Below are 72,089 nucleotides of genomic sequence, written 5' to 3' on the forward strand. Positions count from 1 at the left end.
AGTCCAAAGTTTTTATGTGCTTCAAACAATTTCTGGCTATGGCTGAAATGTCTTGAAATGTACTATGGGCACCCTCCATTCTGATCGAGGGGGGGTATTTCTGCTTAAAGCAAAGTCCAAAGTTTGTATGTGCTTCAAACAATTTCTGGCTATGGCTGAAAATGTCTCGAAATGTACTATGGGCACCCTCCGTTCTGATCGAGGGGGGTTTATATGTCTGAGGAATTCAATGTATTTCTAGCTAGTCGTGGGATAAAACACCAATGTATAGTGCCTTATACACCTCAACAAAATGGTGTTGTTGAGAGGAAAAACAAGTCACTTACGAAAATGGCGCGATGAATGGTCAAAACTCAAGCTTTGCCGCATTCTTTTTGTCTTGAGGCCATCATTTGTACCACTTATGTACTAAACAGGTTTCCTACGAAAGCTTTGCAGTCTATTACTCCATATGAAGCATGGCTTGATAGAAAGCCTTTTATTCAGCACATGCATGTTTTTGGTTGTTTGGCATATGCTTTGGTGCCACAAACATAGCACAGAAAATTGGATGATAAGGCTGTCAAATGTATTTTTTTTGGTTATAGTGCTGAAAGAAAAGGTTATAGGTTGTATCATCCGCAAACAAAACGTATTCTGGTTTCACGAGATGTTGTGTTTGTGGAAGATTATGTTCAACCCTTGCTATCATGTACTAGAGACAGTAATCTAAGATCACATGACATTTATGACACTTTGTTGCCTCTTTTCAGTGGTGGAAATATGAATGTAAGTTCCAATGAGGCAAATGTACAGCCTATGGGGGTTTCTAAAAATGTTACAGATTACTGATGCAGATGTACATGATGTACTTGATGAGGAAAGGGTTGAAGATGAGCAAGCTAGAGCTATGCCAAAATGGCTCGTGCACACTTTGCATGACAGTAATTTGGATGCACATTTGTCTAGTCGTACTCGTTCAGGCTGTCACCATGCATCTTATGCATCAAATTGTTATGCTTTGGCTATGTCTAGTAAGGGCGAGCTTTTTTAAATGGGGCCTCTAAACCCAAACCAATGGGCCTACCCTCACAAAATGTTCGTAAAGAGGTACGCACACTACTTGGGGCACCACCTTCTTTTGGGAGTGGAGAAGGAAACCAATCAAAATAACACTTGCACTCACCCACTCAAGCAACACACTTTGAAAACCCCCTTACTCTATATACACTTTGGACACTTGAACACCATCAACGATTATGCAACCCAATGCCGTGCATCAAAATGAAATATGCAATTTGTGGAATAGCATTCACCTTCTCCCCATAAGAATACCCATAATACATCCAAACTCTTCCTCTCTCAAGCACTCATCAAAAAATCATGCGCACAAGACTTTCCTCTCAAACACACAAGAGAATCACTTACATCAAACTAACACATTTTGCATAGAGAGCTCATCTCCATCTATGCAATGCCGTGACACAAATAAAATCACCATGAGAGGTAGCCACATGCATATGTAATGAAGCAAAAGAGAGTTGGAGTGAGAAATTTCTTTAGACCAATTTAATAAGTGTGGAGAAACAAACCAATGGTAAATTGAGAATAGAACACTTACTTGATTTCTCGCACACCTTTTAAGGGGAGGACAGACGCTGTCTAACCATCACGAATTGCGACACTTGAAAGTTTTGAAGATGATTTTATGATCATTAACATAACCATGAGAGAGATCATGATGTATTTACAAGTTATTGAGGTGCTACAAATCATTTATTGGGTTGATGGAGTAAGAGATTGTAGAATGGAAAGAGTGGAGAATAGAGTTGCACTTCCTCCAAAGAGGAGGGTTAGGAGAGAGGATGTGAAAGAGGGAGAGTTGGGGTTTTCTCTACTATTGATCAAGAAACAACATGAAGTTGAAAATTAGGTGTGTGTCCTTGAGTCTCTCCAAGGGGGGCTATTTATAGTTGTGTAGGAGTGGGATTATGCTACACTTAATTAGAGTAAGTGATTAGACCTAATTAAGTGTCCTTTGACCACTCATTTAATATTGGACATAAAAGGGACTATTTATTCACAAAAAATATCATTTTAGACCGTGAAGGCTCCATAGGGGTGCATAATGTAGGTGGGCCCCACCATGAGGCCCTACGGGTGGCTCCTGCGGGGTATCTCAACTTGTCTGTCTTGGCATTTAGAAAGCATCTTTAAGTTGGTCCCATCACATGCAAGTGACCTTGAACACTCATTGCTCTTCTAGAAGATGAGTAGGGGAAAAATAAGATCTCACCCTCTTGATTTACTTGATTTACAGTTCCCTTTTGCTGCGAATCTGACAGATTTACACTATTTTGACCATAACTTTTCACTTGTAGCTCGGAATGACATGCTTCAAAAGGAAAAATTGACCTTCTCAACATGTTTGATATGAATTTGGACTATTCTTCACACCCATGCACCAAGGAATTCGGTTTGGAAGGTCCACACTAGGTTAGGGAACCTTTTGCTTGTATGCATCCAAGGGGAATCATGCTTTTTCAAAAGGCTATGATGCTTAAACAAATAGAGGAGGGCCCAATATTATTTGCTTGTGAAAAGAATATACAATTGGAGTCTTTTTGAAAGGAGAGAAACTATATGTATATTCTTAAGAGATATTGGGCCACCTATGTAGGGGGCATAGAAGACTTGTAGAGAGGGACCATAATCTTTGGTAAAGACAAGTGGAGAGTTGATTTCCATGGGAATTTATCTATATGGGGTAGAAGATGGATATATTACTTTTCTACTACTAATTCACAAGAGGTAAGAAAGTTTGGGGGTATATAGTTGGTTATTGTATGCTTATTCTATTTACAAAGCAAAAAAGAAAAGGGTGGTAATATAAATATATGACTAAGGTGATATTTTTGGGAAGAGTATAATGTATGTGTCGCCACAAAGGTTAAACGAAGAGGGGGAATTTACTCTAGATAACTTAATAGCGTAGAAAAATATATACACATATGAGGAAGAGGACGTTGAGTAGGCTGACAAATGTTGCAAACAGATGGTTATTATTTTATGCCACTCATATTAGCCCTCCCCCAAGCCTAGAGATATTCATTTCTTTAGGAGGACGGTGTTGCTTCTTTTTATTCTTCTTTTCTTTCTCTGTTTTTTTGTCATTTTTCCTTTTCCTCTTTTTTTTTTTCAATAGGAGGAGTGTCATGTACTCTTTTACTCCATTAGACCTGCTTTTCATTACCTCAATCCCATAAATCGGAGATGGGAGGGTTGCCTTGGGTATGTTCAGATTCCAAGGTTAGTTCTTCTTTGCACATCAAAGCTTTAAATAGGTGGAGCATTTGCCAAGCCGAAGGGAGCCATGTCAATTTGGAGCTTAGACGATGTAGGTAGATGACTGCCTATCAACGGATTGATACGTTGAAAGTAGGGCTTTAATCTCCATCCATTGACTCTGGTCTTGTGGAGTTTTCCTGATAAATCTGCTAATCTGTAACTACCATTCCTAAACTTTGTTTTTATCATGAAAGGTCCCTCCCATCTTTGCAAAAACTTTTTGTCAAGTCGAGTATCAAGTCGGTTATCATAGCGAAGAACCAATATACCTTCCTTCAATCCTTTCCCCTTGAGCTTCTTGTTGATTTTATCCCTTTGGCTTGTCGCTTTGGTGATGTAATGATCAATGGACTCTTCTCTATCTAGCTCAAGTTGTTGGAGATCTAAGATCCTTTCATGTAGAACCTCTTTTGGTTTTTTTTCCACTCTTGTAAGAACGCGCAAGCTTGAGAGCTCTACCTCAATGGGGAGAAGTGCCTCCTGTCCATAAACTAGATGAAAAGGGGTGAATTGGGTAGATACCTTGAAAGATGTCCTATACGCCCAAAGAGAAGCCGTCAAATGGCGATCCCAATCATTAGGCCGGTCCACAACCTGCTTAGAAATGATCTTACATATCATTCCATTCACTTTTTCCACCAATCCATTACATTGAGGATAGTAGGGTGTGGAATGTAGGTGTTTCACTTTTAACCTCCTCAAGAGATCATTCAGAAGGTCAGCCCTAAAACCCGGGCCTCGATCTGATAAGATTTCTAGGGGTGTTCCAAACCTACTACAAATATGATCAAAAATAAACTTTGATACCTCTTCAGCTATGATTCGGGTTGTGCTTGTTGCTTCCGCCCATCGTGTCATGTAGTCAACACCCATGATGATGAAAACGTTCCTTGTAGAAGTACGAGGTAGGGGACCTATTGCATCCACACCCCACTTTTCAAAAGGGCCATAAGATATTATTGGGACTCGAGGCTCATATGTTAGTCGTCTATCCCCAGCAATTTGGCATGGCTTACATGCCTTACACCAATATTGGACATCATGATGTAAGCTCGGCCAAATAAACCCTGCTTGTAAAATCTTCCTACTTGTAATATCTTGAGAAAAGTGACCACCACAGACATCATCATGACATGAAAGAAGAATTTTCTCTATCTCTTGCACACCTGGTACTCTCCTCAAGACCAAATCTTTCCCTTTGTGATATAAATCATCCCCGATCAACTGGTAAGGTGTGGCCTTCTTAACTAGTCTATGTCTTTGCACCTTGTCTAAGTGTTTGGGACACTCACCTGCTTGTAGAAAGAAGATAATGTCTTTTAGCTCCTCTTGACCTTGATATTTGGGTTCATATAGTTTCACACCTCCTACCGCCATTTGAAGCTTTTCATTTGCGAGTAAGTCTACTTCCTTGTTATGAGTTCTCACAATGTGTTATACCTGTGTTGCTTTAAAACCCTTCATCAAAGCTCTTACACTACTAAGCCACTCAAACAATGTACGATTCTTGCACCTCCAAGTCCCTTGGATTTGCCTGACCACTAGCAAAGAATCACCTTTTATAATAAGTCTTTGTATGCCTAATTCTTTGCATTCTTCTAACCCAAGGGTTAGATCAGCATACTCAGCCTCATTGTTAGAGTGAACACTGGGTAGAGTGATACGTTTTCTAACCATTACCTCCTTTTGTGGGTTTAAAATGATGATTCCCCCTGCTGCTTTGTCTTGTTGGCGTTGATAAGCTCCGTCAAAGCATAAAGTATGGGCATTATCAATCTCTTTCACTTTGAACTGTTTTGAGCCTTCCTCTCTTTGTAGTCGCGATCCTTCCCTTTCTCTCACTTTGTAGGTGAGAATGTTTGCAAGTCTTGCTCTTGTGCTATCTTCTACAAGGAAAGTGTATTCAAATTCTTGGAGTTCAAGCACCCACTTTGCTATTCTAGATGAGAGGCTCATGTGTTGTACTACATATGGTAGATTGTGCTCTAAGGTGAGAAAAACAAATGGCACAGGGAGAAGATACGATCGAAACTTCCTTACCGCAAACAAGATTGCAAAGACCACTTTCTCCATTTCAGTGTATCCCTTCTCGGCCGGAGTCATCACCTTGCTTGCAAAATAGATCGGCCTCATGTATGATGTTTTAGGATCTTTTTGCATCAAAACAACACCAATTGCTTCGAAACCTACACTTGGAGTGACATAGTAGGTCTCCTTTGGATCTGGTGGCATTAGGATTGGGAGAGAGCTAAGAATGCCCTTCACTTCCTCAAAACATTTTGCATGTTCCCTCCCCCATTCAAATGTAGATTGGCTTGCCAACCTATGCAAAGGGGCGATGGCTTCTGCTAGGAGATGGATGAAGCGAGACATGTACCTCACTTTGTGGTTGAAGGTCATTAGCTCCTTAGTTGTTGTTGGTGGAGATAATGACAAAAGGGCCTCTACTTTAGAGGGATCCACTTGAATTCCTTGTGAAGAAACCACATGGCCTAGCAAAACCACCTGAGATTCACCGATATGACACTTCTCTGGGTTGAGTTGTCCCCCAAATTGATGGAGCCTCTTAAGTCCCTCTTCAACCTTTTGGCAATGAAGTGATCTACAACTATAAATACAGAAATCATTCATAAAGACTCTTATAGATTTTCCAAAGAATGGCTGAAATACAAATATTGTGAATCTCATGAAGGTGCTAGGAGCATTGGTGAGCCCAAAAGGCATTACTCTGAATGCAAAACATCCCCAAGGTGTGATGAAGGTGGTTTTTGGTTGGTCCTCTTCTGCTATTCTAATTTGAAAATATCTTGAATACCCATCACACACAGTGTAGCATTCGTGACTTGCTACTTCATTCAAAATTTCATCTTGGAAAGGGAGAGGGAAGTGGTCCCTCTTTGTCGCAGTGTTGAGGGGTTTGTAATCCACGCAGAACCTCCACTTACCATTCTTCTTGGGAGTGACTACAATAGGTGATACCCATTCGGAGTTGGATACTGGATAGATGAAGCCAGCCTTCAAGAGTCGATTCACTTCTTGTAGGAGAGCCTTTTGTTGCACAGATCCTAGTCACCTTAACTTTTGATCCACGGGTTTGGTCCCTAGTTTCAATTCAATTCGATGCTCTATTACATCTACACCTCTTATTTGTGAGTAGTCAGTGATAAACAAATTGGGATACCTCCTTAACATATTGATGTAGGACCTCTTCTCCTCACAAGTAAGATCTTTTGCAAGCATCTTCTCAAATCCTTCTTCAAGGTGGTGGCATCTTTCATCCCCTCGTGTGTGATTGTCTGTTGGCTTTTCTTCTACAGGAACATCTTGAGTGTTGGCGTTGAATACAATTCCCATTACCTCCAAAGAAGACTCCTCTTCACTGGTTGATGTACTGGTTGATGCTTCCTCATCACTTGAGTAAGGACTCTCCTCCTCGCTTTCTTCATCTGCCGTGGTTTCATAGTTGATATCTAGTTGCTTTACTTCTCGCCGATCATACACCACCGGTTGACCCTTCTTAAGAATCAAACGACCACTTCTCCATTTTTGATCTGCATTCACAGCAATGAGCCAAGGCCTCCCTAGGATGATGGGATAGCCCTCTCCCTTAGCTGGCATGACATACATATCCACTCGTGCATCTATGTTACATACAGAGACTTTTACATTTTCAATGATCCCCAAACACTTCACACTTGAGTTGTTGGCTAGCCTAGCTTGACAATTAGAGGACTTTGTAATTTCAAGCCCTAACCGGTTCATTGATTTTTCCGTGATCACACACATTTGAGCTCCACCATCAACATATACATTAGACACCTTTTTACCCCTTATGTAAGCATCCACAATGGGTTCCACATCTTTTTGTAGCTTTGAGGCCACAACCTTAATGGAAAGATTTTCTTTCTTTTTTGGAATTCTTGTACTTACCAACTTTGGCCATTGCCTTCTTACTTTGGCTGATAGGTGTAGAAGTTGAGGCCATGAAATGTTTGGCTTTTGGGTTTGTAAATCCTCCAGGATGTTGTAGGGCTCTAGCTCCTTTCCCAATGGGAAGTCGTTGATACCAATTTCCCTTTGCCTTGATCTTTTCTTCCTGCTACTTTCAGCTTCTTCCATCTTTGACTTCTTCTTCTTGTCCCTTCTGGCTGAATTTGTTCCTTCACTTCTCATGTCTTCATCCTTATCATGTGCTCTTGTGCGTTTTTCTGCCGGCATAACATCAAAGTTTAGAGTATGCTCATCTATTACCTCTTCTAGCTTGATGATGTTGACTCCTCTTTCTTCCTCCTCATGTGGGACGTGAGGTATAGTTGCTGGTGGTGGTGGTCGACGAAGGATTTGTGGGCCTTGAGCTAGTTCTTGCTGCACAGTGAGAGGAGGCGGTCTGGGGGGATATATGTCTCCCGGAAGTCGCCTTGGATGTGGACAATTGTACATGCCATGGCCCATTTCATTGCAATTCCAACATCGCAACTCTTGAGCTTGTCTTCGTTGATTGCGATTCCCTTCTCTTTGTTGTCGTTGTTGAGGTAGGCCTTGTACTAGATTCAGAGTGAGGTTCTCAAGCTGTTGAGTTAGCCTTTGTAAAACCTCTTGTTGAGAGTTATCCCCTATTTGTGAAGATTGTGCAAGAGGGGCCCTAATTGGTGCTTCCATGGTTTGTGAAGACTCCCTCTCACTCACTTCATTCAAACCCCTTGCTCTATGTGCTTGGAAGTGTAGTTTTCTAAACTTGATGATGGCTACCTCACGTGCTTCTTCGAAGGTGGATGGGAATTTTAGCTCTACTTTAGCCTTTAAAAGTGGATACAAGCCAACCATGAATCTCTCTTTTTTTAGAAAGTTAGGTGCACCACCATGATTTTCTAATGTAGCTTCCCACCTACCCCATAGATTGACAAAGGTTGCTTCATAAGAGGGATAGTCTTCAAGTGATACCTGCTTATGTCCAATAAGACATTTCCATAGTCCTTCAGAAGTATCACCTTGCCCGAACTTGGAGAGGAATCTTGCTCGCAGTCTCTCCCAATTGGACTTGATTTGGGGTTGCAAGGTCTCATACCATGCTTTAGCTTCGGCTTTTAGAACCAACGGGAAGGCTCGTAGCTTTACTTCCTCTTCATCTCTCCCGGATATGAGATGTGCCATCTCCAAGTTGTCAAGAAACTCTTGCGCATATTCCCCACTTCTTGCATAGAACGTGGGAAAAGAACTTGACATTTTGTTTAGACTTTTTGAAATTTCTTTTTTTTAAAGAAACTTTTCTCTTATGGGCCGCACAATATTGTTGACACTATAAATCTGATTACATTAAAATGAAGATGTACACATCCATTGTTAATTCGTACTTTATCATAGGTAGAATAAATGGATTAATTGAAGCATTGATTTCATTGAGGCGAGTGGATCCAAATATCCTCCTTATGATAGATTGAAACCTAAACTTAGTTGCAATGATTATATGAATGGATTGCCGAGCAATAGGCCTAAAAGGTTCATTGTTTTGATCGTGATTCATGTGCTACTCCTCGTTGTTGGTTTGAAGACCTCGTTCCTTCATATGGCCCTTGAGCACCCCTTCACCACTCCTTGTTCTTGCCTTTAAAACAAAATTAAAATGTGAACATCAAAAGAAGTTTCATAATTGATGATTGGAAGTATAATTGGATTGGGTGATGCCAGTATTTCTCTAAGTCTTTTTGCACCAAACATAAAAACAATGCGTTGCTGGAAAAACACTTTTCTATCTATGTGAACATTTACTGGAAAAAATTTGAAGGTAACTTGGAAATATGTTCCTCCGTGGGGGCACCACTTTATGAGGGCGAGCTTTTTTAAATGGGGCCTCTAAACCCAAACCAATGGGCCTACCCTCACAAAATGTTCGTAAAGAGGTACGCACACTACTTGGGGCACCACCTTCTTTTGGGAGTGGAGAAGGAAACCAATCAAAATAACACTTGCACTCACCCACTCAAGCAACACACTTTGAAAACCCCCTTACTCTATATACACTTTGGATACTTAAACACCATCAACGATTATGCAACCCAATGCCGTGCATCAAAATGAAATATGCAATTTGTGGAATAGCATTCACCTTCTCCCCATAAGAATACCCATAATACATCCAAACTCTTCCTCTCTCAAGCACTCATCAAAAAATCATGCGCACAAGACTTGCCTCTCAAACACACAAGAGAATCACTTACATCAAACTAACACACTTTGCATAGAGAGCTCATCTCCATCTATGCAATGCCGTAACACAAATAAAATCACCATGAGAGGTAGCCACATGCATATGTAATGAAGCAAAAGAGAGTTGGAGTGAGAAATTTCTTTAGACCAATTGAATAAGTGTGGAGAAACAAACCAATGGTAAATTGAGAATAGAACACTTACTTGATTTCTCGCACACCTTTTAAGGGGAGGACAGACGCTGGCTAACCATCACGAATTGCGACACTTGAAAGTTTTGAAGATGATTTCATGATCATTAACATAACCATGAGAGAGATCATGATGTATTTACAAGTTATTGAGGTGCTACAAATCATTTATTGGGTTGATGGAGTAAGAGATTGTAGAATGGAAAGAGTGGAGAATAGAGTTGCACTTCCTCCAAAGAGGAGGGTTAGGAGAGAGGATGTGAAAGAGGGAGAGTTGGGGTTTTCTCTACTATTGATCAAGAAACAACATGAAGTTGAAAATATAGGTGTGTGTCCTTGAGTCTCTCCAAGGGGGGCTATTTATAGTTGTGTAGGAGTGGGATTATGCTACACTTAATTAGAGTAAGTGATTAGACCTAATTAAGTGTCCTTTGACCACTCATTGAATATTGGACATAAAAGGGACTATTTATTCACCAAAAATATCATTTTAGACCGTGAAGGCTCCATAGGGGTGCATAATGTAGGTGGGCCCCACCATGAGGCCCTACGGGTGGCTCCTGCGGGGTATCTCAACTTGTCTGTCTTGGCATTTAGAAAGCATCTTTAAGTTGGTCCCATCACATGCAAGTGACCTTGAACACTCATTGCTCTTCTAGAAGATGAGTAGGGGAAAAATAAGATCTCACCCTCTTGATTTACTTGATTTACAGTTCCCTTTTGCTGCGAATCTCACAGATTTACACTATTTTGACCATAATTTTTTACCTGTAGCTCGGAATGACATGCTTCAAAAGGCAAAATTGACCTTCTCAGCATGTTTGATATGAATTTGGACTATTCTTCACGCCCATGCACCAAGGAATTCGGTTTGGAAGGTCCACACTAGGTTAGGGAACCTTTTGCTTGTATGCATCCAAGGGGAATCATGCTTTTTCAAAAGGCTATGGTGCTTAAACAAATAGAGGAGGGCCCAATATTATTTTCTTGTGAAAAGAATATACAATTGGAGTCTTTTTGAAAGGAGATAAACTATATGTATATTCTTAAGAGATATTGGGCCACCTATGTAGGGGGCATAGAAGACTTGTAGAGAGGGACCATAATCTTTGGTAAAGACAAGTGGAGAGTTGATTTCCATGGGAATTTATCTATATGGGGTGGAAGATGGATATATTACTTTTCTACTACTAATTCACAAGAGGTAAGAAAGTTTGGGGGTATATAGTTGGTTATTGTATGCTTATTCTATTTACAAAGCAAAAAAGAAAAGGGTGGTAATATAAATATATGACTAAGGTGACATTTTTGGGAAGAGTATAATGTATGTGTCGCCACAAAGGTTAAACGAAGAGGGGGAATTTACTCTAGATAACTTAATAGCGTAGAAAAATATATACACATATGAGGAAGAGGACGTTGAGTAGGCTGACAAATGTTGCAAAAAGATGGTTACCATTTCATGCCACTCACTAGCTTACATGATGTTGAGGAGCCTCTGTCTTTTGATGAAGCACAGAATTCAATAAATTGGATGGTTGCCATGCGATCAGAATATGATGCACTTATAGAAAATGACACATGTACTTTATGTGATTTGCCTCCTGGAAAAAAGGCCATTGGTACAAAGTGGGTTTACAAGTTGAAATGCAAGACGAATGGTGAGATCGATCGCCATAAGGCTCAATTTGTTGCAAAGGGTTATGCAAAGCCAAAATTCATAGATTTTGAAGAGACCTTTGCTCCCACTTGTCGTATGACTACTGTGCGTTTTCTATGTGCATTGGCAACTCATTTGGTTGGGATGTACATCAACCAGACATTGTTACTGCTTTCTTAATGGTGACATATTTGAGGAAGTTTATGTAACGCCTCGCGGTCTTGTCAAGAAAGGACAAGAGGACAAAGTGTGAAAATGTAACAAGGATTTGTATGGGTTGAAGCAATCTCCTTGTGCTTCATATGAGAAAGCTCACACTAATTTGGTCAAACAAGGCTTACGTAACAGTCCAACAGAAAGCACATTGTATGTAAAGCATGAGGGTGATGTACTTCTCATTGTGGTTCTTTATGTAGATGATTTTCTGATCACTGGACCAAATGAGAGACATATGGCTAAATTTAAGGTTGATTTGAATGCTACTTTCAAGATGAAAGATTTGGGGTTGTTCCATCATTATTTGGGCATATAGTTTAAGCAGTGTGATGGTGGTATTGCCTTGTGTCAGAAAAGCTACATAGAAACTGGTTTGAAGTTGAGTCTATAGGTTTGAAGTTGAGTCGACATGATGCTGGAAATCCTGCTGATGTCACTCTTTACCAACCTATTATTGGCTGCCATCACTGCCAACACTATCTACACTGACAGTCAGAGCGCATTGGCATTTGCAAGGAACCCAGTTATTCATGCTCGCACAAAGCACATTGAGGTGCATTACCACTATGTCATGGAGAGGCTCTCAACAGGAGAGATCAGCTTGGCTTATTTTCCAACAGAGGACAACCTTGCAGATATTTTCACAAAGGCATTGTCTCGTGAGAAGCTTGAAGCTTTCTTCAAAGCTTTGGGCTTACTCCCCTTTGTGGACTGATCATGTCCTCAGGGCGTGGCACTTCCCTTTACTCATGTGCCAGCTCTCGTTCACCGCATCACTCCAAAGGGGGATTTGTTACCATATACATGTGGTACTTATGTGTGTGAACACACTAGGACCGCCGTGGCATTTTTTCCCTCTTTAGGAGGTTTTTTCCCCCGTGCATTGTATATACGCCCATCAGTCTAGGGCTATCTATCTTTCCATTGCACACCAAGTAACACACTCTCTATTGTGTGGCTTGAGCTTCCTTCATCTTCTCCAAGCTGTGTGTGTTCTCTGCAACCCTAATTCCAACAGTTATATATGAGGGTACTGAACGATGAACCCCCCGAGTGTAGGCTCTCATTTTTTGGTATTGAGGATTGTGCGGCGGGCTTGAAAATTTGGCCACTCAACGAAGCGGGAGATCTTCAAGGTATCAAGCCAAAAATGATTAAATGGACAGGAAATTTATCACATGATTGGATGTGTGATATGTTCAACCTTGCACTTCAACATGGTATGCCTTGTAATTGGAGTGTTAAGTGGGTCAAGCCTTTGCATAAAGGAGGGGATGTAAAGAATGTAAATAACTAATAGATTATAATGATTGGGTCTCTTATAGCAAAAAAATTTGGATGCAGAATGGAGATAAAATTGAGTGATTGGACTTAAAGGATGGCAATCAAGCAAAAGGAAAAGTGGGTTTCTGCCAATATCATAGCACCATTGACCATCTTGTCACTCATAGTGTTCTCATGGAGGAAAGTTGGTTAAAAGGCAAGCAATTGTATTGTTTCTTTTTAGACTTCAAGAAAACCTTTGATATGATTCCACGTAACCATTTGTGGAGAAGAATAAGAGGAATTTTAGATTTTTTTGCAATAACTATTGGGATTAACCAAGGATGTCATAGCCTGACACATCTGGTTTGCGCATATCTCTAAACCACTCTCGACGAGACGTCATGTGATTAGAGGCACCTGAATCCACATACCAAACATCATCTTCGTGGGAATTCTCTGCAGTCATTGTATTCATTACATGCTGCATAACAAACATGCGCTCGTTTTTGCTGTCATCTGCATCTCTGCTAGTAGATGCATAGTTGCCCTGTTCTCTCTTTCCACTTGCTTTTCCCTTTGAACAGTCACATGACATGTGACCTCTTTCACCACAAGTCCAACATTCTCTGCTATCTGCAGTATGTTGCTGCCTGCTTGATCCTGCACCACGACCTCTTTGACTCCCCCTGCCTTGAGAATGGTTTCCCCTGCCACCTGTATTGTTTTGATTTGATTAACCTTCTTGAAATTGGCCCCTGCAACCCCTTGGGCCTCGACCACGACCTCTACCTCTACCTCTGTTGGAGTTAGAATAGAAGGTCTGTTCAGAATTATTTCTGCCATGAGAAGGAGACAGATATGCAAATCAAGACATGGAGGTCAGATGGAGGGGGAGAGTACTTCTCCAATGATTTTTCAGATTTTCTGCGAATGCATGGTATACGCAGGCAATTTACATACAGATATACTCCACAGCAGAATGGGGTCGCAGAAAGGAAAAACAGGCACATTGCAGAGGTTGCACGTGCATTGATGAATGAGAAGAACATGCCTCATCATTTCTGGGCTGAAGCTGTAAATACAACTGTGTACATTATGAACAAGATACCTATAGCTGCGGTGCATGATGTAACACCTGAGGAAAAGTTTATAGGTACAAAGCTTGATCTGGCACACTTGAAAGTGTTTGGCTGCTAGCTTACGTGCATGTACCAGATGAGTTGCGTAGGAAATTGGATCCTAAAGCAGAGAAATGTATTCTTGTGGGATATTCCCTTGAACAAAAGGGGTACAGGTGCTACAATCCTACTACACGAGAATTACGAGTGAGCAGAGATGTAGTCTTTGATGAGATGAGCAGCTGGTACAGTAATGCACATGGCACTATTGGGGCTGATGTAAAAGATGATGTGGTTGTACAAAATGTGAGGCCACAGTCACAGGTTTTGAGTGGACCACAAGAGTCCTCTTCTCGTGGCTCTGTTGAGAAGCCATGGAATGGTAGACTACGTACGCAGGTTACTCCATCAACAGGTACAGGGAATGCATCACGAAAAGGAAAGGAAAAGGTTGATGAACCTCCCTTTATGGCTGATGCATCATCAGGTTTTTCACATGTAGACATGGATTCAGATGGTTCTGAACAAAGTCTTGATGAGGAATTTGGAATTCCGGCTGTCAGGACACCTGGTGTAAGGAAAGTATAAGAAGATGCTAGAGGGCAAAGGAGTGACCCAGGACCGCGCAGATCTAACAGAGTCAAAAATCCAGTTCAGAAATTGACTTATGATGGGTATCTAGCGCATCACCAAGCCTACATGGCTAAGGTGATAAAGGATGTGGAGCCCACATGTTTTGAGGATGCAGTTGGAAACGTGCATTGGGATGATGCAATGAATGAAGAGATGGCTGCATTGGAAGCAAACGACACATGGGAGTTGGTGCCATTGCCAAGTGGCAAGAAAGATATTGGCTGTAAATGGGTGTATAAAACCAAGCATAAGGCTGATGGTAACATTGAGCGTCACAAGGCAAGACTGGTCGCAAAGGGTTATGCACAGACGTATGGCATAGACTATGAGGAGACCTTTCCTCCAGTGGCAAAGATGATGACTGTGAGAGCTGTCATAGCAGTGGCTGCATCTAGAGGATGGATTATGCATCAAATGGATGTAAAGAATGCCTTCTTGAATGGTGAGTTGCAAGAGGAAGTGTATATGGATAAGCCACCTGGTTATGTCAATCCAGGTTACCCAGATTATGTATGCAGGTTCATCAAAGATTTGTATGGTTTGAAGCATGGCTCTAGAGCATCGTATGACAGGATTGCCACCTATCTTGTCAATATTGGTTTTAGGAGAGCTCATGCTGATCATTCACTCTATGTACGTGAGAGTGATGTGGGGATTGTGGTCATTACCATATATGTAGATGACCTTATTATTGTGGGTGACAATGCTATGGAGATTGACCATGTGAAGGGTCTTCTCAAACATGAGTTTGAAATGAAAGATTTGGGCGAGTTGCGCTACTTTCTTGGCATTGAGGTGATCAAGACTCCACAGAGTGTATGGCTGTCACAGAGACAGTATGCTTTGGACATGTTGTCAAAGTAAGGTATGGCTGATTGTAAGCCAATTTCTATTCCCTTGGATGTGAATGCAAAGCTGAGTGCAGAGAAGGGTGATGTTGTTGAGGATGTCAAGATGTACAGGAAGATTGTGGGTAGTCTAATCTACTTGACTATCATGAGGCCAGACTTGAGCTACACAGTAGGCTTGGAGAGTCAGTTCATGCAGCTTCCAAGGAAGCCACATTTGGATGTAGTACGACGCACACTTCGGTATGTGCAAGGGACTCTTGACTACGCATTGTTCTATGCAGCAGATGTGCCATTAGCATTGTATGGGTATACAGATGCAGATTGGGCAGGTAGCATTGTTGATAGGAGATCTACGAGTGGCTTCATGTTCTCTTTTGGGAGTGTTGCTGTTACTTGGAGCAGCAAAAAGCAGCCTACGGTTGCTTTATCAAGCACAGAGGCCGAGTACAGAGGTGCAACAGTTGTGGCGTGCGAGGTAGCTTGGCTACACACGTTACTTGAGGACTTGGGAGTGTAGGTGGACCAGCAAATTTTCATCCATTGTGACAACCTCAGCATGCCAGGACCAAGCACATAGAGGTCCATTACCACTACGTTCGAGAGCGAGTGTTGGCGGGCAAAATCGACTTGGTCTACGTCAGCACAGAGGAGCAGATAGCGGATATCTTTACTAAGGCCCTCGGAGCTGAGAAGCTTCGACGTTTCCGGACTATGCTAGGACTCTGCGACATGCAGAGCTCGAGGGGGAGTGTTGATATGTCGAGCTCTACATCTTGAGCTGGCATCCACTACGGGTCTTGGCCGCTTACGGCATTTACTCACTGGCATGTTAGGTGACTGACACGGAGGATCTCTGCCAGTGATTCTACAGCTGGACTACACTTATAGTGCCAGCCTAGTACGCTTCTAGCGAGTTCACACTTAGTGACCGCATGTACATATGTGCTACTTTTCAGTTTTAGCACTAGGTCATTTTGTACTCTCCTTTCTGTGAGAAGAAGAAGAAGCTTTCCATCTCTGTGTGCTTTGTGCTTGTCTTGTGTAGCTCTCTTGCATCCTCATTCTTTACAATATTTGATTAAAACACCCCTTTATGCAAGGTAACAATATACTTCTTACTTTTGATTGTGTTCTTCTTATCATAAACTTTGAAATCTAAGGTGTTGCCTCTACTTGTTTTGTAGTGCTTGGCGCAAAGGTTGCTTTTATGCACAAATAGTGAAAGGTTGTAGGTTAGAGAGGCCAAGTGTCACCACTTTTCCTCTAAAGCAGTCTTCTTTGTTACATCTTGCAGGTAGGTGCTTCAAATCCATGCTTATTGGGGGTGGTAATCTCATCCTAATGTATATTTTAGGATTGTTTATTCCCAGTTAGATAGAAATACTTGCAAATTTGTACAACATATACTTAACAAGTGTCTTCATTATATAGCTTGCAAATGTTGAATTCATACATATTTTTGTTACAAGGTGACCTCTTGCTATGCTAGTTGAGTGGCGTTGTTTGCAAGAATGGCTCAAGGAACTGGCATAACATGAAGCTTTTACGGTGGCACAAAGCTCTCCTCAGCGGCAATGTGGCTCCCACTACACCAAAAATCATTATGCTACCATGGAGAGATCCCTAGTAGGACAATGCAAAAACTTTTCATCAGCAGCAACACACCCTTTCCTAACATGAGGGCACTCCTACCAAATATATTTTTATGTGATAGGTCACCCCAGGAGCATACCATGTCATGGAATGGATGTAAGAACTATGACCGCACTACTCCTTGGAAGTTGTTCACAGATGTATGTTTATCAAAGTTAATGAGAAGAAATTTGGACTTTTTTGTTTGTTGATGTGTAAGAGCACTCTAGGTCTACCATATTTTAGATTGTTTGATAAGTTAAATAAAATTTGTAGTCATTTAAAGTGTAAGTTTGTTTTTGTTTGGTAAGATTGTACATGAGAAGACATAATAAAGTATAAGAGATCTTGACGGAATAAACCTCGATTAGATTCCTACCTTGCACTTGTGACACCAGACCTCTCCTTGAACCCATTGATCTCTATCATTGCGAGAAGTCCAAGGATGGTCTATTTTCAAATTTTTAGCAATAAATTTAAAAAAAAAGAAATTTTGGTTATTTTAAAGTTTGTACACAGTCTAGGAGTTCATTCTGATTGTTTTCCTTCAGTTTCAATTTTTGATCGAGGGCACTCCTTGGAAGCCACTTTTGAAGGTGTTAGGGTGAGATTTTGAGAAAGTTTTGTATGTAGGAAATGCAGTCCTTAACACAATAAAAAACATTGGTTCTCTGAGTATTTTCAGATTCCATGGTTTTAATGCTCGTTCGAGCCCGTAGATTAAGGAAAAAGTAAGAAATATCTGTTTTACATCATTTTTTAAGAAATTGCCAACTTGCACGTTGATTTTTGGAGAATCCGAGTAGGATATGATTCTTTTGCATCACACGATGGTCGAAGAGCGCGACGAGATGAACAAATTTATGTGAGACAAGCCCAGACAGATTCGGAGCCAATTGAAGATGATTCGGAGCCAATCATGTTGAGGATCCCTGGGGCCCTAAAATGACAAGTACAGGCTTTTTTTAATGCATAGCCATGAGATAGAATTGGGAAATTTAATGTATTCATAGTAAACTCCCCCACCTCCCCCCCCCCCAATGGCAAATAGCTAAACATTGTATTATGCCATGCATTAACAAAAAGCTTGTACTTGTCATTTTAGGGCCCTAGGGACCCTCAACAAGAGGGTCCACAAGGGCGCGCAAACTGGCCATCCAAATTTTTTGGATGGCCAGTTTGCGCGCCCTTGTGGACCCTCTTGTTGAGGGTCCCTAGGGCCCTAAAATGACAAGTATATGCTTTTTTTAATGCATGGCCATAAGATAGAACTGGGCAGTTTAATGTGTTCATAGCAAGCCCCCCCCCCACAAATGGCAGATACCTAAACCTTGTATCATGCTTATCAACCATTTTTTACTTCCTTGTGTCCATCCCCTGTTCTTGGAAATATCTTGGCCCCTATTTGTCCCTGGATGGCCATTCTGCGCGCCGTTGTGGTCCCTCTTGTTGAGGGTCCCTGGGCTTCAAAATGACAAATAGGGGCTTTATTTTAATGTATGGCCATGAGATAGAGGTGTAGTGTTTGATGTCCAGAGTATTCACTATGTAAAATTTTCCTATATCATATGCGTTCACCACAATGGATTGAAAGTAGCCCTTATAGGCCTTACCTACACATGTTTCTGTAACTTTACAAGAATATAAACTCCCTTCTGCTGAACACATGTGCTATGTTACATATACTTTAGTGAACTCCCAAAGTCAAAGGCCTCACAAATTTTGTGCACTCAGAACATTTAGCACTAGAAATCAACCAACCAAGGAGCCAATTTTTACTTCCTTGTGTTCACCTCGTGTTCTTTGGAATGTTTTGGTTAAGCCATTTCTTTGGTATTTGAAACCACATGTGACCCCTATTGTTATAGTATCCAACCAAAGGTTTCTTGATTAGCAGTTATATAAGTTCGAGTGATACATATCTTCTATGTTAACAATGCATGTATCTATAATTTATGTTTACACTTTCTCTATCCAAATGAGCTACATAGTAAAAATCATATCCGCAATTCAACAATTAAGTTCACAAGGTGATAGCTATTGGTATGATCTTTAGCAATACCAAATAAATAGCTACCAATAGCGAATGAATAGGGATATTTAAGAAGGTTTGATACCAAAAACTTGTCAACACTACTCAAAAAGGTGGAAACTCAAAGGCTTTATAATATATATATATGATGAAACAAGAATCAATAATAAGTCACCCCTATATATCTACACCTCCATCTCAAGTTGTCATTTCTCTAAGTCAAGCTTGGCATAGGCATAGTATGGAAACAATAACATTTTGGAAAGCAAAATTTAGCTTTATCAACTTTTGAAATGTTGCTATTGATATATATTGAACATCCCCAAATGAGGACATCTTGACAAAGGTTATGATCCACTTAATAAGAATAACCATTAGTGATTAAACTGAAATCAAAATATTACATGAATTTCTTCATGGCGGAATGATTAAAACTTGAAACTTGAAACATCTTACAGGCAAATCAGAATATCCATAAAAATCAACAATATTTCTCAAATCTGTATGATACTCTCACTCAGTGCGACACCATTTAACAAAAAGAAATATTTATATTGCATTTATAGAGGAATCCAGCCTCATAAAAATAATTACAAATGGAGACAATGTTGTTGCTGTTAGGCTTCTCTTACAAGTATTTATCTTTCTCATCTAGAGATTCATATACACGAGTATTTGTGTGTCCATGACGCTAGGAAAGATAGTAGTACTATAGGGATGGCTTTTCTAAGATCTCCTAGAGAGTACCTATTGGTTCAAGATTCTACAAAAATCCTACTATTCTTATCAAAATCTTTTAACACGGTAGTGAAAGGTTCCTCACGGAACAAAAATAGGGTGATTTCCATCTCTGCACATGGTTGCTTGCTCATGTCCTCTCAAAACAAGTTGACTCTGTAAGTAAACAACAGATTATGTGAGCACAAAGTTATAAAGTACAAAATGATATCATTCTAATAATCTAATGACAACTATATAAAGAATAAATTATAGGAATCTTTGATGACTCTCCATAGATAACATAACTTACCTACATTGTGAGACTCAATCACATGCTACAAAACTATAGATGGTGCACCAAAGCCATCAACAAAATAGCACCACCCAATATTATGAGGTGTGAAGCCTAAACATTGAAAGCCATAAAGAGGTTAATTCCCTCCAGCATGATAAACTTAAAGATGGAGATGATCTTAAGCTCTGAATGTAAGCTACAAGGATAGTTTTCTCACCATTCTATCTTTATGTTGGAGATGAATCCTTGCAATGCCCATGCACTATTCGCACCTCCTGTTCTTGTGGTATGCAAGTCATGTGAGTTGATGCTTTTTCCACCTTCGGGAGTAGAGGTTTCCATGTAGTGCGAGTGAATGAAAGTAGAAGGAGGAGAATCTTGTTTTCATGCTGTAATGGAGGTGAGAGAAGGGAGAGGAGCTAGCTTGGTGTGGAACTATGTGGTGGGCAAGGGGAAGAGATGGGGGAGAAGCTTGCTTGGTGCTACAATGGAGATGGGAGAAAGATAGTAGAGAGATAATGCTGGACTATAGGGGTGCATGTGGTTGTTGCAGCCATGTAGAGCTTGGAAAAGGGTTTGTAGAGAGAGAAAATCACTTTTTAGCTATAGAATAGGTTTGGAAGGACTTTGGAGGGTGGAAAATGATGTTTTGAATTTTTTTGAAAAAAATTAATTTTTTGGAAATTTTTAGTGCACCTTTTTGACTTTTGGAGGTCAAAAATACTTTTTTGACCATGAAATAGGTTAGGGGACCTTTTAAGGAGGGAAAACTTGAAATTTGAAATTTTTTGAAAATTTGAAATTTTTAGTGTATTTTTAAATCCGGGCCAAAAAGTGGGGGGAAAAAGGTCAAAGTGGTCCCCCCCCCCCCCCTTCCCTCCCTTTCCCCTAGCCACCTCCCTTACCTTCTCACTAGGTAAGAGGCCATTAAGAGGTGTAAGGCTACCTTGTTCCCCTACTTTTTTGAGGGTATAGAGTGTGTCCACCACCCTCTTCCTATTGGTTGGCCTCTAATTAACCTTAATCCCAAAGGGCCCCTAGAGGGTTCATATTTTTCCTAATGACCAATGGCCTTTTGCCAGGAGGTAAATCACGTAAAGTCCATGTGTCATTTTCTATAAGTGCATCATATTCTGATTGCATGGCAGCCATCCAATTTTTTGAATTTTGTGCTTCATCAAAAGACAGAGGTTCCCCAACATCATGTAAGCTAGACACAACCAAAGCATAAGAATTTGATGCATAAGATGCATGGCGAGAGCCTGAACAAGTACGACTAGACAAAGGTGCATCCAATTTACTATTACGCAATGTATGCACCAGCCATTTTGGCATACCTCTAGCTTGCTCATTCAAGTACATCAAGTACATTTGAATCAGTAATAGGCTGATCTGTAACATTTTTGGAAACCCCCATAGGCTGTACATTTGCCTCATTGGAATTTACATTCGAACTTCCCCCACTGAAAAGAGGAAACAAAGTGTCATAAATGTCCTGTGAGCTTACATACTGTCTCTAGTACATGACAACAAGGGCTAAACAGAATCTTCCACAAACACTACATCTCGTGAAACCAGAATACGCTTTGTTTGCGGATGATACAACTTGTAACCTTTGCTTTCAGCACTATAACCAACAAAAATACATTTGACAACATTATCATCCAATTTTTTGCGGCGTGTTTGTGGCACCAAAGCTTATGCCAAATAGCCAAAAACACACATGTGCTCAATAGAAGGCTTTCTATCATGCCATGCTTCATATGGAGTATTAGAATACAAAGCTTTCATAGGACACCTGCTAAGTACATAAGTGGCACACATGATGGCCTCAAGACAAAAAGAATGCGACAAAGCTTGACTTTTGACCATACATCATGCCATTTCCGCAAATGACCTATTTTTCCTTTCAGCAACACCATTTTGCTGAGGCGTATAAGGCGCTCTAGATTGGTGTTTTATCCCATGACTAGCCAGAAATGCATTAAATTCATGAGACATATACTCCCCCCCTCGATCAGAACACGGAGGGTGCCCATAGTACTTTTCGAGACATTTTCAGTCATAGCCAGAAATTGTTTGAAGCACATAAAAACTTCGGACTTCGCTTTAAGCAGAAATACCCATGCATGCCTAAAGTAATCATCAGCCTTTTACCCAAAATACAGCCTTCAGAAACATGTTTGATAGGTGCTTCAAGAGGTGGCAAAAAAAGCAACCATATCAGATTTTTGCAAACGCAGCAAACTAGCAAAATTCAGATGCCCAAAACATGCATGCCACAATTTTCCATCTGAAACAGCCCTTGAATCGGGAACTGCATTTGAAAAATTTTATGCACACTTGTCATACAAAGTAAGTTTATACAGCCCACAACACAAAAGGCCAGATGCAACAATTTCATCACCAATACAGAGATCATGAACTGTACATCTGTCATCAACAAATTTGACTACAAGTCCAAGTCTAGCGAGTGCGGATACAGACAAAAGATTCTTCTTGATCCCAGGTACATAAAGTGCATCAATGCATCAACAAGTGTGAAGGAACTGCCATTTGCAGCAATAAGCACAATCTATCCAACTCCCTAAACCGGATAAGAGGCATTGTTGGCACAAGTGACTGAATTCCCATGAGGGACAAACTCGAGAGTGGTGAACAATTCATGATGTGAGGTAATGTGCTTTGTAGCACCACTGTCGAAATACCACACATGTGAATTTGCAACAGCAAACTGACATGCATGCATCATGGACAATAGGATTGTAAGTGCACTTTGCACTAAAAGCCCATTCTGCATCAACATCAAAATCACAGTCTCCTTTCATAGAAGACTCAACAATGGCTACATTTGTAGTGGAACCAGCATTTGCAATGGAACCACTCTCTTTCTTCTTAGCCTCTTTGGCCTTTAACTTAGGACAATGGGAGGAGTTTCTCTTAGACATGATTTGTGAAAAAAAACATTATCTGATGAGCTACTGATTTTCATAGTGTAATCGTTCTCGGCGTCTGGATCGAATGTTTATCCTTTGCTCTTACAACGGGAATAAAACCCCTGCATCTGGTGCTTAGGACTTGCTTAGATCCTTACAATGAGAAGGATACACACGTGACACCATATTTTACGTTAAACTTTGTAATTTGTAAAATAATGCGTATTTATATGACTTCGTCACATTCCTATTGATAATGTCTCATACATGCAAGGTCAATCATGAGATACTCCACGTGGATCTCTCAGCACTGCTGATTTTGAGCGTGCAAAGAAACACAATTTGTGTTTTAGATGTCTTTTGGAGCAACATAACAAGAAAGATTGTCCTCTTTTGCAAGGCAAAGAAAAAGGCCATGCACACGGTGCAACGCCTCACATTAGATTCATCTCCTAAATATTGTGTTGTAGAGGTTCTTCATATGGAAGAAAAGCACAAGCGTTGTGTGCTTGCTTCAATGTGGCAGCCCACCTTTGGCCCCCATGATTTGATTCGCATGCATGGCACTATTAACGGACAATGTGTTCGTATTTTAGTGGATGATGGTGAAACTCATAATTTCTTGAACTATAAGCTAGTCAAGAAATTGAAGCTTACACAGACTCCCTGCTCTCACAAGTATGTGGTGGAGCAGATATCTAGGAATGATAAGAAGTATGTGACACGGTAGTTCAAGGGGTTGAGCTTATTGTTCAAGATTATACCATGACCCTTGACTTCCAAGTTATGAACATGGACCGTGTTGATGTAGTTTTAGGACGAGAGTGGTTGCATGGTTTAGGAAACACATTATACACTAGTTATGAACACAACTTCTTATCCTTCATGGCCAATGGTAAACATGTGCTTTTGCTTGGTGAGAAAAATATACCATATGCACCTCTTATATGTAGAGCCGAGCTTTCTATTTTGCAGAGTTAATAGATGAAGTCTTTTTGTGTTACTGCTTGTCTCCAAGTCTTGTGAATTCTCAAGAGCAAAGTGCGGTGAATTCTAGTAATGGTATGCAAAGTGCAATGAATTCTACTGATAAACAAAGTGTTAACAAATCTAACCAGCAAAGTGCTCTCAATTTTAATTCTATAGAGCAACATGCAACTATTGTAAAACAAACATTACAGGAATTACAAGATTCTCCATCCCTCATGAGCCCGAAAAGATTTTGGATTCTCATGAGCCTCGCACCAGACATCATGTCAGACGACAAGTGTTGGTAAACTGGCTCGATAGACATGAAGAAGGTTCTACATGGGAGAATGTCTTCGCACTTAAGAAACATTTCCCTACGTTTGTTTTCAAGGACGAAAAGCGATTCTCCAAGGGGGGGGGGGGGGGGGTAATATAAGGACATGGGTCGTACAGGCAAGGCCACCGGCATATCCGAACAGTGTGTACGCTAGGGGGAGGCTATAAGATAGCATGGTTGGATGGAGACTAGCACACGTATTACCACTGCCCTTTCATTAGAATTATACATTTGCACTATAGCTAGAAAAGTAGCCTCTAATGCGTACATTTACTTATTTATCTATTCTTAAACAAGTAGAGCTAAAAGTATAGTTTCTATTGCTTAGAGTAATTTATTTAGACTTAACAATAGAGTTAAAGATTAACTTCTATTGTTAAGAATTATAGGTGATTCAAATCTATAGAATTATTTTATTTTTAATGTACAAACATTAAAATAATATTTTCTTAAAAATACAAGGATTTTTTAAGTTGACAACTCAACCTTTCTATGCTGGAGGTAACCTGACACTTTGGTGAAGGGAATTGTAGCTAAAACACGCAAATTTAGGCTTTATATAGTACTACTATATCGACCAAAAACATATAGATTGATTTAAACTATCGATTGAAAGCCTATTGAACGATTAGGTATCGATGGATAACCTATCGATCGATATGTAAGCAGTAAAACATTTTTTTGAAAAAAGATGACGTGACAACGAATAATACGCACATATAAAACGTATTAATCAACCATTATTCACGAATAAAACGAATGTCGAATAACGAATCATGCAACCCAGATTGCGGCTTGCATAAAGACCTGCTAGAATATCCCAAGCCTGTTTTGGAGATTTTGCTGAACAAATGTGAGGAGTAATGGTGCTCTTCACAGACAACACAATCAATGGATGAGCCTGTACATCCTTTACATCCCAACAAGCTTGTTCTGCCGTAGGCAAAACAACTCTAATAGCAACAATCCTTGCAGCAAGACTTGCAACATTCTCAACATCGCCTACATGCTCAAAACCAGGATGTACATCAATGCCCTGCACAATATTCCAGACGCCCTTTGACACAAGAATATGTTGCATGATGTAAGCCCACATAGGGTAATTGTCCCCATCCAATCTCTCGTGCGTTTTTTTGACAAATTTAGAGTTTTTCTTGATCATTTTGGCTCATACTTGACATATGGCATGTAATAGACGTGTACAAGTGATAGGTGAAGTGAAGAGATCAATTTTAGGACAAACAAGCACAAAAGTAAATAATCGTCATTATTTACAACAGTCACTACTTTTGCAAGAAGTGACAATTTGATGACCTAAACATCTTAAATACATCTAAAACAAGTCCTAAAATGAATTTGGTAAAGTTTGATCGTGTTGGCATCACTTCGTGCTCTTGTCGACTCTAAAATCACTGATTTTTGTGACTAGATGGCATGTAGAGTTGGTTAATCACTTTTGAAGCCATGGACTTGTCCGCTACATAGTCCTGATGCTACTCATCCATTTTTGGCCCATTCGAAGTCAGTTTCACTTCATATGTCAAATTTGACGCTTTGTAGCCTTTGAGCTGTATTCTAATGTTAGAGAGCTTGCATGGACAGTTTCCATCATACCATCTAGGTACATTGTGTATAGACCTCGTCTATAAGCTGCCTGTGGAGTCAGAATCCAATTCTGGCATGTGGCAAAAACCTAGAGTATTTACTTGGGACCCCCTTGACCCCTGTCAAAAGGTCATCTAGTGATATGAAAGTGTTCTATTATATAGGGGCATGCTACAGTTCAAGTTTCATCCAACTCGGTTGTGCTGACACACGGCTATGGTCAATTTTGTGTCGTAGGACTTCGTGCATAGTTGGGTTTTTGGTTTTTTCCTAAGCCTATACTTGCTACCTGGCCATATAGAAATGTTCATTGATCAGTTTAGAAGTTATATCTCATGTCTCATGTGAGACGACACTGTAACAGGACAACTGTAAACTTCGGAAATCGCGTGCGAAGAAGGCAGAAAGCTCTCTCCCCCAAGAGTGACTAGTGGAAATGAGGTGATTTTGGGCTACCTTGGATATCTATACTCGGATTTCCCAAACTATTTTTTCCCAGATTTCCTTGTTATTCCTACTAGGCCATGAAATCTATGTTAGACTCAAAAATTTCTTCAATTGGATTTCGTTAGCTCATTCTGCAAGAATTTGCAAAAGTAGGCCTTAGCAGCCTAATTTAGGCTTCCAGCTTCCATCTGTCGATTCGATTGAAAATTTTTATGCGTGTGCGCCTTGTCCTTTTGATCATCAGCGTATCTTCAGTGTCTCCATTTAAGCTCTTTGCAATATATTATTAAACTTTGACCTGTTTATTGAAAAAATCAAAGAAAATAATAAAATGCACTATAAAAGAAAAGTGAAAAATCGACAATTAAGAAAATCCATTGAGAAACACTACTTTATTGTTTTTTGATGGATTTTTATATTTTTAAGTCCCAATATCAAGAAAAATGATAAAAATAAGCAAAAAAGGCTAATTTTTGGTATATTTTTTGATAGTATATACACTATTTACACTCATGGGGAAGATGTTATGAGTTAAATTCCCTGGTTGATGATTTTTTAAAGAGCATTATTAGGTAATTTTACAAAAAATCACATGTTAACATCCAACTTTTACCTCCCTCTTCAAATATTTCCCTTAATTATTTAGTTCCCTTCCACCCCTCTTAAATGGCGTACTCCGGGATGACTGTGTGCATATGGGTTAAACAATCGTGTCTATGCATAGCCTTGGTTGGCTCTACCATGCTTCAAAGATCAGTGCAATTCAAACCATTATGCTGTGCAAGAGTTGGGTCTTGAGTAATTAACTCAAGGGTTTCTGTGGTCGAGGTTTCCTGTTGCTGTTTCCCAAAGAGAAAATCTTGTAGCTTGTGTGCTCTTTGCTTTATTGTACCGTTAGGATGATTTGGCACGTTGAATTCCTGAGCTATCAGTATCAATGATGATGGTTGTCCTCAAATAATCCTTGACAAATGATGTTCTCTTTGGTGAGTGGTGCCCTTTTTTATAATTAGAGTGAAATCAAATTCCAAACAAATAATGAACCATCTCACAATTCTTCCTATGTTGCATAGCTTGTTGACCAAGTACAATAAGGCTTGGTGGTCCACAAAGAACACAAGCTTGTGGCTAATAGGTAATGTCTATACTTTTTTACGGCATAGATAATTCCTAACCCTTCCCTTTCTGTGGTTGTAAAGTTTTTCTCTGTCATATTCAACTGTCTACTAGCATAAGAAATGGAAAAATCAAAATTTTCATCTCCTGGTTGAGCTAGTATACACCCAATGGAAAAATTGGAAGCATCTACATGTATGTGGAACGTCTTATTCCAATTTGGTGCTTTCAATATTGGGGCTGAAGTGAGAGCTTGCTTAAGCTTCATGAAGGATTCTTCACACTCATCAGTCCATTCAAAAATTGTAATCAAGCTGTACATGCGTTTTGCAATTATAGCGCACATGTAAATGAATCATCTGTAATATCCACAATGTCCCATGAAAACTTGAACCGCTTTGACCGTTGTTCGTCTACGTAATTCAACAATAACATGAATTTTATCCGTATGAGTAGCTATGCCATTTTTAGACACTATATGTCCAAGAAGTTTTCCTTGTCTGCCCATAAATGTGCACTTTTCTGGATTTCAACAAATCCTATAAAGTCTACATTTTTTGAATACCTTTTTGAGGTGTTCAAAATGGCCAGCCTTGATTGACAAATGTACACATAGATCATCCATATATACTTCCAAGAAATTTCGAAGATATTATTTAAAAGCATGGCTCATCAATCTTTGAAAGGTGGAAGGAGCATTAGTTAACTCAAAAGGCATAACCCGATAGGCAAAAATACCCCATTCAATTGCAAAGGCAGTTTTATGCTGATCTTTGGGGTCAACCAAAAGTTGATTGTATCCCGAAAAGCCATTTAAAAAGCTTTAAGCTTCTTCTCTTGCAACTCGTTCTAAAACATGCTCAGTGATTGGAAGAGGAAAGTTGTCTCTAATGGTAGCTACATTCACCTTCTTGAAATTGACACACACTCTTAATTTTCCATTTTTCTTGGGTACTACTACAATTGGAGACATCCAATCTGTGTGTTCAATTTCATAAATGAATTCGGCTTCCTTTAGCGTTTCTATTTCTTCTTTGATCTTTCTAGCAAATGTTTCGTTATAAGTATATGGCATTTGTCTGCTTGGTTTCGCATAATCTCTCATAGGTATGGTATGTTGACAGATTTTTGGATCAACACCCTTAAGATCCTTATAAGACCAACCAAAGATATTCCGGTATTTTTCAATAAGCTTAACAAAAGCTCTTCTTCTTGTTCTTCAGTTAGGTCGTTTGCAATGTAGGCAGGTCTAGGCTCTTCTTCTGGTTCGGCCAGATCTATCTTTTTTGCATTTTTTAGTCCTTCGTAGGACTCACCCCGTTTTCATAGTTCCCTGACAAGTTGTTGGACTATAATCTTTTGGTCTTGGAGAGTAAATTTATTGTAATAGGATAGAATACTCATTACATATTTACCCTCTTCCTCAGTTGTTTCCATTTCAGTGGTATACATATCCTTTAGAGCTTTCTTCAACTCTTGATACTTCTTTCTTCGTTCAACTCGTGTCATGGTTGAATCCTTGTCCTGGTATTTAGGTTTTGCTTGAGTTTCCTTTCTCGTTTTTCTCGATGTTTTTGATATTTCTTGCTTTTTGTCTCTGAAGGATATCTACCCGTGATTCTGACTTTGACACAATCATGTGCATCTATCTGTATCAAAAACTGTGTTCTACTAGAGACTGGTGGCATGGGTTTAGATTTCAAGTTTCTGGTGTCTCTTTTTCTTATCTACCATTTTTGTCTTCTCAGTTTGTGGTTTTGGAAGTCAAAAAACTTTTACTCCCCTCCTTTCATGAGTAGTTTAGCTCTCACATGTTCTTTTGCGACCCCGAATCATCAAACGTAGTTGAATGTTCTTCTAGCTCGTCTGTTGTATCATAGTAGAGGTCTGAAAAGACTTGTTGAGATTTCATTAAGTCCTCGGGTTCTTGAATTTTGTCTTCAATGTGAAGGGTTGAAATCATTTGTATGGGAATTATGTCATAGCCGTCCTCAATGCAAAATTGAGTAGGCATAGACATATTCACACATACATCCATTGTTGCCAAAATTTGAGTGCACACAAATGGCTCAAACAAATGCTCTGAAAAGGGTTCAGGTATGTAGGATGCATCTGTGCAATCCCTTTCAAAGATACATTCTTCTGGTTTTAAGTTCCCGTTTTCTGAGGCTCCACACATCCAAATAGGTATGTCTTTGTTGAACCAAGGTAGAAGCTTTGTTTTAACTAAAGAGACTGAGTCAAATTCTTATATGGGTATTTTTGAGACATCTCTATAAGTGTGATCTTTTAGATTAACCCTTGTTATTAATCCCTCTTGCTTCAAGTATAGGTAATTGTTTCCCCAGTCCTGAATGAGTTGTACTTGTCACATGAAAGGTCTTCCCAAGATGATTTCATAATTGAGTTTCTTTCTAAAGTCCACTATTGCAAAAGTATGTTGATAACCAATTACACAGGAACTAACTATTAGTTTTTCAAGCAGTCCTAAGGGTCTTTTGATGTGTCCATCAGCCAATTGCAATTTCATTCAAGTTTGTCTAATGGATTGGTTTTCTCCATGATTCCCATACTACTTTCGTGGCTATGGCTATGCCTGCCCCACTATCAGGTATTGCCATGGTTTCTATATCATTATATCTCACTGGAAGGGTTGTGTTTCCTTATTCCCCTTCGTAGTATTCTCCGACTTTGTTCATTGGGACGGATCTAATCTCTTTGTTATCCAATTCGTGTTTCAATTTTCCCAAGTTTTTTGCGATTAACCATGTTATCCCCACCTTCTCTAGAGTTTTCTGTAGATCATTCCATAAATATGATCTAATTTTTAACAGTTCTCCTAAAGTAAGAGTGCATTGAATGGGTGTAGACATGATTGAATGGATGTTGTCTACCTCTAGGGTCTGTTCTACTCTTTTTATCTGAGTGATTTTACACACTATGGATTTATCTTCGTTATCTGCCAAGTAAGAGGGTAGTGTTTTCAGAGTCTTTGGTTTAGACATTCCTGAAGCTTCAGAGCCGCAATCCCCATACAAGGATTTTCATCCATGTCCATATTAGGAGGTAGATTGTCTAACCAAACTTCCTCTATAGGAGCTGACTTCAAAGTTATGCTCCTATCATTAATCTCTCTCACTTTTTCCCACAAATGTCCTCGCGAGTCTTCTTCTACGAACGGAATTCCATCTAAAGCATCTTCATTGTCAGGCACTATGAGTTCTGGCTCTTTAGTTTCAAGCTAGGGTACTTCCATGGCGAGTGACTGCACTTGATGTGAAAACTACTCCGAAACAGGAAAAAAGAAGTAGGACTAACTATGTTGTATTTCTTGTAATGGAAATGGAGGCTACTGAAACCACCAAAGCTCACCCAATTTGGAGAAAGTGAGCAGCGGTACTGACGACTACGCGCGAGAGGATGCAACTTGCTCTAATACCAATTATTGGAATTAGGGTTGCAGGGATGTAGATACAACTTGGAGAAGATGAATAATCTCAAGGCACACAACAAAGTTTATTTCTTAGTTCGCGAATAAATAGATAAGTTAGCCCTAGAGAAATGGGTTTATATACAATGCACAAGGAAAAAACCTGCTAATCATACAGGTTTAGGTTGTCCACGGGGGATTCACTTTATATACAAAATGGGACACCACCTGCGAGCGGACAAATTTGATAAAACCCCTATATACGACTCATATTAGGAAATATGACCCCCCTTTCTACGCTTATTCAACAATCAATGCAGAAAACTATCATACCCCTATCTTACATATAAAATTTAGGTCTCACATGATTTAACTGAGTAAAACTAGTCAAAGAGGGTGTAGCATAGTGATTGGAAATGTACTAAGGAACCACTTTTGTTGATAACTAGATGTATCCTCAATGTGTTTCAATTTGACTTTCAAACTATGTGTCTGTTCAACCTACATTCTAGCTACTTGTCCAATTTTGACCAATCTAAATTACTCAAGAAACATAGTTATAAAGTTGTGTTAGGTTCTCCATGTATATTTTCATCTTTACAAACTCTCTATATCTTTCATTCCTCAACAAATGAACTATAATCACAAAACAACCAATTGATGCAAAGCAGTGTTAGTTCTTGCATGTATCTTTGTAGCTATTGACTCACAAGTTCGAGGGCAGACTCTTTTGGGAAGCCATGATTTTGAAACACAAAAACTTCATCTCATTTTTCCCTTTTCTCACTTTTCCCACACCCCCCCTCCCCAAATATGATACCCCCTCCCTTATTTTTAAGCTTGGGAGATAAATTATTGGGGGCATGTCCCTAACTTATACGCGTATGTAACTTGTAAAAAAAAACCCCTCCCTTGCACTTACATGGTGCGGTAAGTTTTCCAAGGTGAATCCCCCGGGAGGTTGTCATGGATTAGGCTAGTAAATTGCAGTTACATTTTTGCATTAGGGTAGAAATTTAGTCAGCCTCTTAAGAATGATTTCATAAGAACAACGTAGTAATCGCTCTTTTGGTTGTTTGAGCACTTGTTCTACTTCTAAGACTGGCTTGGTGTAGAGAGTCCTCTTGGTTGTTTTGAACCTTCATGTTTACTTCCAAGTGGACCAAAAAGCATAACAAACAAACCTCTTGGTTGTTATGAGATGATACTCTTACCTCCAAGTTGGCTCTATTTGTAGTTAGCGCATATAATAGGGCCTGTTTTTGAGCCAATTCTATGTGAGCATAGATGGTATCTTACTTTAAAATTCATTAGTTATGTTTGAGCTCTTACCTGCCACAGAAGAGAAGGATATTGGTGAATTTAAACGTAACTTGGTTGTGCTTGAGCTTTAGTTCTTACCTCATGTTTATGTCTTAAGGGTCTCTTTGTCACCATATATGCGGTAATGATGTGTGTAAACACACTTAGGAGCGTCGGGGCACTTTTTCCCGCAAAGGCCATAATTTATCCTATATTCAAGCTAAAATCAAGCAACCTATTTAGGATTTCTTCTAAAAAAGATCAATTTAATTATTATTTCTTAATTAATTAAGCTGTATATCTTTCACTGCTTGGGTTAACCTTGTCGCTTAGTGAAGGTGAGAGATGCTTAATTTGTTTAAATCTAAGAGTTTTTATACTAATTTTTATTGATCGATAACTTTATCGATTGATAGAACATATAAGAGATATTGAAAATAAATGACCTAGCATTGTGTAATACCTTTGAATAATATGACTAGACATATTATGTGACAATTATTTACATTCAACACTAAGTGGGTAATGCGACACTTATATGTCAAGGGGACACTTTTATGTCTTGCTAAGTGACCATTTCATTGTATTATTTAAAGAATTTCAAAAGGAATCTATTAGAGTTATATATCCACAAAGTTGGCTTATGATCTAATAAAAAATTAATTTTTTCTTTACTACTCTTTCCACCTTAAACCTTATTATTGCAAACATTTCTCAACCTAAACTGTGTAAAACACGTGTGTTGTTTTTGGTTTTTTTTCAAAGAATTTCACCTACAACACAAGAAGGCTCCTCTATGAGATCTATCATGCTACAATACTAGTCTTAGTAATTATGAATATGTTTTTATCCTTCCAAGGAGAATCAAATGGTTATTGTGAAAGGTATGGCCTAAATAAAAGAATTTCCTAATCCTAAATTCTTGTCAAATTGTGCACTTTTATGATTTTTTGGCGACTTTAATAGAATCCAAAGACAATTCTGATTATGTACGTTGGTTTCATAACACTAAACTATTCTTCCTTGAGTTTTGGGGCGCCCAATAACCCATATAGCAAACTATACAAGCATGGTTGAGTGTTTTGACTCAACAAGGATTAGAGCCATTCTACATTAACAACTTTAATCTTCATAGTATTTCTAATTTCAATGGCCAACTATGCAACTTTATAGCTTATATTCATATCTGATCACATCTCTAAATTTGTCTATATATTGAGCATTCTCTAGGGGATTGAAAAGATAAAGGCGTGGAGCCCTATTTTTTCATATTTGCTATCTTAGTTCTTTTGTATTATGCATAAAACTATCAATGGGGTGAAACTTTTTTTTATGTTTTTGAAGCAATCCATGGCTACTTATGAATGTAAAGGCCCACGGGGACCTAAGAAAACATACACCTATATAATCTTTGATAAAATGTTAGGAGAATGGGAAAAGCACAACTTTTTTGAACATTATACTTTGTCCCAAAACAAAATTGGCAAGGCTAAAAGAACGACATGATATGATCACTAAATCATTGAAGTTTATGGGAAACATTATGATATGGTCTAAAAAAATTCTTAGCCTTCTTAGTATGGAATTCATTGCAAAAATTATTGTTTTGAGTGAAATTCTATGGTTCATCAACTTTGGAGGCTTACACAATGACCAAATAGTGAGGAATCTTTAAAGTTTTTCACATTTTTTCCATAAGTAGTGGTATCTTTACTTTAAGCACAAGAAAGGATTTTCAAAAAAGCATGGATCTCTTATGAGCTTGGAGGTTTTTTTCAAAATCCATAAAGGACACTTTTATGTCCTGTTAGGTTACCAATCTAGCGTTAAAACATTTCACAAATAACGTGTCATGCAACTTAGCATCACAAGAGCAATGCATAGTTAGGAATAAAATTGTATCTTCCAATCGATCTCCATGTTCTTCTTCTGGAATACATATTTGACAAAAAAAAGGATGCTACTGTAGAAACATGAAGACACATTAGAAACATAAAAGTGATACTACATATATGTAGAGCTGAAAGGGAGCTTTCATTCGAGTCTTGGTTGCATGATTTTTATAATCGGAGCTCAAGTTATGGACATTTTTGTGGAGGGTTCTCTTGCAAGTGTGAGTGCCTACTTGTTTGATGGAGAGAGTCCTTTTAAATGCAAAACCACCATGTTCCTCTCCTTTTAGATCATTTAACTTCATCTAATAGCCTCCTCTATACTGCTTTACTAAACTTAGCATACATTCTAGAGAGAAGCACTCGACCTTCATGAATTTCATAATTGAGGATAGATTCTTACATGAATTTCTTTCTAGCATACATGGTAGAAAGAAGCACTCAACCTTCATAAATTTCATATTTGAGGACAGATTCTTTATCATAAATTTCCCTCTGTGAGGACAAAGGTCTTGCAACCTTAGCAAGGCTAAGTGGACAATGCCACATGGATGACTTGCATGGGGGCTCTCTCTATGGCTAAGAGCCTATAAGTAGAGAGGAGATGGTTGGGATGAGTGTCAGTCATCACCCTATAAGGCCTTGAGCCTTTCAGCGGTATGAGAGAAACGCGTGGTCATTTTTTGGCATTCATAAAGGAAACATTTTCATGGTATGTAGTGGTTGCATGGGAGTGGGAAACGTCCCTTACCACAAGGGAGGGTGTGAGTCGCCATGCAACAATGGCAGTAAGAGTGCATCCAAAAGGGATCATCAAGTGTGTATGAGTATTTTTCGCTTCATGAGCGCCCCCAACCGGCCACCGTAGCATCGGCTACGAGCATATCTCTCTCTTTCTTTTTGCGTGCTGCATAGAGCTCAGACCACATCTAGAGCTTCATTTTCTCGCTTGGGTACCCCTTTGGGATACAGTAAGTGGTCATCCCTTTCAAGGGGGGTATCGCCACGTAAGCAAGGATTCCACCTCCCAGAAGCTCGCATATTGGCAAATCTACTCAGAGAATCGATCTCAAACAGGCTTCCAAAGCTAAGTAAGTAGGTGCGTGGGGCCGCTGCTGTGCTGCAGGCGTGCAGAGAACGCGAGCTCCATTGTGGCCTATAGCAAATTAAGAGGGTATAGCGTCGGCTGGATGGCACATGTTGGAGCGATCGAGAAGTGCTTCTTTCAGGCAGCTCTCCAGGAGCCATCACCTAAAGTTCCACCTTCTCAAATCGCTTGATGATGCTAAGTGTAGAAGCCATTGTGCTTGTTGTGTGTTTTTGAAGAAAAAGTGTGTTGTATGCTGGTTGGGAAACCGTATCGAAATAGAGCGATGCATTAGTTGCTAGCTCCATTCGCACATTCAAGCGCAACTACAATTCTTGTAGCTTTTCCTATTGCTGGGCTAGGATATTTACTGCTGTGGTTCATCCTCTTGGTTGACATTGGCAGCTTGGCACTTTAGTTGTAGATTGGACAATGCAGGTGCTTGAGCTATTGTTGCTTAAAATCCCTTTGAGGTCCTAAGATCGCTAACTGAACAGCGATGCATTTTTGAATGAACGGCGCAAAATAAGCGTGGGTGCGAAAGAACAAACAAGGCAAGTAGGCGGTAGAGGTCTATTTGCACGAGGTTCGGAGGGAAAGGTGTTTAATTGGGTAGGCTAAGGCGGTGCTGAAAATCAATCCCACAGTGGAAGGCGCAAGGCGGAGGAGGTATAAGAGTCAGAAAGGGCACGCTGGGAAGCTCATACCTTTCTCGGCCGTTTGGCTAAGATCAAGTGTAGTATCTGTTCTTGCATAGGAGTTTAGTATTACCATTGCATGGATTTCACATCGTGGTTTTGGACTTAGCGAGAGATGGAAGGGTACTATTGCCATGCTCCAAAGGACTCTGCTTTTGGACATTGCCGAAAGTTTCTTACTCATTCTCAAAAGAGAACCTAAGCATCGCGAGACCCCGCTTGCTATGCAATGGGATGGAGTGGTCCGGCTCCCCTCCGGCATAACTCATATGGCATCTTTTGCTCAAACAAAGAAGGAGAGGATGATGCCACTCTCAAGCCTTTAATTTAGAGCTAGGCCGAATGATAAACCCGAAGTAGCTTTTCCAAGTGCTCTAGATTTATGTTGTTGATGCAGGTCCTTGCCCAATTGGCAATACCAAATGAAGTTTTCTCAAACCATCTGGGATTCACCTTTTTATCACTTGTTTCTCGGCCTTGGACAAGAGTCACTCCCCAACCTGGGGTCATGTATGTGCTGCCACTCTTGCATAGAGGTTCGTTTTGGCACAACTTGCTTTTCTATTACCCAAGTGTGGTAGATTGGTTATGCCATTCCCCTCTTGAATAACAAGTCTTTGAGTTCGTCGGATAGATCGTTAAGGTCTCTCGGGATAGTTTCCTACTACGCTAAAATTCTCTTCTTCTTCTCTCTTCTCTCTTGCTTGAGAGCTTGAAGCCCTCGAGGGGTTCTCCGACCATGCCTTGTCCTTGACTCTTGGAACGAGCCCTTTTAAGTTTTTTAAATGGGAGTACCATTTCCATTGGCACAACGTTCAACAACATGATCATCGAGTTGCATGACATGTCTCTCAAACCAAATAGTGTTGAGAAAAAACATTTTGTGGAACTTCTCTATGTCATTCATGCATTAAACATTTGAAGCACTTCATTTGTGGGTGTGAATTTGTCAGTCTATGCCAAGTGCACATTGGAGTGATAGGCAAGCATGTTGGTCTCATTTGTTTTTTTGAAGATTTTGGCGGTATGTGCGTGGAAAAGATAACCGTGTTGCGGATGCATTGAGTAGGGAATTGTTTGCATAGTGGGCTGATAGCGAATGAAGCTAAAACAAAGGCTCTACTTACAACCATAAGAAGAAGTCATTTATTGTGTACAACAATGATATTGATATACTTGAAGTTGTTGAGTGTGGGATGGGTTTCTAACCTCACTCCTATCTTATTGCAGACATAGCGAGAACCACGAACATAATTGTCAATCCATGGGACGCAGCTGATTTGACTAGTGCATAGAGGCTACAAGAGGTTGTCAATCGCTTGGAAAAGAACAGACAACTTCCATCTAACTCAAGCTACAACTCATATCCTTGTAAAGTCTTTCCTAACCAGCACTAGCTCCACCTTTATCAATGGATAGGGCAGTGATTGCTGATGCCATTGAGCATTGATTTGGTTGGGATCGAGTTGAGTTACATTTACTGAGTGGAGAACTCTCAACTCTCCAATCCATTGCTGCTTTCCATTCAACATTTGCTTCTTGGACAATCTCCTCTTTCAGTGCATCTTCCTCAGCTTTAGAAAGCTAGACCATTGGCATTTGCTCGGCTTCAGTGATTGGTACTTGAAACTCTAATTCTCCTGCTAGCCCTTCTGACGACTATGTTTCCATATCAGTAAATGAGACTAATGGTATGTATATGGTTGGCTGTTCAAAGGTTCTTGCCTCCTCCCGAGTTTCTGTATGTCCCTCTCTTAGCAGCAGCTGATTGGCTCTCTTAAATTCTTCTATTTCCATGAGCAATTTCTCTTCTCTTTGTACCCACATCAATGCAAGGTCTTGTCTTTGTGTTTGTTATAGCTTCAGCTCAAGTTCAAGGTGTTTGTTCCTCTTTTCTAAAGTCTTTTGTAAGACTTTGAGAGATGAACAGCATTTGGGAGATGGTCGTTCACTTGACTAGGTCTTTCATATGCCCACACCAAACATGATTTCTTGTTTAGTAAGCATTTGGTGAGCCTGCACGAGATGGGTGTTTACTCAACAAGGTCTTTTTCTTTGCCAAAACAAGACATTAGGGGAGGTTTGAGGTTTTATTTTTTTCTCTTTAGAGAGAGAATTTTCTAAGCGAATAGGAAAAGGGCTTCCATTAGGGAACCTTCTTTTTAAAAATTTTGAAGGAATATTCCCAAAATATTTCTTGCAATACTACGGCCATATGTACATTCCATTAGTACTATGGTCGGTGGCTACTAGCCAATGAGTAGTGGGTGGTGGCTAGTGGCCAATGAGGGTGATCAGTTTTCTTACGATTGCAAATAATCCATGGAGTTTTCTTCCTTGAATCTCTTTATATTATGAGTTTAGGCCTTTGGAGTTTTATCGAATCTTGATTGAGTGATGACTTTGACATTACTTAGTAAGAAATGATAAGTCACTTATTAACAAGTTATGTAGCAAGAGTACCTTCTGGATGAAACTGTTGCACATCTCCCAACCCAAGAATTTGATTGTCGTGGAAATTAGCACATTGGATGCATCTAGTTTAAATCTAAATGCTCGTAATTCCAGATACCCACCAATGTATAATAAAATGTGCGCACAACCATTTATACAAGAGGGTTCCAAAAATGAAAAACCTAATCTAATGAAGTTGTTCGGGCATGTGTAGCCTACAAAGAACAAACTCACAAGATTGGCAATACTAAGCCCCCTAGGTTCTAAGGCACTGCTATGTTTAGTCCTCATGAGGTTTATTAAATCTAGGTCGAGCAATGACTTTGATTGGTAGGTGACTTCTTGATGAGTTATGTCACAAGAGTAGTTTCTGGGTGAAACTACCACACATCTCCCAACTTAAGAATCTGATTTTTGCAGGACTTAGCACATTCAATTCATCTAACCTTGCTCGTATTGCTAGATGCCCACTAAAGTGTAATAGCCTTTGTCAAAACATAAGTACAAATCATTTATGCAAGAGGGTTCCAAAGCTAGAAAATCTAATTTAATGGACTTGTGCAAGCATGTACATCCTCCAAAGAAGCTCACAAAATTGCCAGTACTTATTCCCCCTAGGTTCTAAGACACTATCATGTATGGGAGTGGCTTTAGAAGTTGAGATAGCATATCCATGTGGCACACAAAGCCATATGCACGTGACAACCACTTTATTTCTAGGATCATTGAAATCAACACCTTGAATAGAAAGAAAAAACTGACACTCAAGAGAGAGAATCTCGCCTTTCCTACTCAAAGCATTTGCAACACGGTTAGCTTTGCCAAGCATATGCTCAATCATTCCACCAAAAACTTCAAAGAAGAAATGAGACCAACATGCTTGCCTATCACTCCAATCTGCACTTGGCATACAATGAGGCTATCTAAGTGGTTGGTGATCTCACAGAGTCAGAAATTCACACCCACAAATGAAGTGATTCCAATGATTGATGCATGCATGACATAGAGAAGTTCCTTATCATAGACAAAATATCATAGAGAAGTTCCTTATCATAGACAATTTTTTTTTTTCTCAATACCATTTAATTTGAGAGACATAAATGCAACTCCATTATCATGTTGTTGAACATTGTGCCACTGGAAATGGTACTTGCATTTGTCCAAACTTAAAAGGGCTCATTCCAAGAGGCAAGGATGAGGCATGGTTCCCAAGTGGCTGCGACCTTGAGTGCATCATAAGAATCTTGGTGACATCAATCAAAACTATGCACTAATAACAACTCTTGACACCTTTTATCATGTCACAGACAACAGTGCGACAAAATGTGAAAAATTTCAAATAAATGAACTATATGCTTCACACAAATCTAGAAATGAACGAACATCATATGCAATCTCAAGCATAGGCCACTCTCTCGCCTCGATTACCTTTATTGGATCTAGTTGAATTATTGTTTGTGTGTGTGTGTGTGTGTGTGTGTGTGTGTGAGAGAGAGAGAGAGAGAGAGAGAGAGAGAGAGAGAGAGAGAGAGAGAGAGAGAGAGAGAGAGAGAGAGAGAGAGAGAGAAGAAGAATAAGAGAATTTTAACATCGTAGGAAACCATCCCAAGAGATCTTAAAGAGAGAGAGAGAGAGAGAGAGAGAGAGAGAGAGAGAGAGAGAGAGAGAGAGAGAGAGAGAGAGAGAGAGAGAGAGAGAGAGAGAGAGAGAGAGAGAGAGAGAGAGAGTATGACTCAAGACAATGAGCAACACCTGCATAGTAATGTTGAGAACAACCATGATAGTGTACATAGGTGCTATACCCACCAAAGTGTAATAGCATTTGTCAAAACATAAGTACAAACCATTTATATGCAAGAGGGTGCCAAAGCTAGAAAATCTAATTTAATGGAGTTGTGCAAGCATGCACATCCTCCAAAGAAGCTCACAAAATTTCCATTACTAAATCCCCCCAGGTTCTAAGACACTATCATCTATGGAAGTGGCTCTAGAAGTTGAGGTAGCATGTCTAGGTGGCACACAAATCCATGTGCACGGGACAACCATTTGACATCTACGTTATTTCTAGGATCATTGAAACCAACACCTTGAACAGACAGAAAAAAATAACGCTCATGAGAGAGAATCAAGCGTTCCCTACTCAATGCATCTGCAACACGGTTAGAATTGTGAGGCATAACTCAATCATACCGCCTAAATCTTCAAACAAGAAATGAGACCAACATGCTTGCCTATCATTCGTGCACTTGGCATAGATTGAGGCTATCTAAGTGATTGTGGATCTCACGAAATCACAAATTCACGCCCACAAATGAAGAGCTTCAACATCAATAACATAGAGAAGCTCCTTATCATAGACAAAATATTTTTTCTCAACACTATTTAGTTTGAGAGACATAAATGCAACTTGATGATCATGTTGTTGAACACTGTGCCAATGGAAATGGTACTCTCATTTGTCCAAACTTAAAAACGCTCATTCCAAGAGGCAAGGATGAGGCATGGTTCCCTAGAGGTTGCGACCTTGAGTGCGTCACAAGCAATCTTGGAGACTAAGCCCCGTAGGTCCTAAGAAAAAGGGTAGGTGACTTTGACATAATTTCTTGGTAGGTAATTTCTTAATAAGTCATGTCACAGGGGTAGTTTCTGGATGAAACTCCCGCACATCTCCCAAGTCACATTATCCAATTTCTGTGGGAATTAGCACATTGGATTCATCTAACCTTGCTTGTATTGCCAAATGCCCACCAAAGTGTAAGAGAATATGTCAGAACATAAGTACAAACCATTCATGCAAAAGGGCTCCAAAGCTAGAGAATCTAATAAAATGGACTTGTGCAAGCATGCATGTCCTCCAAAGAAGCTCACAAAATTGCTAGTTCTAAACCCCCCTAGGTTCTAAGATACTATCATGTATGGAAGTGGCTCTGGAAGTTGAGGTATCATGTCCACGTGGCACACAAAGCCATGGGCACGTGACAATCACTTGATATCTACATTATTTCTAGGATCATTGAAACTAACACCTTGAATAGAGGGAGAAAAATGATTCTCAAGAGAGATAATCTAGCCTTCCCTACTCAATGCATCTGCAACACGGCTATCTTTTCCACGCACATACCACCAAAATCTTCAAAAAAAAAATGAGACCAACATGCTTGCCTATCACTCCAATGTGCACTTGGCATAGACTGACAAATTCACACCCACAAATGAAGTGCTTCAAATATTTAATGCATGAATGACATAGAGAAGTTCCACAAAATGTTTTTTCTCAACACTGTTTAGTTTGAGAAACATGAATGCAACTCGATAATCATGTTGTTGAACGTTGTGTCAGTGGAAATGATACTCCCATGTGTCAAAACTTAAAAGGGCTCGTTCCAAGAGTCAAGGGAACTAAGAGAACGGGGTGAGTCCTATGAAGGACCAAAAAATGAAAAAAAGATAGATCTGGCCGAACCAGGACAAGAGCCTAGACTAGGAGAGAGCCTAGACCTGCCTACATTGCAAACAACCTAATTGATAAAGAAGAAGAGCTTTTCTTAAGCTTATTAAAAAAATACCGGGATATCTTTGGTTGGTCTTATAAGGATCTTAAGGGTGTTGATCCAAAAATCTATCAACATACCATACCTATGAGAGATGATGCGAAACCAAGCAGACAAATGCCATATACTTATAATGAAACATTTGACAAAAAGATTAAAGAAAAAATAGAAAATATAAAGGAAGCCGAATTCATTTATGAAATTGAACACACAGATTGGGTGTCTCCAATTGTGGTAGTACCCAAGAAAAATGGAAAATTAAGAGTGTGTGTCAATCTCAAGAAAGTGAAGGCAGCTACCATTAGAGACAACTTTCCTCTTCCAATCACTGAGCATGTTTTAGAACCAGAAGAAGCTTACAGCTTTTTAGATGGCTTTTCAAGATACAATTAACTTTTGGTTGACCCCAAAGATCAGCATAAAACTGCCTTTGCAACTAAATGGGGTATTTTTGCATATCGGGTTATGTCTTTTGGGTTAACTAATGCTCCTTCCACCCTTTAAAGATTGATGAGCCATGCTTTTAAATAATATCTTCAAAATTTCTTGAAAGTATATATGGATGATCTATGTGTACATTTGTCAATCCAGGCTGATCATTTTGAACACCTCAAAAAGGTATTCAAAAAATGTAGACTTTGTAGGATTTGCTTAAATCCTGAAAAAGTGCACATTTATGGGCAGACAAGGAAAAAATCTTGGACATATAGTGTCTAAAAATGGCATAGCTACTGATATGGATAAAATTCATGTTATTGTTGAATTGCGTAGACCAACAACAGTCAAAGGGGTTCAAGCTTTCATGGGACATTGTGGATATTACAGAGATTCATCTACATATACGCTATAATTGCAAAACCCATGTATAGCTTGATTACACTCTTTGAATGGACTGATGAGTGTAAAGAATCCTTCATGAAGCTTAAGTAAGCTCTCACTTCAGCCCCAATATTGAAAGCACCAAATTAGAATAAGACGTTCCACATACATGTAGATGCTTCCAATTTTGCCATTGGGTGTATACTAGCTCAACCAAGAGACGGAAAATTTGATTTTCCCATTTCTTATGGTAGTAGACAATTGAATGTGGCAGAGAAAAAATATACAACCACCGAAAGGGAAGGTTTAGGAATGATCTATGCCTTAAAAAAGTATAGACAATACCTATTAGCCACAAGCTTGTGTTCTTTGTGGACCACCAAGCCTTATTGTACTTGGTCAACAAGCCATGCAACATAGGAAGAATTGTGAGATGGTTCATTATTCTTTTGGAGTTTGATTTCACTGTGGTTGTAAATAAGGACACCACTCACTAAAGAGAAAATATTTTGTCAAGGATTATTTTAGGAGAACCACCAAAAGGGGTAGACGATGATCTAGCAGATGCATATATGTTCTCTGTGGAAAAGATACCCCGATGGTTGAAAATTATGGTTTCATTGATGACCATAACTCAAGTGGATTCACAAATACCACTTTGTAAATCCTCCCAACCATCATCATTGATAGAAACAGCTGAGGAATTCAACGTACCAAATCATCCTGATGGTAAAATAAAGCAAAGAGCACACAAGCTACAAGATTTGCTCTTTGGGAAACAGCAACAGGAAACCTCGACCACAGAAACCCTTGAGTTCATTACTCAAGACCTAACTCTTGCACATCATAATGGTTTGAATTGCATTGATCTTTGAAGCATGGTAGAGCCAACCAAGGCTATGCATAGACAGGATTGTTCAACCCATATGCTCACAGTCGTCCCAGATTACGCCATCTAAGAGGGATGGAAGGGAACTAAGTAATCAAGGGCAATATTTGAAGAGGGAGGTAAAAGTTGGATGTTAACATGTGATTTTTTTCAAAATTACCTAATAATGCTCTTTAAAAAATCATCAACCGGGGAATTTATCTCATAACACCTTCTCCATGAGTGTAAATAGTGTATATACTATCAGAAAATATACCAAAAAATAGCCTTTTTGCTTATTTTTATCATTTTTCTTGATATTGGGACTTAAAAATGAAAAAATCCACCAAAAAACAATAAAGTAGTGTTTCTCAATGGATTTTTTCTTAATTGTCGATTTTTCACTTTTCTTTTTTAGTGCATTTTATTATTTTCTTTGATTTTTTCAATAAACGGGTCAAAAGTTAATAATAAATAGCAAAGGAGCTCAGATGGAAAAATTGAAGATCCGCTAATGATCAGAAGGACAAGGCGGACATGCACAAAAAATTTCAATCGAATCGACAAATAGAAGCTGGAAGCCTAAATTAGGCCGCTAAGGCCTACTTTTGCAAATTCTTGCAGAATGAGCTAACGAAATTCGATTGAAGAAATTTTTGAGTCTAACATAGATTTCATGGCCTAGTAGGAATAACATGGAGATCTGGGAAAAAATAATTTGCGAAATCCGAGTATAGATATTCAAGGTAGCCCAAAATCACTTCATTTCCACTAGTCACTCTTGGGGAAGAGAGCTTTCTGCCTTCTTCGCACGCGATTTCCGAAGTTTACAGTTATCCTTTTACAGCGCCATCTCACAAGAGACATGAGATGTAACTTCTAAACTTATGAATGAACATTTCTATATGGTCATGTAGCAAGTATAGGCTCAGGAAAAAACCAGAAACCCAACTATGCACGAAGTCCTGCGACACAAAATTGACCATAGCTGTTTGTCAGCTCAACCGAATTGGGCGAAACTTGAACTATAGCATGCCCCTGTATAATAGAACACTTTCATATCACCAGATGACTTTTTGACAGGGGTCAAGGGGGTCCCAAGCAAATACTCTAGGTTTTTGCCACATGCCAGAATTGGATTCTGACTCTGTAGGCAGCTTATAGACGAGGTCTATACACAATGTACCTATATGGTATCATGGAAACAATCCAGGTAAGCTCTCTAACATCAAAATGCAACTCAAAGGTTACAAAGCTTCAAATTTGACATATGAAGTCAAACTGACTTCGAATGGGCCAAAACTGGAAGAGTACTATGTAGCGGACAAGTCCATGGCTTTAAAAGTGACTAACCAACTCTACATGCCATCTAGTCACAAAAATCAATGATTTTAGAGTCGACAAGAGCACGAAGTGATGCCAACACGACCGAACTTTACCGAATTCATTTTAGGACTTGTTTTAGATGTATTAAAGATGTTTAGGTCATCACATTGTCAATTCTTACAAAAATAGTGACTGCTGTAAATAATGGCAATTATTTACTTTTGTGCTTGTTTAGCTTGAAATTGATCTCTTCACTTCATCTATCACTTGTACACGTCTATTACATGCCACATGTCAAGTATGAGCCAAAATGATCAAGAAAAACTCTAAATTTATCAGAAAAACACATGAGAGTCTTTTCAATCCAATTTTTGAGTTAACTGTCACATTTTTTGATCCAAATCACCCCATATCTCACACACAGACTCTACATCATGCCTAGAACCAAGTTGCAACAGAAAACGTACAAATTGATGAAAAAGTTAATAATCGTGATTATTTACTTTTTTACCAAAATGTATGCAATTTGCAACTTTGACCTTATGGGACCAAAGAACATGATATCCCAAGCCCACTAATCAAGTTTGAGCAAGTTTGAAACTCAAAAACTCAAAATCTCTTTATATCTACTGTTTTAGAGTCAAGTTTGAGCAAGTTTGAAACTCAAAAACTCAAAATCTCTTTCTATCTACTGTTTTAGAGTCTAAAAGCCTAAATCTGGCACCATTTTCACCCAGTGCACTCAAATGAGCCCACACTTCACTCAGAGTACCTAAATGCCATATGTTTCAAGCCTCTCATGTCAAAAATGCAAAAAGTAAAAAAAAATCCCCATCTGTAAATAATCCGCGATTACTTACTTTTGTTGTAACTTTTGCCTGGACTGCATGATTTTGATCTCTACATGTTTTTATGCATTTATGCATGCTCCAAAATTGATTTGAAGCAAAATGGACATCATTTGCCAACCATTTAGACTCAGGGCATTTCAGAGCGGAATTGGTAAAATTTTCTAACTTTGACAATGTATTTACCTAACAAGAGCAATGCAAGTGGCTGAGAAGGCAAGGAAAAGGTGTTTCAGAAAGATAAGATGCCAGATCTTCCATTGTACTAGTTAGATCCAAGCTCAGTAAAAACGGCAAAGACAACCTACTCGTCTAAAGAGAAGCTCGAAGAAAACAACACCACGGTCTTCACTGGCAGATTCAAGAGTGAAGAAGGACACCAGGTAGAATTGCAATTTCTACATAAAGAGGTTTATGATGTAGCTGCAAAGCCAGACACCAAAGAAGCCAGCAGAAGGCTGGGGCTTTGAGATTTCTATGACCAGGAACCATGCGGAGTGGATTTTCAAAAAGTATATGAATTTCTATCCACGATCAACGAAGATAGATCGGCCCAAATCACGGATCAACAGGGGAAAAAGGTTGAAGTGGTGATCCCTAAAGATATAGTGGCCGAGGCACTAAAGCTGTCAACAGAAGGAATGACAATGCGGGCCAGGGATAGAAAGACAGCAGTTACTCTTATCAAGGATACTGATGTTGCCACATTTTTTGATCTCAATCAAAGGCAAGTGGAGGATCCAGCTGTGTGTGTTTTCCTGCAACCCTAATTTCAACAATTGGTATCAGAGCAGGTTGTGTCCTCCCGGGCTTAGTCGCCAGCAACTTCAGCACACGCCTGCTCATTTTCTCCGATTTTAGTGAGCTTTGGCAAGAATTCGTTGGTCGACAAAAATTTCGAGAGTGCTCATAGAGCTTAGTCTATTCATATTTTTTATTCGAGATCATTTCGGCCTCCGTTTCCACTACACTCAGGTCTACACAGGCAATTTTGTCATTTTGTGCAAAACTTTTGTTAGTTCCAAATACTACATAACAGGTCCCATACAATCTCATGCGGGTTGTGATATATAGCACGTATTGGTTTCACTCAGTTTCTCCTCATTTCGGGCAGTTTTCACATCACGTGCATGCATTTTCCATGGCTGACAACAACACAGATGTGTTCAAGATGTTTGCTGTTGAGGACAGAATGGATGGGGACAATTACCCTATGTGGGCTTACCAGATGCAACATGTTCTTGTGTCAAAGGGCGTCTAGAATATTGTGCAGGGCATTGATGTACGTCCTGGTTCTGTGGATGTAGGCGATGTTGAGGATGTTGCAGGTCTTGCTGCAAGGATTGCTACTATTAGAGTTGTTTTGCCTATGGAAGAACAAGCTTGTTGGAATGTAAATGATGAGCAGGCTCATGCATTGATTGCGTTGTCTATGAAGCGCACCATTACTCCTCACATTCGTTCAACAAAATCTGCAAAACAGGCTTGGGATATTCTAGCAGGTCTTTATGCAAGCCACAATTTGGGTTGCATGATTCGTTATTCGACACTCGTTTTATTCGTGAATAATGGTTGATTAATATGTTCTAAAGATTTATTTGTGCGTATTATTCGCTGTCACGTCAGCTTTTTTCAAAAAACGTTTTATTGCTTACATATCGATCGATAGGCTATCGATTGATACCTAATCGTTCAATAGGCTTTCAATCGATAGTTTAAATCGATCTATATGTTTTTGATCAATATAGTAGGACTATATAAAGCCCAAATTTCTGTTTTTTAGCTACAATTCCCTTCAACAAAGTGTCAGGTTACCTCCGGCATAAAAAGGTTGAGTTGTCAACTTAAAAATTCTTTGTTTTTTAAGAAAATATTATTTAAATATTTATACATTAAAAATAAAATAATTATATAGATTTGAATCACCTAATAATTCTTAACAATAGAAGTTATTCTTTAACTCTATTGCTAAGTCTAAATAAATTACTCTAAGCAATAGAAACAATACTTTTAGATTTACTTGTTTAAAAATAGATAAATAAATAATTGTGCGCATTAGAGGCTACTTTTCTAGATATAGTGCAAATGTATAATTCTAATGACAGGGCGGTGGTAATGTGTGTGCTAATCTCCACCCAACCGTGCTATCTTATAGCCTCCCCCTAGCGTACATACTGTGCCGATGGCCTTGCCTGTAGGACCCATGTCCTTACATTACCCCCCCCCCCCTTGGAGAATCGTTTTTGTCCTTGAAAACGAATGTAGGAAAACGTTTCTTAAGTGCGAAGACATTCTCCCATGTAGAACCTTCTTTAGGTCTATCTAGCCATTTTACCAACACCTGTCGTCTGACATGATGTCTAGTGCGAAGCTCATGAGAATCCAAAATCTTTTCGGGCTCATGAGGGATGCTTGGTGGTTCGATAAGGTCAACTAACACACCTATGTCAATGACATTATCATTTTGTCCTAGCTATTTTTGTAAATGGCTAACATGAAAAACAGGATGAACTCGTGAGTACTGTGGAAGAGCTAACTTATAGGCCACTTGACCTATACCTTTGAGAATGGTAAATAGTCCACAATAGCGTGGTGAAAGTTTAGCAACTTTTCCTGTCTTCACACTTTTTGCATACTTCTTATATCGATCTTGAGCTTGCTTAACATTTTGTCGAGCAAGTCGAAGCATGTCAAAATGGTCTTGGAGAAAATCCTTCGCTTGTTGTATCTTCTCCTTTGTCAACCCCATCGTAATGGGTGATCTAAGTTGAAATCCATATAAAAGCATAAATGGACAAAACCCTCTAGTCACATGCTTTGATATAAGCAAATTCCAATATAGGTAAGTAGTCTTCCCAATTGGTTTGCTTCTTGCTAACATACGCTCGTAGCATATCCTCTAGCACTTGATTAACTCTTTCGGTTTGACCATCCGTTTCTGGATGATCAGCCGTACTTAGATTAAGTTTAGTTTCCAACTTTTGGAACACAACTCTCCTGAAGTGCTTATCGAACTTTCGATCTCTGTCACTAATGATACTAACTAGAAGACCGTAGAGTTTATATATATGCTCTATAAATAGCCATGCTAATTCCGGTGTCTTAACCATAGTCTTAGTGGGAATGAATCGACCCATCTTTGTGAGACGGTCTACAATTACCCAATTGGCATGATGGCCACGATTTATAGTAGGTAGTCCTACTACAAAATCCATAGAGATACTCTTCCACTTACCTTGTGGAATCTCTAAAGGATGTAAAATGCCACCTACCTTGAGGCACCCTGCCTTATTAACTTGGCACTGACAGTTTATACGTACTCTTGAACATCATGATGTAGGCCTGGCCAATAATATTGCCATCGAACTAAGGCATACATCTTGCGAATACCTGGATGACCAACACTTGGACTATCATGACACTCAAATAAAATTTGGTGCCTAGTGTCTGAGTCCTGTGGCACACATACTCTACCTTTGTGGAGTAAGTAGCCATCATCAATGGAAAAATTCTTCCATCACTTGATTTCTTCATGAGTAGGGGTGGAGCTCTATGTGTTGGAGTTTCTATCTGCGCGTGCAAAGACATGTTGGTCTGGCTATTCAAAGACATGCGAGTGTGAGGGATCCCTTTTTAAAACTGGACTCCACACTTTAGCATATGATTGATCTTGTGCACACTTGCCACGTAATGACTCTAAAAATCCACTCTTTATTTCCGTGAAAGCAAGTGACTTAGTCTGAGGCATCTGACTTAGTGCATCCGCTACTACATTATATCGCCCCTTGCGATATTGTAGCTTACAATCATAATCTTGAAGGATTTCGGTCCATCTAGCTTTATGGCCCTTCAAGTCCGTTTGACTAGTAAACCATTTGATACTCTCATGGTCAAAAACTACTTCAAACTCGACACCATATAAATAGTGTCGCCACTTTTGTAAAGCATGAATTATGGCATAGAGCTCTCTCTCATAGACAAAATAATTTTTTTGAGCTCTATCTAACTTTTTACTTTCAAAGGCTATAGGTCTTCCCTCTTGGAGAAGTACCACACCAATTGCTTTATCACTACCATCAGTCTCTACCACAAACGGCTTAAGTGGGTCAACGATTGCTAGGATGGGAGCTATAGCTACCTTGAGCTGTTTGAAACTGCATTTTTGGGCTTAAGAAAATGTACCTTTTGCTTTAAGTTTATCCGTCATAGGAACATCAATTTTGGCATAATCATGGATATACTATTGATAAAATCCAGCCATGCCTAAAAATATTTGAAGCTCCTCAACCGTGTTGGTTGTGGCTATCGAAGAGTGGCAGCAACCTTGTCAGTGTCCATTTTGATGCCATAATAAGAGATCACATGACTAAGGTAGTGTATATCTGTTTTAAAGAAACCACACTTGCTTTTCTTAGCATACATCGCGTTAGCTCATAGCTGTTCAAACACTAATTGTAAGTGTTCTATGTGTTCATCTTTAGTGTTACTGTAAATGAGAATGTCGTCAAGGAAAACCACAAGAAATTTTCCAACATAGGGACGTAAGACACTATCCATGAGTGTCATAAATGTAGCTGGAGCATTGGTTAGACCAAAAGGCATAACCAAAAATTCAAAATGCTCAAACCGTGTTCTAAAGGCAGTTTTTGAGATATCTTGTAAAAGGATACGCACCTGGTGGTATCCTGAACAAAGATCTATCTTTGTATAGTATCTTGCATCGTGGAGTTGATCAAACAACTCATCCACTCGAGGCAGAGGATACTTGTTCTTGATGGTTATCGCATTTAATCCGCAATAATCTATGCACATGCACATAGTACCATATTTCCTTTTTATCAATAGGATTGGTGATGCCCAAGGCGAAGTGCTAGGCCTAATGAAACCACGAGCAAGGTAGTTAGCCAACTGACTCTCAACCTCCTTGGATTCTTTAACACTCATAGGATAAGGTGGTTTACTCACCAGTTTAGTGCCTGGCAAGACATCTATGACATGTTGCACATCATGTGTAGGGGGTAAACTTGGTGGTAAATCACTTGAGAGCACATCACTATACTCCGTGAGTAAGTGAGTTAGCTTTTTCCATGCAAAAGGAGAAAGTAAACTAGAGTTATGTTGGGATATGTCATGTTTGTTTTACAACAGTTACACATTGCTCTATAGAATTAAAATTGAGAGCACTTTGCTCGTTAGATTTGTTAACACTTTGTTTATCAGTAGAATTCATTGCACTTTGCATACCATTACTAGAATTCACCGTACTTTGCTCTTGAGAATTCACAAGACTTGGAGACAAGCAGTAACACAAAAAGACTTCATCTATTAACTCTGCTTTCTGCAAAATAGAAATCTCGGTTGTACATATAAGAGGTGCAGATGGTATATTTTTCTCACCAAGCAAAAGCACATGTTTACCATTGGCCATGAAGGATAAGGAGTTGTGTTCATAACTAGTGTATAATGTGTTTCCTAAACCATGCAGCCACTGTCGTCCTAAAACTACATCAGCACGGTCCATGTTCATAACTTGGAAGTCAAGGGTCAGCATATGATCTTGAACAATAAGCTCAACCCCTTGAACTACGGTGTCCCATACTTCTTTATCATTCCCAAACATCTGCTCCACCACATACAGCAGGGAGTCTGTGTAAGCTTCAATTTCTTGACTAGCTTATAGTTCAAGAAGTTATGAGTTGCACCATGATCCACTAAAATACAAACACGTTGTTCATTAATAGTGACATGAATGCGAATCAAACCATGGGGGCCAAAGGTGGGTTGCTACATTGAAGCAGGGACACAAAACTTGTGTTTTTCTTCCATATGAAGAACCTCTACAGCACAATATCAAAGATGAATCTAATGTGAGGCGTTGCACCGTGTGCATGGCCTTTTCTTTCCTTGCAAAAGAGGACAATCTTTCTTGTTATGTTTCTCCAAAAGACATCTAAAACACAAATTGTGTTTCGTTGCACGCTCAAAATCAGCAGGTTTGAGAGATCCACGCGGAGTATCTCGTGATTGCTTACGCTTCTTAGCCTCTTGTGGACGTGGAGAGGTAGACTGTATCTTATTCCTCTTGGAATGTGTAGGAGATCTACCTCGTCATTGACTCTTAGCCACATTGCTCTTAGCAAAAGTATTCTTAGAGTAGGGAACATTTCCTTTCCTCTCTTGGTCATCATCAGATCTTTGGGCATGACTGATGGCCTCTTCCAAAGTTTTTGGATGTTGGGTCTTGACATGAATACGATAGTCTTTGTCAAGGCCCCTATTAAAACCCCGTATCTTTTGGAATTCATCTAGACCTTCTAGTTTTAATATGATTTCTCGATACTTCAAATGGTCCTGTGAGAGAGAGAGGCCAGACATGCGGCATACATCCCATGCTAACCAATTATTATCTTCTTCATTAGAGTCCAAAACTTCTTTGGAGAGAGGGCTTGAAACGCAGCCCAAGACGGAGGATGAGCATCTATTGGAAATGTCATCCACCACTTATAGGCCTTGCGCTTAAGAGATAGACTTGTTTCCACATCCCTCTTTATACCCGGGGTGTGTCTCAATCGATGCATATCACTCCATTTGTGTAAGAATGTATTGATCGCATCCTTGTTGCGATCACGCTCTTTCTCGTGAAACTTAGGAATGGTGATATTCTTAAGTAATACATTGCTACCTTCTGTATCTTCTACAACACTTGTCTCTTGGACTCCTTGAGTTGTGCGAGCTTGGTTCCCTTGAACCGTGTCACTTATGGCTCCTTGAGTCGTCTATGAATTCATAAATTTCACAAGTAACTCCGTAAGATTGGTAATATCTGCATTAAGTGCAGAGAGGTTGCATTTAAGTACGCTTTGGCAATTTTCCAAAGTCTTGAAAGCAGCTATACCTACAAGGCCATGATCTCCTACATCATCGTCATCATGCATATTAGTGTCAGCAACACCCGTGGTGCCCTGATTTTGATCTACGTGCTCAAAATCAAACGTGTATGTAGGTAGGATATCCTCACCGGCCATGGTAAACACACAATAATGCAAAGAGAGAAAAAAAAAACGTCAACTTGTACCTTGTGAAATTGAAGTCTTTGTGTTTTGTATGCTCCACGATTTGCATTGCATACGAACCTCGCCTTGCGGGAATCGGAGCGCTTCACGTGTCGTTCGTCATAAGAACACCTTTGTTGGTTCTTCACAAAAACTCGTCGTTTTTGTGAAGGCTTTTGTTCACTTTGAAGCTACCTCCTTGAGAAAAAAAGAATTTTTGGAGGAAAACTTGTCTACCTCCAAGAAGTGAAAAGGAAGGGTGAAGCTACTTCTTTGAAGTTTGAAGCTTTCACTTTCCTTCTAGTTTTCCTTTCAACACAAGTATGCTATCTTTCCTTGTTATATACAACAAGAGTCAATAGCTTGATGGTAAATTGTTGGCCTCTTTCAACCCTCCTTCATGAAAGGGTTAAGCGGGCCTTCCTACGCGTGCAACCAACGGTGCCAACGAAAGCCTTTGGATCCTCGATGCCATCGTGTTGCCTATCGAGTTTGTCTTGGTCATCCATTGTGGAGGGTGTATATGGAATGGCGGTCTCTTGTCACTGTCTGTCCATGCGTGTTACGCACAGGAAACTATGTCTGTATTCTTTTTGCTGCACAACAGAAACGTCGTTGTTTGCGGAACGTGGGAGAGAAGCAGCACGTTGTATGCACATGCAAACCGCTTTTTTCCTTCTCCAAAAATAGCTCGCATACAAGTGAAAGGGCAGTGGTAATGCGCATGCTAGTCTCCAACCAACCGTGCTATCTTATAGCCTTCCCCTAGCGTACACACTATTCGACCGTGCCGGTGACCTGGCCCGTAGGACCCATGTGCTTACATCTAAACATTAGAAGCTATACTCTTAGCTATACTCTTTGCATGTAGGACGCATGTCCTTACATCTAGAAGCTGTACTCTTAGCTCTAGTCATGGGTTTTGGAGGACGTAGATGGGGCGGCGATCGACTGTTGCTATCTATCCATGCGTACTGGGCACAAGAAACTGTACCCGTCTTCTTTTTGCTGCACAGAGGAGACGTCGCTATCTGCGGAACGTGGGAGAGAAACAGCAGGTCGCATGCACATGTAACCGGCTTTTCCCCTTCTCCAAAAACAGCTCGGATACCAGCGAAAGGGTGGTGGTAATGCGTGTGCTAGTCTCCACCCAACCGTGCTATCTTGTAGCCTCCCCCTAGCAAACACACTGTTCGGTCGTGCCGGTGGCCTTGCCCGTAGGACCCATGTGCTTACATCTAAACATTAGAAGCTATACTCTTAGCTCTATTTGTTTTAGAATAGGTACTAAAAGTGATATTTGATGGGTAAAATCTATCATAGATATAATATGTGCATAGATAATAGTGTTATTTCATACATTTTGGAACATATACACATACATATAGGGTCTTTTGGTTGTCATGAAAGTTATTACCTCCATATAGACATAGAATAGGTCCACTTAGTGCCTCCTGATTGTTATGAGATGATTCTCTTACTTCCAAGTGAGGTTTAAGGTATGAAGTAGGATTCACTTGGTTGTCATCAAGCTTATGCTCTTACCTCTAAGTGAATATGATGGATTACCCATAGAGTTCACTAGGTTGTGATCGAGCAAAAGCTGTTACCTCCTAGTGAATATTAGTCATGCATAGTACTTGGGAGTCATATATCCATTGGTGATCGTCCCTAATTTTTGTAACACTTGGACTTTGTAAAACTTGGACTTTGTTCAAGTGCCAAAATGCGTTGATAACTGAGTGTGGTGACATAAGACATGGGAGGGTTGCTAGATTCAAGAGTGATAGATTTTCTGGTGCTAGAGATATTGGCGTTCCATAGGTTCACTTCTTGAGGCTGACACCCTCAAAGAGTCTTCGTGCCCCATCCAAGTCGCTTCACTGAGTATTGACATTATGTTAGTGCCAGAAAGCTATGCTGTAGACATCCATCGGGGTGACCCGCTAACAAATGCTAGCTTCTTTTCAACATGTGAGCCATGTATAGAAGTTATTTTAGTGTGACTGTTGAGCCAGCAGAGGATCACACCCACATTTTTGCTCACACTCATCATTTTGTAACCATTGATTGTAATAAATGTCTTTTCGACATTAATTTTGATTTGAGCCATTCATTAAGTAACGGGACTCAATTGAGTTTCCAGCTCGTAATCCCGAAGTAATTTCACTTGCTGATGTAATTAGTTAGAGATGTTCTCACCTCCAAGGCTGAGGTATATAAGCCAAAGTTTTTGTAACCTTAGGAGGAGGATTATTAATCAAGGTGAGTTTTTGGAGCGCCGTGACTGTGTCTGAGAGAGAAAGAGAGAGAGAGAGATTCTTATCTACTTGCTACGCGAGCTACGGAGCCGCCATTGGAGAAGCGACACCGCCATTGTTTTAGCAACGACGAGAGCTACGCACAGATACCAAGAGTGCGCGCTATCGGCTTCTATGTGTGGTAAGTTCCTACGAGCTTCGGTGTGAGTTTTCTTCCAACTCGTGTGTCGGAATTGAGCGTGTAGCATATCTATAGAACCACAACGAGTAGAGCTACACATTAGTACCATCGGGGTCAAGTTTCGGTCACCTGTATATTTCGGCCTGTCTTCATACGCGTTTACCGCACGGAGTGGTTATAGGTTGAGTTTGCAGTTCAAGTCTTTAGGGTGTTGTTCTTACCTAGTGTATAGACTTCCCCTTGAGTTTGAGATCGATTCAATGATTCTAGATCCTGTTTCGTATAGCATTCGTTCGTAGTACGGATTTCAGTCACTTGCGTATTTTAGAACTTAGATTTGATTTCCTTAGTAGTGATTGTCATTAGAAGGTCGAGTACGTGATTTGACACCCACCTAGTTGTTTCCATGCGCCTGCGGGTCAAGCTCCGTCCTCGTCTGACAAATTCTGTTGTTGGTTGAGTTCTCGCTATTTAGCCTCCGCTAGCGGCGTAACCGCCTTAACAGTGACATTGGAACATCATCACCTCTCAACCTAAGGAGTCTATGCTAACATTCCTACAATTCTTTTCCAATACAATCACTTTTTTTTAGCTATGTTTCACCTCATAGGTTTGAATCACCTTATGAGCTGAAGTGGGGTTTGTTAGCTATATTGAATACCTCACTAGCTTGGTTGATTATGTCACATTACACTAACCCAATTAGAGATTTCACACGTACTCGCTAAGGCTATACACACCACCACCTATGTACACTTTCATGGGTGTTCTCAAAATTATCATGCAAGTGTTTCTCATTGTCTTGAGTCATGTTCTCTCTCTCTCTCTCTCTCTCTCTCTCTCTCTCTCTCTCTCTCCAAATTTGACAAGACCCGACTAAGGTAAGCGAGGTGAGAGAGTGGCCTATGCTTGAGATTAAATATGATGCTCGTTCATTTCTGGGATTGTGTGAAGCATATAGTTCACATATTGGAAATTTTGTACATATTGTTGCATTGTTGTCTGTGACATGGTAAAAGGTTTCAAGACTTGTGAAAGGCAGCTATTTTTGACTCTTCTACAAAAGACTTTATCATCAAAGGCAAAGTAAAGAAATGCATATTTTGCAAACGACTAGGTCATACTACTCAAGTATGCTCAAATGGTTAGAAGAACAAGGTCAACACCATGCAAAATTTGTTTTTGAAGAGTCCAAAGAAGAGGAAGATCCTGAAGCCAAAGGCACTGCAAGTGCAAGTGTTCAATGACTCATCTGACGATGAGGACTCTTGGGCTTTCTAAAAGCTCATCAAAATCTAAAGAAATTCATAAAAAATTCATTTTCCTGTAGTGTAGTGCAGTTCAGTAATAACGTTTAAAGTTTTTTTTTCACTGGTCAATACAAAGGAAAACCTTTCTTAAGCATAAGGGAAGAAATCCTTTCATGGTCAAGACTTGTAGTGGCATGGGATACTAAATATCTTGAGTTGATTTACCCGTAGATTTTCCACTTACCCGGCTTGATTCTCTACTAGGAATACAAATTCGCGTCCTCAATTTGCTTTATAAAATCTTCTCTATATAGGTTTTTACAACAAACTTTCCTTTTTGTCCATAATGCACTTTGTCTCCATAATTTGTTCAGTTAGCATCATTTTAATATTTATCATTGGTTAAATGTACTTATTATGTTTGTTGAAAGATATCTCAGGATTTTCAACTTGATCTTTCCTATAAAGACAACCCTCAGTCAGATACTATCATTGTATTTTGTTGACACAAAAAAAAATCAGCAATTGGAATTTTTGCTTGGCCTTAATATCTCAAAAAGATATTATCCATAATTATAGAAAATCAAATTGTGAGCCACCACTACCAAGGCCAAAATTTCTAATTATGGTCACAACTATAAGTAAAAAATTCGTATTAGGACCTATGGACCCACTACAATAAGTATTGAGGAGATGAATGTTACACGAGTCTCATTAGATGAGAAGCCAATGACAAAGGAGGAAGGAACAACCCCATAGCTAGCACAAAATACAATAAGATCAAATTTAGTTGGGACAAAGTCAACATACATATTAGGAGGGGTTGCATTAGCACATAAAAATAAACATCTTTTTAGATCATAAATATACCAAAAGAAATCCATTTGCAAGTGATTAAGGCAGATGGCAACAAAAACATACAAATTCTTAATTTTGGAAGAGACAAAAGAGGGATATGAAGACTAAACTAGATTAGTTGGAAGATTTAAGCAAGGAAGGAATTAATGGCCTTGAAATAAGAATATTTGGATGATGAGTTGAAAGAAGTGTGTAGCTCCTGCGCTAAAGAACGACATGGTTGAGCTAAAGAACGACATGGTTGAGCAAGGAGCTTGATGAAAGCAAGGAGAAAAACAAAAGATATGATATGAAATAACATTGAAAGAGCGGTTTATTGAGATACAGGTAGCTCTCAAATAGTAGCTCCAAACTTTTTCAACACGGAATGTTGAGATTGGTTGATCCATTGGAATCCCGCATTAAGACAAATTTTAAAGATACCAAAGAACATGATGGATATCAAAGAAATGGATGTGGAGAAATATTCATTACAATAATGGAGCTATCTTTTATGAAAGCAAAACTATTTAATTAAGCCTCTTCACATTCAATGATATTGATACTATTGATGGACTTCAATTGTTCCTAACACACTTTCTTGGAGGCTGTTCTCTATTTCGTGCAAGATCTTACATAATTTCCTAGTATTAAAAAGGTTAGCCCCTGACTTGCTTTGTTAGTGTCTTTTCTCAAATTTGCACTTTTTTAAAATAATTGCGAACTTATTTTACGATGACAAATAAAACAAGTCATTTTTTAAAAAAAAAAATAAAGAAAAGGGAACTGCCGTGATCTTTCTTGCTATCAAAGAGGTGGCCCATACTAGCTTGAATCTTAATTTAGGGCGCCCTCAATATGAATTGCTCTCTAAAAATAGCAATGGCATCAAATGGTAGAGCTATGGAGAGGAAGATAAGCATGCCATCGCTCGTAGGGGCAAAACCGGCAATTAGTGAAGAAGTGAGTTTGTTTCAAAAGGTCTCGGTGCAGCTTTTTAGTGCTACCCATGCTTGCCACTAACAAGGCCAACAACCTACTTCTCCCACCTCAAGTAGGTATGACCGTGCAGTGCTTCTTTAAGAAGAGGACAAGCTCTAGGGATAAAAATATCACAAGGGGGCATTTCTTGCATGTAGTACATCTCCATAGGTTCATTAAAAGCATTAAAAGATCTAATACTACTTGTGAAGCAAGGGAGCATCCACGTGCTCTTCTCCACCCAACCAACTCCTGTTATAGGACTCCTAGCCTCTATCTTTAGGAGACCCCTAAGCTTAGCAGGTAGCTTACCCTTATCCATTGGCCTAGGGACCTTGTCCCATAGGTCTAGTCTTGAAAGTTCACACACAATACTATCATAATGTGGTAACAAGCTCGGCATCCCACAACTATTTGAAGCAATTTGTGATAGCACAGACTCTTCTCGATAGTGTCCAAAATGCCCCAAAGCTCAAAAAACTCTTCAAAGTGTATTATTATTTGATATTTTAGTAAAAATTTGGTCTCCCAAAGAATGTCCCAAATGTCATTAAGCAAGTCTTTTTGCGTGTTGGTAATGTCGTTGTTAGCCTGATGTTTTAAAATTTAATGAGATAGTTTTACATGTCTATCTTTACAAACTTTCTTCTAACGTCTTATTCCTCACAATATAAGTATGTGCTAAATTTGTCTTTGGCTACACATTTTCCTTTTTTTCATATCTCAATTTTTTAATCCCTTTTACCTTATTAATTACCAAAAAGAGGTATTAGGTGCCTCACTGCTTTGGAGCAGCCGTTTGTACCATCATTTTGAGATATATACCCCCCATCGAAGGATAATTGTCGTAGATTACAATTGCAAAATCCATAGTGAGTAGTAAATCAATTCAATAGACACTAACTCTATGTAGACATGCTATTTGACTACTCAAACCATGCACTAACACAAAGAACACCAATCACTCATGATCACATTCAAATCCTATCCTCATCAAATCATAATCATTATGACATTTAGCCATCACATTCCAATCAAGTTGAACTTTAAGATAACTCTAGCAAATGCCTTGATGCAGTAAATCTAGTTATTTCAAGATTCATATCACCTCATGAGTTATTTAAGCTTTGAGCACGGATACGTGTAGAGTACACATACACATATACACTACTACTGCTGGAGCACGGATTGCAAACGTTTCAACTTAAAACATATATGCAAACTTACACATATACTCAAATAAACACACATATGCAAGAGTATATATATATATATCCATCAATTTTAAGGGATTACAACCATAACACTCTCATATCTTGGAGAAAAATCTATGTACATGTTGTATTTAAAGTCATCTGGTAGAGTATTTCTAGCCTCTTAGCACCCCCAAACTGTCAAAACCAATATGGCTTGACTCTATCTCATTTTAGGAAATTTGTGACAAAGAAGTGAAGTGGCTTCCCTCTTGTGCAATATTCCGGGGGGTAGTAAGTATATGGGTGTCTCTCGTGCAATTGACTAGAGGGCATATTATCGTTCATATTGGTTACAAGTTTACACTTATAGGTGGAACAGTTTAATTTTATTTTCAAAAAAAGTTACAATGAAAAAAGAGGGACAGTTTTAATCAAATTCACAAAATGTGTAAACGGAGTTTTTTAATTCAGGTTTGACTACAAATGATAGAGAGGATCTTGTGAGGTGCACCCCCTGAGTGTAGTATGCACTACACTAGAGTCAACTTGTTGATTTGATGTGCACCTTTTGAATAGTTGTAACTAAACCATAAGACAACCAATTCCTCCTCCTCCATCCACCTCTCATCTGGTGTAGTATGCACTATACTAGATTCAACTTGTTGATTTGATGAGCACCTTTAGAATAGATGTGGTTAAACCATAAGCGACCCACATCCTCCTCCTCCATCCACTTCCCATCAAAAGCTTGACTAGGTACTTTTGGACAAGCTTACCCTTCACTTTCCCTTCCTTGTATATTAGGACCTTCTCAATTATAAGAATCTCTTGAGTTTTTTTCTACCTTTGGTTGCTGCTCTAGATCCCTAAAGAGTTATTTTATAATAAAATGTCCATAAACTTGCTATCCTTTTGCATAATCCATAGCGTATTGTGCAACTCACAATCTTGTCTTCCTTTCAGATTGAGTATTCCATTGTCATTAAGTCTATGTTGCTTTTCAACTCAAGTATCTTCAGAGAGTTGTGAGTACATGGCATTAACAAACTTCAAGATCTCTTGAATTCTTCTACTTGGAAGCCCCATAACAACATCCATAAGAAACTAAAGCTCTTACCTAGCATACATACATTTCAAACAACAACTTACAACTAGTCTATGGCCATTTGTGCCTCTGCTTGGGGTACAATTAGCCAAAATGCACCAAACCCTCTACCGAGTCTTGTGGTTGAAAAGAATGCTGATATCACCAACACATGGTTAGATTGTGAAACATTCAAATGAGGGCTCCTTGGTTTATGCTGACAGAGGTAGTACCAAAATTTTTGAACATGTGAGGATTGTTCCAAATTGTGTCCCTATACTCATTTCGCAACCACAATTAACCAGAATGATGACCCTATTCTCTATTAGTTGTAATCAAGATAAAATTGACTTTGTTAATAATAAACTAGCCTTGTCTACATTGTATAGTATCAACCCTAACCATACATGATCGTGTCTCCCTTGATAAGCCAAGAATGCTACATACAAGTAAACACTATTATGTTTTATGTTGTCTAGGTGATGTGCCATCTATAGCACATGGCACATCTATAGCACATGGCAAGATATACACACTCGTCTTCCCATATAAACTCAAGCTAAGAAGCCATCTATATCACATGCATTCAAAAGGTATCAGAAACCCCCTTAGTTACATATTGTGAGTCAATAAAATGAATTCTTTTTCCTCTTAAAATTATGGGTTTTTTCTAAACTTCAATGGAAAATCCCTTCTATAAGTAAAATAAAATAAATGTATGAATTAAAAATCCTTCCTTTTCAATGTACATTATATACTAATTTGTAGTACCCCCAAAGATTTTTCTAACATTTTTGTTTTTTTTGGATAGTGGAAAGTATTATCTATTGTCCTCATCAATTCTAGGTTGCCTCTAACTGAAGTAGTATAACCTCAACTTTTGTTTTTTTGCCTTCATCAATTCTACCTTGCCTCTAATTGAAGTAGTATAACCTCAATTTCTTTTTGTAATGTAATTAATTTGAATAAATAATAGACCGTGGTGTCTTTTTAATAAATGCTCTATGTCAAAGTCTTGCATTGCACCTTGAGGTTTCCACATCTTCTTTGATTTGTCAAATTTCCTTAAATTAGGGTTACTTGAATACTAGCCAAGACTACTATTCTGAAATTCTAATCTAGGTATAATGTTTTTGGAAGGGGTTATAAACACAAACAAACACATCTTTGTTTCCCTAATTACTCTTGGTCAAGTAATCTCTATATTTAGTAGTAGACTACTATTAATATCTCTTCTAGGTGTGCCTTTTTAGTTATAGGCTTCATATAAAAACACTTTAGCATTTGACACATAATGATAGCATTTTTATAATCCTTCTAGACATTATTAAGGGAATGGGGTGTATGAGTGCCTCTTTAATATTTTCCATGGGATTAAAAATGAGACTAAGGAATTAGCAAATGGGGGATTGCTATGTGGACTAAAATGGTGGGTGTGGTAGATGCTAAAAGTGAGTGGTCAAACTTAAGGGCCTAGAGGTGGAGGGGTCTTTTTGTTATTAATAAAATGCAAAAATAAAAAAGTTTGAAACTTTTTCCATCAAAATTGGGATAAAAACCCAATCTTTCTCTCTCTAAAGGATGCTAATTCCCTCCTCCCCCTAAAAGGGGGTCTTTTAAATAATGTGCTAACATCTATCTCCCATCTTTACTCTTTCCAAGGTTTCTATATTTTTCCTCTCTCCCTCAAGCTATGAAATATGCATTTCCTTCTTCAAGACCAATTTTACCTCCAAATACCTCTTGAAACAAAGGTTTAAAACCTCCCTTCTCCATTGATCACTCAACCTCACCTTCACACCTCTACATAAAGTTGTATATCTACAACACTAGCTACTCATAGAGTATCTTCATCAACACCTTCCTTGGGTCCTTCTATCTCATGTAGGTATGAAGGTGATCAACCTCTCCTTCACACCTCTACATAAAGCTATAGATCGGAAGCATCAACACCTTCTTGGATGCTTCTTCCTCATCTAAGTCCAAAATGGTATCCCCTCACTCATCCACATCATTTTGGAGATTTGGCACACATGATCAATGTTTGGTAACATCATTAGGCTTCTTTTAGCATATGTATTGGTAAGAACAATGAGCTTCATTCTTATTTCCACGGTTCTCATAGCTTTTCTCACTCACAGTATTTTTTTTTGTTTTCATCTTGCATGTAGATATTTGTAGTAGTGCCATTGTATATCTTTGTATACATCTTATTATTTCTGGTTATACTGCAGTAAGAATAACTGTGTATATGAAATAATCTTGATTTTTTCATAGGGTTCATTGAATTTTTTTCATGGTTTCTTCAAGTGCTCATGAATGTGGGAGTTTTGTTGACTCAATAAGTTGCAACAACGTGTAGGATGATAACAGTTCTTGGCTCACTCTCATGACTACAAATGATTTATGTGGGTGACAACACATCCAAGTTCAAAAGGTGTACACAAGGTATCAAGGAGACATATGGCTTCTTAGGCACATCATTGGAAGGGGAAAATCATGGATTTCAAGAAAACTCAAGATGCCAAGAATCTAGCAAAGGTACAACATGTGTATATAGATTCTACTCGATTGATTGCCAAATCTCAATTAATTTTCTACTTAGATTCCTAGGAATCTAAAAATTTGAAAGCAAAAGACACCTGAAACTGTCACCATCAAACGCTAGGACGGTTCCTATGCATGACACAATCGTTGGCGTGCACACCTGGGCTGCCTTCCTTGGTGTCTAAGATCAAACACACAATGCCCTCAGAGACAACGTCTCTCTCTCTCTCTCTCTCTCTTCCCCCTCCCCCCCCTCAACATCCACTCCTCGTAGCGCAACGTAGACCTCATACTCCTCCTCTCTCCCTCTGAATTTGGTGCTTGCCTCCACTTGCCGTCTGCAGCAGCACGTGCGATCCCCCTCTTTTCCTCTCAGATTTTGCTGATTGTGCCCTTGAAGCCCCCTGCTTGCTATGGCCTGCTGCCCTACTTCGTCACCATCTTCATTTCCTTCTGCTTCTGCTTTGTTTGGCTCCCATTTAAAGCTCTTCAGCGTCCTTCTCACACACGGACACAGATAGGTGTCAACCAATGATCTTTTCCAGTAGCTGCACATGTCCGTCTCTATGGCGTGCGCGCACGCGCACACACATACACACACCTCTGCGTGCCCTTTGCTAGCACATACGTGGAACAAAACATACACTCTCTCTCCCACTCGGCTTGTCACTCGCCAGGTGCCTCCAATCTTCCTCCACCCGCCATCTAGCACTCGACTTCCATTTTCGCCATCCAAGCATCTGTGTAAACAAATGAGAGAGAGATGGAGAGAGCATTTCTAGCTAGAGGTCCCAGGCTCCCAGCTCTACAGACGAGGATGAGAGAGTGATAACAAGACTGATTTGCTTATCAATACTAGATGCTAAAACTAGACTTTGAGTCGATTATGTAGGCATAATTGCCTTTTTTTTTTCTTTTTCCAAGTGATTTGTGACAAATTACATGGTTAGCCCTCAAAAACGGATATCAATTGTCAAAAATGAATAAAGATTACAAAATCCTGAGCAACCAACCAAAATAGATACAAGGGTTTTTTTACGAATGTTTGAAATCTGAGTGGAATTTCCACGAATTAGAGGGATATTACCCTCTTTTTCTCTCTCTGCCTGTGCCCTTCCATCTGTCATCTCTCTCCATCCCTCCCTCTCTCTCTCTCTCTCTCTCCACGTGCTGAAATTCCTACCCTCAACTTCTTCAAAAAATGGATCTCGATTGTGACAAATCCCCTTTTTCCTTCAAAAGCATAAAATCACTCTCTTGCTCTCTCCCCTCCACTTTTGCCCTCAAAGCCACAAAAGGGATCTCCTTTAATTCTGTCTAATAGACCACGTTGCAAAATTGGCTAGGCCTACTAAGTTTCTTGGAAATGATGCATGTTTAACTTCTATTTAAATGCTTGGATTTTTCCATTTATGCTTTGGTTCAAATGTGTGCATGATTTGCCATGTTTTTCTTTCATATGTTTTTCCATCTAACTTTGTAGAGTGCAAGCTAGTGTAATGTTTTATAGATAGCTTTGAAGCTATCCATGTGGACCTAGGTGTTCGACTTTGATATTTTGTTTTCAAGAGATTGTGGACCTTCAAATATGCCCCCACATTGATCTTGTGCTTGATATCTATGTCAATGATGACTAGTATGTTAGCCACCTTTGTGAGCACCTCAATTTTAGATATAAATTCCTTGAATAGTATTCCTTTTGTGCGAATACTAAAGTTTTATGGTCTTGAAAAGAGAAGGGTTTTACTTATAAGGAAATCCCATTCCCACAATGTATCATTGTACGAGATCAACCATTGGGCCTTATCTTAATGAAAATTTATTTTTACATCCCATCTCTATGTATAACTATTGATTGTAAAGGTTAGGTTAAGTTCTTTTAGTTTTCAATTCAATTTTAGGGGATTCTTTTGGTAGTTCATTAATTTTTTGACTTCTGACCATGTCAACTTTAAAAGTAATCAAGTCTTGAAATTTGTGTACAAGAGTTGTATTATTGTGCAAGTGTGAAATTTTAGTTTTCTATTATTTTCTACACTAAAAGTTAATTTAAAATTCAATTTTAAGAGCTTAAATGTTAAAAACATAGTACATAGAGGCACACATCTTAATATGAAATTATTTTTAGGGAATTACTCTATATGGTTGTCAACTCATTTTCTAAAGTATATGTACAAATTTGACAAGAATTTTCTATATTGCCTATTGAAATTTTTTAAAGGGCTTACTAAGAGTGACTACAAGGTAGAGGATCAAGATGACCTCATTGACTTGGGTATGAGGTGTATAGGTACCCAATTCCTGAATTGGAACATGGTCCTAGCTTTGCTGGTGCTTGAGGACATGGAGAGGGATAAGAACAAAGGAAAAAATAATCAAGAAGCCCCCATAAGCCTTATTGAGAAGAGAGATTGGGAGGTTGAATATATAAGTGACCGTGAAGAGGCCTCAATAAAACTTGTGCTCTTACAAGAATCTTGCCCTGTGAAGGACATATAGATCGAGTACTATATGGAGATGAGGTGATAGAGGAGGTTCCAAAATTCCATCTACTTACTTTGGATGCAATGGTGATAGAGGGTCATCAAATTTTTTTCCTCAATGACATTTTAAAGACTATTGGATTTCAAAAGTATAAGCAAAATATTGAATTATTTCATGCTCCAACCTTTATAATGGACCTTTGGGAATCATGGGCTTTGTGCTCTTAATATTTTTGTATATCATGTAAGGCACCTATGTTGGCTCTCCATTTCCTATTTTTCTTATTCATTGGTGGTGGGGGAGGGGATGTTGCCATTTCCATGAAAGCAAATCATCCTTGTACTTTTTTCTTCCTCTTCTTGGGATGTTTGTTTCGCTATGATTTGAGCCATATTCTTCTTCCTCTTTTAAAATTTGTTTAGCTTGGTCACCGAGGGTCTAGTCTTGCATATCCTCTTTGCAAGAAGTCTACTTATCTAGGAAAATGGGGTCAATTGGAAAAAGATACACAATAATATGATGTATTAGGCCCACCAGTTGGTGGGTTTATCAAAGTATGGGGATGTGTTTGCACCATGATTAAGTTACATGTTACATTTTTGGGGATATAAAGAGGATTTTTCAATGTAAGGCCATGTTTTTAGAGAAAATTATGGCCATATCAAGTAGCATATGCACCAAAGAACCATGTCGGGGGGGGGGGGGGGGTTGTTTTGAGACTTGAGGATCATGATCACATGTTAAAGATTGGCAAAGACTAATCTTATACAAACCCAACTCTCTATTGAACCCAAAACTCTATAACCTTCAATCGCAAATACCATTGATGCTATTTTAAACATTCCTATGGAAAGGAGCATGTCAGAAGAATCCCTAATACATCCAGCACCTAGTCTTCGACATCTACCAAATGTCCCAAACTTTTTGAGGATATAAGGACTGTGGAGACACAAAAAAAGTTCTCAAACTCTCCAGTCAAACCAATGAGGTATGCTATTTGGTTACATATAGAAATGGTTTGCATGATAACACAAGTGAAGAGAAAGAAGTGTTTTTTTCACGTATTTACTACAATAAGTTTATTGATTTTATATAAAGAAGATCGATTTATTTCAATAATTATTGGCATAGTTTTAGAATCACCAAAAGTTTAATTGCATTTAACATTGTGTATGGGTGGAAATATACAAAAATTGTTGACTATGTATTATCAACCATATGTAGTTTTTGTGGCACATTTTAGAACTAGCAAGGGATGTATATGTTCTAAATCAAGAAGGTTTGAACTTTTTTTAACCAGCCATAAAAAACTTGGTCTATGCATTGTAACAAATGATCATAGGAGATGTAGGCATCCCCTCTTTGAGAGATGATACAAACAAATCTTATCACCAAATTTAATTTTCCTATACTTAAATGATTTTTTCTCTGTTGAATTGTCTATCCTATAGAAAATAAAAACAATGGAAGGACCAAGATTATGAAAATGGTTGGAAGGTGCATCTCAAGGCCTTATAGTACCAAAAGTTAACTGCAACTTCAAAAGCGCCAATATAATTGGTTCAAGGTGCATCTCAAGACCTTAGGGTGCTTCCTTTGAGAGATTTACTTCCATGGTTGTAGATTCATTGACAACACACATATCACTTAGATCTACACCAATCTTACATGCACTTATAAACGTTAAGAGAGACAATTAACACCAACTGAGGGCTGAATTTTTTGGAACCAAACATCTCTCTAAAAGGATTCTATTAATACCTCTCCAAAGAGAGTTTTTAGATTAATACAACTTTAGTAATCACGCTCTGGAATTTTAGAATCAAATAGAGGGAATACTCAATGATCCATGAGCATAACATATGTACGTCACATCACAACACATTGAGATGTCACTCCGAAGCCCTCAAACACTCAATAAGCCAACATAGATATGAGTATACAAGAAGAAGAGGTAGATACAAGAATAAGACATAGTACTTGTTCTCTTCATGTAGCATAGTGTATCATAGTAGCAATGGAGATTTTCATATGGAGAGAGAGAGAGAGAGAGAGAGAGAGAGAGAGAGAGAGAGAGAGAGAGAGAGAGAAGAATGACCCTTTTGAAAGGGAGAAGCCTTGCTTCACCCTCTTTTTCTCCTCTATTAAAAAAAAAAGGCTATAGATTTGGTTCAGATTTTGGACTGTTTTTCGAGATTGGCTCAATATCATGAGATATTTTGAAAATAGTTTTGCTAGGTCCCCTTTTGGTAGCTCAACGACTTTTAGATCTTTCATCTATTACTTTAACCACTACTTTCCTCTTCAAGAGTATCCACCACTCCTCCTTAAGAGGTGTGTATGCATGGATAATTAGGGGTCTTGTGATAAAATCTAATATCTAACTAACACAAATTATTTTCTCATATTAAATTGATCATTTAATGTGGGAGAATAAATGGGAACAAGAGTTAGAATATAGACATGTGCTTTGCGATTTATCTCAGCACGGGACCAAAGACAATAGGTTCAAATGGGAGTGGTCTAGCAAAGAGCAATGCTAGTTAATGGAGCTTAAACGACCTTAGAGTTAGCTTCATTAAAGACCTCCAAAGGTTAGTGTTAAAAGTCCTTAGACCTAGGACCTTTAGGTACTTTAGACCTTAGACAAGCTAGCCCTATGTATGAGGTGCTTGTTGTGCTTGAGCTGACTAAGGTGCTTGAGGTGCTTGTCGTGCTTGAGCTGACTAAGGTTCGTGAGGTGCTTGTTGTGCTTGATGACTAAGGTGCTTGAGGTGCTTGTCATGCTTGATGACCAAGGTGCTTGAGGTGTACAAGTCAACCATGATCCCTACAAGAAGGAGGGTGAGCCCTAATGCTAGGGGCATGAGAGAGAACACACACACTCACTCAAGGCAAGTCCAAGACCTAAGAGGCAACAGGGACACATGTCAAGCATCTAAACATGTTGCCCTCATGTAGTGCCTAAAGCCTATTGGTTGACCTCTAAAGGGGTCCAATGAGAATTTAGCATATTTAATTAATTATTTAAGAAATTTTCAAGTCCTCTCTCTCAAAGGGGAAAGGAGGACAATTGTCCAAATTATACCATGGTTTCTTGATATGACTAATGCATGTGATTGGCTAGTCTAGAGAAGGTCCAATCAACTTCAAGCTTGAGCTAGGAAGAGGGGTCAATCCAAGCAAGGAGGGGGGTAGCTTGACCATATACTCTCTCTCTCACACACTCACACTCACACACACACACACACACACACTCATTCTCATGGTGTGTTGAGCAAGAACTCCATCTCCTTCTCCAAGCTTGAGAAGTTGAGAGCCTACACCAACAACTCGTGGCTATGGAATGCAAATCGAACTAAGAGCCATGCTCCAAAGTGCAAGCTTGCCATCTTCTTCATCTCCATTACTATGCTACTATGCTATGCTAAGCTAAAAGAGTAATACAAGTGAGGAAATTATTTCTTTCTCGTACAATACTCCTTCTTCCTCTTCCCTACCCTCATTCCCAACTTGGGAAAAAGTGCAAAAAATCAATACCTAGATATTAAGCATGATAAATATCTAGGGGACTAAAATAGCAATTTTTTGACCTTTTTTCAACTCCATAGCTCTCAACATAGTGTAAAGAAGCTTTGATTCAAGTTTGGTAGAATTTGGACTTGTAAGTTGTCAAATAGGCTCAGAAATATTTGAAACCAAAACTGCAGACACAAAATTTGGCTTAGGAACCTCAAAACTAGACCAAACTTCATAAAACTTGGTTTGTGACTTGTTTAGAGTGCATACAACTAGTACAAGCCAAAAAAGTTGCAAATTCACCTCATTTTGACCTTGAAAATATTAAGTGCGCTTAATATCTCCTACCCAAAAAATTGGACTTTTTGCAAGTTTTTTCAAAAGGAATTGGGTCTAGGGAAGTAATAGAGTGCTTGTGTGAAGTTTCAAAAGATTTGGAATTATTTGACTTACATGACCACCACCAAAATTGCATCTGAAATTGCCAAATACAAAACTATTGGGGATTGAGACCAAATTGGGAAAACATTGAACTAACCTCATTCAGAGCCTGGGGACATACTTGACCAGTGTGGACAAGAAAAAGTGTAAAATAAGCGCGCTTATTATCTCCTACTACCTAGAAATGTCAAAATTGACATTTTTTGGTCTAGATGGTTAGTAGACACCTTGAGAAACTAGCCTAGCAAGTTTGAAGTCATTTGGACATTGTTTGCTACTTGAAGTTGAGATTTCTAGAATTGAAGGTTGCAGATTGACATGGTTGGTTTTTTGACAGGATTGAAGTAAAAAATTTGCATCAAGAATTCTTGTGTATCCATGTGATCTTCATACTAACTTACAGACTTTTGATTTCACAAGGAAATTGGAAATAGCGTGGGAAAATTACCACATTGAATTGACTACATCTGAAGGGGTTGGTATTGGTACGGGAATCCATGTATTCATTTTCATTGAGGAGTTCAAGTCTTTATGTACCTAAGGTCAAGCTATTTTGTTGCAAATCAAGGATATAACTGAGAGACTAAGAGTAGTGTATCTACAAAAGAAAGTGAAAACCAAGGGAGGTCCTTAGAGACTATAGCAAAAGAATTGTCAGACACTTACTCCGACTCAAGTTCTCAGATGTCTTCTTTTTTGACCCAATCGGGGACTAGAACCTCTCCTGAGTCTGCGGTTCAAGCACATTTTTTGACCTTCTATAAGACTAACAAGCACGAGGATCAGATTTATCTAGATTCTAATCAGGAATAGTTAGTAAGGGTAGATAACCATATTGTTGAGTTTGATGAGGAGGTGTAGACACCAAAACTTTGAAACGCATACCTACTGACAACCCAAGGCTTGGAGTTTACAATTGGGAGGACAACAATGTTACGAATCTCTCTCTCTCTCTCTCTTACACACACACACACATATGCATACTAGTATTCAACCCCTTGATCACACTCTCTATCTCCCTCCATCAGCCTTTCTCTTTTGATGGGCAAATGGAGGCCCATATGGAGCTACAACCTCTCTCTCTCTCTCTCTCTCTCTCTCTCTCTCTCTCAAACTTAGGGAATCGTAATTGGAAGCGTGTCATTAAGATCATCCGTACAAAAATGTTTCTATAACATAATTCTAAAAAGTGACCCATTTTGGAAAATGATATGGTATCTTCTTCAGTAAAGATATGGTCAGTTGCATGGCCTTGATCTCTTTGTGGAAGAATTTTCAAGATAAACAATCCTTTAGGCAATCATTGCCTCTATATGGAAGAAAGATTCAAGAGTTCCATGTCAAAAAGCAATGTCTTATGTAGCACATATGCAAGAGCCTTTGCCCAAAACAACTTACTGAAATCATTATTTGAATATCCAAATTCTAGTGGTACTATAATTCTGCATATACCACCTACGCTCATGCGTCCAAATCCATATTCTTAAATGTCACTTCTTATTTCCCTCAAACCATCACCCTTTGATTTATTTCAAACCTTAGAAATATGACCTTAATAGCCAATAGTGTAACTATCATTAGGAAGAGGATGGGGTGTAGGAGGGCCTCTTTATTTTCCATGAGCTTATGGAGGTGATTAACATTTTGATGAATAGGTGTACGCCATGTGTGCAAGAATGGTGGGTGTGTAAGAGTGTTCAAAGGATACACTTTTCCCCCCAAAAGGATGGTGGAAAATTTTATGATTTTCGGACTTCCATAACTCCCACATATGATCTCTGATTTGAGCGGAGATAATAGATCTTCAATCTGCGTGTCGAGCTCTTTCCATAGATATGCTACATGATATGGTTTTATTCGCTAGATTTTTAATTCCATTTTGGGGTGGAACTTTGAATTCAAATAAACTAGCCATTTTGCCTGTTTGAATTCAAAAGTTGTCCTTTGATTACTTTCTTAATACTAAAGGGTTGACTTCCTTAAACTGTCAAATAAAGAGGCCCTCCTAGACCCCATTCTCTTCCTAATGCTCAATTCACCACAATTGTTTTAACCTATTTTGGTGTTGACAACTTTTGGTCCTTGAGCCGCAATAAAAATTTTGTGCTTTCTATAATCTTCATCTTTGTATTTCTGTAATCTTTCCCTTGCAAGGTTAGCATGTATTTTATTTTGTGCAATTTTTGAAAGCCAAAGCAGCAAGGGCTAGTTAGATAAAGCATTTCTCATTATAGAATGCCTAACTCCTTTTTTCCTTGAAATGGCTTTTGGAAGGGTGCGAGGTTTACAAGGAATCTCTCTCTCTCTCTCTCTCTCTCTCCCCTCTCATGACAAGCCAAGGTAGCTTAGAATGTAAAATTCACCATGCATGGCCAAGCTAGAAGCCAGCTTAAGACAATTCATTCTGCCATAGGCTATCACATTGC

General features: G+C 39.1%; 1 pseudogene; it reads left to right on the forward strand.

Moving 5' to 3' along the window:
• The first annotated feature begins 35,969 nt into the window (after nucleotides 1-35,969).
• On the forward strand, nucleotides 35,970-36,149 carry LOC147465749 (U2 spliceosomal RNA; annotated as a pseudogene).
• Nucleotides 36,150-72,089: the final 35,940 nt, after the last annotated feature.

This window comes from Adiantum capillus-veneris, chromosome 1 (assembly GCF_014529385.1).
Source record: "Adiantum capillus-veneris isolate H3 chromosome 1, ASM1452938v2, whole genome shotgun sequence".
Lineage (NCBI taxonomy): Eukaryota > Viridiplantae > Streptophyta > Polypodiopsida > Polypodiales > Pteridaceae > Adiantum > Adiantum capillus-veneris.